Source organism: Helianthus annuus, chromosome 9 (assembly GCF_002127325.2).
Source record: "Helianthus annuus cultivar XRQ/B chromosome 9, HanXRQr2.0-SUNRISE, whole genome shotgun sequence".
Taxonomy (NCBI): domain Eukaryota; kingdom Viridiplantae; phylum Streptophyta; class Magnoliopsida; order Asterales; family Asteraceae; genus Helianthus; species Helianthus annuus.
The window spans coordinates 150,600,072-150,672,160 of NC_035441.2; the positions used below are offsets into that span (position 1 = coordinate 150,600,072).

Below are 72,089 nucleotides of genomic sequence, written 5' to 3' on the forward strand. Positions count from 1 at the left end.
TTCGGTGTCAGTACATGAAGGTAAAATCCGGCACTAATACAGAAAACGCCAAAAGTTGGTATCGAATTGATATTTGAAATCTTTTGGTTCGGAAAATTCAGTGCTGCTATCCGGTACCATTTGCTCATCCCAGATCACGGTTACCGTACGAACAACGGTATCGTACAACTTTTTTTTGTTGATTTTCTTCAACTTTTAATTTTTTTCTTTTTTGTTTAGGGGGTAGGGATGAGCTCGGTGTCAACCGATACAGAATCAAAAAACGGTAGTGAACCGGTACCAGGAACGCCAAAAATCAGTACCGAATTGGTACTTAAAATCTTTCGGTTCAGCAAATTTGGTAACGGCACCAAGAACAATTTGCTCATCTCTGACCACGAGTTTCATACGAACAACATCGTTACCATACAACTTTTTGGTTGATTTTCTTTTAGTGTTTTTTTCTACATTTTCTTTTTATTCTTGTCAGCAGTTTGCTTCGCAACACGCTCGTAGTGATTTCAAAACACATGTAAACACACACTAAATAACAAACAAAATTCGCCGCAGCGTGACGAACTTCTTTAAAACTAGTTGTAGTTAAATTACAAGTTTACCTAAAGAGATATATTTTATACTAGTATAGATATAGATATCTTTTAGTTATTACACAAATATCAACTATATGATGATATGATATATATGGTTAGATATCTTTTAGTTATTACACAAACATCAACTATATGATGATATGATATATATATATGGTTAGGTTAGGTTTATTTAAAAAATCTTTTACACCTGAAAACCAAGAAACTATTATCAGCTAATCAATTTTTTTTTTACTTTTCATTTTCTTTAACTATAAGGTTATTAATTATTGTAGAAACAAAAATAAAGATTTAAAATATACGTAGATTGACGAGCTATATATATGTAGCTTGTGAATGTACACATATGAGGCATATATAATTAGTTTACGAGTTACATATATCTAGATTGTTGATCCACGTATATTTTTTTTTTATTTCTACGATAAAAAGAAAAAAAAATATTGTTTAAAAGTGTTTTTTTTTCAAAGTTTTCTAATATCTTTAAAGTTTTCTAATGATCCTGTCCTATATGGTAAGTAAAATTAAGTATATATAATAAACAAATAAACCCTCATTATGACATATACTTATATTCAAATTCAATAACGTTTTATTCTCACTATATAAGGAATACAAAATTTAAAATTACTAACGCAAAGTAAAAGGTATGTAAGTAGTAAGTTCCAGTAGTATAAGCTACAACTTGAAGATATTTTTTGCGTTTAGTACTGATAGTCCAACTTCATAATTACAACATATAACATACCTTACTTTTATGTCATAATAAACTTTCTAACTAAATAAAAGATTGCTAGTCATGCAATAATCTGCATCAAACACACTACTACTACTACTACTATAAAACTGGGAATTTACCTGGTTTTCTATTAGTGATATGGTAGCTGCGACCGCTTTTTGCGATTGCAAGTGTCCACTTTCGTAGTAGTGATGCTAGTAGAAGCAAATAAAAGAATCGTGAATGGTGTTGCGTGACAACGGTCTTTGAGAATATGCATAATATAATATATCTTAAGAATTATGTAGGACACTGGTACAGCTGAGAGGATGCATAATATATCTTAAAAATCATGCAGCACACTGATACAAGAAATGATAGATAAATATTTCCCTCGTATAATGGAAAAGCAAATAAAATGGACAACTAGTGTAAGTGCAGCATGTACCACTCCCTAATGATTTGCTAACTTTTCATTTGGAATGATATTATAGAGTTACAAGTTGCACAACTTAATACTATAAATACATGAGGCTGCAAAGAGTTGGAGCATCCATTGTGCTTCATCCCTTCTCATTACCTCTACAAAAAACACCAACAACAAATCTTATATCAAGCAATATTTGTCTCATCGATCATGACCAACTTCAAAATATACACCTGCCTTATCGTTCTAGTAATTGTCGGTCATGCAACACTAGAGATTGAGGGAAGACAATTAAAATCCATGAAGAAACAAGACGTTTCTCATAGTAAAGTGGACCAACAGGGTTCAAGAAATGCAGTCGTTCTTCAAGACTCACCGGCTAATGGAGTGCCACATGTTGCCAAAAAACAGACAGCGGATCAAAGTCAAGGCTATGGGTGGTCGAAACAAGAATCGATCAATGACTTGCGGCCTACAGCACCAGGTAACAGTCCAGGAGCGGGTCATCGTTCGTTCACAGAGCACATAGTTGATACTCAAGGATCCGGTCCTTCAACAAAACCTGGGCCTAGCCCTGGTGGTGGTCATAAACCAAATCAAATAGCTAAGCCGAATGCTTAGATTTGGTCATTTTAGGAATGTGTATATTTTATGCATTCCTTAGGAACGAAGATCACCCAGCCCTCGCATATTTTCATAGTTCATGGATTTACCATCTGTTGTTAGACTAGCTCTTATTATAATCATTGCAAAATTGAATCTTTGTCTTAAATAAGTCTTAGACCGGACATATCTCCTTATTGGAGATACAATATTATTGAGTACTTACCCCACACACACGCATATATATATATATATATTAGAGTTGTTATCTTTCATATATTTTATTTTATATGTTTCTTATCGTATCACTTTAGAAATTTATATATCTTGTATCTTTAATCTTTTCCTATATTTATATATAAAGGAGATGCATTATCAGTTATTTTAATAACATAAAAACATTCTAACATGAGCTTACATTTTGTTTTAACCTTAATTTGAACTCTTTAATTTTGTGGTGTTATACGGTCTCAAATTCTCAATCCATTTGGAACCTTTTTGTTTTTTACTTTCATGAGACTATCTTCTCAATCCTACTTCTACGTACCATACCATCAATCTCGGCTCTTCCGACTTCTATGTAATATGCTTCGACCACTCCATATTCTCACACCCACTCACCCCACCGCATCGTCACCACCTCCTTCCTCTTTTTCGTGCATCACATCTAAAGCGTGAGCTTTTAATAAGGCTCATTTAATATACGAGCTCGAGCTCCAGCTTCACACGTCGTGCTTGAGCTAGCTCGCAAGCCTAAACGAACTCTTGTTTATATCTTTTTATTTTATATGTTTAATATATGTGTATATATCAATGATAAAAATAACTAAAAAGTATATATATTAAATACGTAAGTAATTAATAAATGAATTAAGCTCGAGCTTAAAAAACTACTTACGAGCTAAGCACTAACTTTAGAAATAGAACTCTAAACGAGTTGAGCTCGAATCTGCATACTCTTAATGTTAAACGAGCCCGGACATAGTGAGGTTCGTTTACCCTCCTACTAATCATACATGGATATTAATATTGCCTCCTTCCGAAGGAAATATTGTTGGGTGTAAACGGGTTTAAACTACATTATTTAATACACATGAGATTATTTAATTCACTACATTAAGTAATATTTTATTTATAGTACTAGGTTAGAACCCCGTGTATTACAGGGGTTTAATAAATTTAATTTTATATACTAAATAAAAAACAATATATTTTTAAAAACCCCATTTATTACACGTGTTGAGTAAATATAATTTTATATATTAAATAATAAAAAAATGATATCTTTAAGAACCTCGTGTATTGTACGGGTTGAATAAATATAATTTGATATACCAAACAATAAAAAATTATATTTAAAAAAAAAACCCTGTGTATTCACGGGTGGAAGAAATGTAATTTTATATACTAAATAATAAAAAGTTATGTTTTAAAAAAAAAAACTTTGTGTATTGTACGGGTTGAATAAATCTATCTACTATAATAAAAGAAACCAACTTTTGGACAGGTGTCATTTATTGAAGGTATCCTCAAATCTATACTTATCTTATATTAACTAAACAAATAATAAATTAATATTAAATCTTATCATACTTTAATAAATATTATCCTCAAATCTAAATTGTTAATTTAATATATTTTTAAAACAAATACCTCGTTTTCCTACTCATCTTATATTAAATATATAAATAATAAATTAGTATTGAATGTTATCCTAATTTATTAAAAATATACCTTTTTTTATTATTTGGTATACAAAATTATATTTATTCAACTCGTGTAAAACGCGGAGTTTTTAAAAATATAATTTTTTATTATTTACTATACAAAGTTACATTTATATAACCCGTGTAATACACGAAGTTTTTAAAGATATAACTTTTTTATCATTATCATTTGCTATGTAAAACTAGATTTATTCAACACGTGTAATACACGGGGTTTTTTAAGGATATATTTTTTTTATTATTTGGTAGATTTTTCAACCCGACTATACACGGGTTTTTTAAAGATACGACGTTTTTAGTATTTAATATACAAAATTACATTTATTTAATCTGTGTAATACACATGGTTTTTAAAGATATAACTCTTTTTTAGATCTATTCAACACGTGCAATATAAGAGGTTTTTAAGGATGTAATTTTTTATTATTTGGTAGATTTATTCAACCCGATTATACACGGGTTTTTAAAGATACAATGTTTTTTGGTATTAGTATACAAAATTACATTTATTTAATCTGTGTAATACACATGGTTTTTAAAGATATAACTTTTTTATTATTTGATATATAAAATTACATTTATTTAACCCGTATAATATAGGGGGTTCATAAAGATATAACTTTTTATTATTTAATATATAAAATTACATTTATTCAATACGTGTAATACACAGGGTTCTAACCTAGTCTAGTTTTATATAGCAAATAATAAAAAAAATATTATATCTTTAAAAACCTTGTGTATTACATGGGTTTATCTATTGTTAAAAAAATCTTTCTAAATCAAAATGGATTTTTTATTTTTTTTTTAAATTAGGTTAATACTATTTAAAATTTTTGGTTTGAATAATAAATTGTTTAATATAATTTCTCATAGTTAACAATAATAACATTAACAATAAATAATATACATGTTTATCTACTGTTAAGTGATACAATGCTTTTTAGTTTAGATAAAAATATACGATTATCTACTATCAAATATTATCATAATAACATTTTATATTAATAGGTTTTGTTCATAATGCATGCAGATGACATATATTTCAATTTTATATTAATTTTAATATAACTTTGGATAAATTAATATGATGTTAATATTTAGATTGTTTATATGTTTTAGATGTAGTTTTAATATAATAATTGCTTATATTTAATGCGGTTAGATTTCATATGATAATAATTAGGGGAAAGTGAATACGGTGCTGTTAGACGTGTAAGCTTGCACGCAAAACCCACCAAAACTACGTAGTTTTGATTAAAAACACTCTAAAAACTCATTCAATTAAAGTTACATTATTGAGTCCTGCCCATTGTAGTTATCGTTGCCGTCTAAACCACGATTCGTCCACTCACTTGCACAATATTAGGGCCAAATAAAAATAAACAAAACTGAAATAAATCATAAGTGGTGTGAAATAAAGATTTCGTTGATAACCAGTGACCTGTTTAAGCAAATAACAAAGAAAAAAAAACTGAATTTGAAGCATAGCTGAAGCATCAAAGGGGGATTTAAATAAAATAAAAACTACCACCGAAAAAGCTCTAGGTTTCCGACGCCGTTTTTCAGCGACTGAAACTCACCACTTATGATTTATTTCTGTTTTGTTTATTTATGAGTGAACAATTGTTCAAGAAGATTATGGTCTAAAACCATTGAAAAGCCTAATAATTGTTGTAAAACTTATAGGCACATGATATTAGGTTTTTGTTCACTCATCATTGGAAGTTCTTCATGATTGAGTTATTAAAAGTCCCAATCTTGTAATTCACAAGCTTTGTTGTCATCAAATCGTTTTATCTGTATTGTGGATGTTTCTGGTTCAAGGACGGACGACGGCGAATTGTGAGAATTACGATTCACTGGTTATTAACGAAATCTTTATTTCACACCACTTATGATTTATTTCAGTTTTGTTTATTCTTATTTGGCCCTAATATTGTGCAACTGAGTGGACGAATCGTGGTTTAGACGGCAACGATACCAACAAGGGGCAGGACTCAATAATGTAACTTTAATTGAATGAGTTTTTAGAATGTTTTTAATCAAAACTACGTAGTTTTGATGGGTTTTGCGTGCAAGCTTACACGTCTAACAGCACCGTATTCACTTTCCCCTAATAATTAATTGGATTTAAAAAAAAGTAAAATGAAAACAAAAGAATACATAATGTAATTTTTAGATAAGAAAGAAAATACTAATATTAAGTATTTATTTATGCCAATAATTTAGAGTTGATAAGATTTATATTAATTTAATTAATATTTAATAATTTAAATTAAATAATAATTATCTACAATTAAGGATGGTATAGAATGATGACAAGTGTCTCTTTATTGGTTTCTTTTACTATATAGTACTAGCGGTAAGACTCATGTGCAAACACGGGTGGTTTCTTAGAAAACCATCCATAACACATATTGATAGAACATATAGATACATGTATAGATATTGTACCAAAACGTGTTATCTAGTATAGCTAAAAGACAAGTATAAATACATATAAAACATGTCTAACAAACTTAATAAAAGATGTCTAAAAGATGTCTAATAAACTTAATAAAATTCATCAGTTACATATGATTATTTTCATTCTCTTATTCAAAAAAGAGAGTATCCACCCATTAACAATGTAAACTGTTATAAACATAAGTACATATAAAAGATATCTAACAAACCTAATAAAATTCGAATACAACTTAAGTTTTAACAAACATTAACTAAGAACATACGATCACCAGCCTAAACAACACACATCAAACCTCAGTCAAGAATTTGTTACGCAGCAACATGTCCTTTGCTACATGTTGTGATCTGGTTAAATATGCTACTGGAGACAATGTAACAGCTGCTGATCCAACAATCTCCATATACAACAGATGATATGAAAACCCTTCTTTATTATTGATTTTTATTTCTCATCAACATCTCCCTAATTTGTCCTTTGAATTGTAGTTCAAAGTCCAGGGAGAACATGTTTTCTTCATCATCCCTTCCAAGTTGAAGATCCAACAAATCTTCGAGATCGTATGCATTCAGATTATATGCACTATCCATTTTAATCTCTTCAACACTACCATCTGATCTGATCAAAGTCAATACTTGGGTTTTTGAGCATGACTTCCACTTTACTATTTTTGGATCAGTTGGTTTTTTTGGGCAAAGAATTATTGAAGATGAGTTTGGTGATTGTGGTCTGCTAACTAAATTTGCAATTGGTTCAGACAAATCAGATGAACATAGAAGGTATTTCGGAGTATCGATTTTTAGAGACATAGCAGCAGTTGTAGGATAGACTGGGTTTTGAAGAACATTTGAATCTTCAGCTCTAAGTTCTTCCAGCTTTCTACAGGTCTCAACTATCTTCAGTTTAGACCATCTGGCAATGGATCTAGCTAGGCCATAACCAGCAGCCACAAGCTCTGCTCTCATTCTTTTAAACTTCAATGCCTCATCTGAATCCACTGTTTTGACTTTCTTCCAATTAGGTGGAGTTGGCTTTACCAGAGGATCATTGTGCATTTTTGTGATTCTATCGATCTCTTCTCTAAGAGCATCTGTTGACCAGTTTTTGAATTGATCTTCAGTTGCCTTATATGGTTTGTACTTCATAATGTGTGCAACATAAGCATCCCTCAGTTTCATTTGAAGTTCAGGAATTACTGGCCTCTCAGACATGGATTTACTCACGTCCCTAGCATAGTCTTCAAGTTTTACGACTTTGCTAAGCTGAAATGATAAAAACCTATGGTATTCCCTATCATCCATCCCTATGCTTTTCTCTCTTGCTATAACTTCATCCTGTGATACTTTTAATTTCAGATACTCATCTAAGTTTTGAGGCTTCTTATAGCCATAAAGAGATGGGAAGGATCTTTTAGATGGATCCTCTATTGTGAAGAATGATTCAATTTCACCTTTAACAATGACTAACTCCAGCGGATATTGAGCTTCCAGGGGAATGACTGATGGTAGTGTAGCAATTGTAAGAGATTAAGTAGCTTCTCTGGGTGGAAATGATGAGCATGGACTGTTTTGAATGGAGGCAGATGATACAGGGATTGCTGATTTAATCTCCTCATCATCTTCTAACACAGTATGAGTTTTTCTCTTACGTGTGGAGATGATTTCTGGTGAAGGAGAATGTTTTGGTAGTGAAGATGAATGTATGGAAAATCTTTGTGACGTTGGAGGTGGTTGGATTGTGGTTGGTGGAGTGAAAATGATCATGGCAGATGTTTGACAATCTTCTGCTAAAACAACTGGTGTCTCAGCAGCTGTTTGGTAAACATCTGCTGATACTTTTGTTATATCAGCATCTATTGACAGAATGGGTGTCACACCCCAACCGATGGCGGAATCATCGGGGCGCGGCACTGAGCGAAACAGATTGTTCAGAAGTTTCCACAACAACTATCATACTGTTCAGTTATATAACACGTCCCATACCGTGTCCCAAATAATAACAAGTTATCATAGAAATCAACTAAACAATATGGGAACTGTCCCGACAACTCAGATTCTTAATTATTACAGACCGAATTTAAATATTGTTTTAAGACTTCTAGACAGCTAACGGTAGGTCTTACTGACTACAGGTGCCAGTACAAGATCTACAGATAATTATGGCCCTGGAGCAGGTATGTGGACACTGTCCTAAGGTCACAGGCTCCTAGAAGCTTATTATTGCCTCGCTTCCCTAGCACGCTAGTAGCTTAAACACCTGTCACATACGTTAAAATAAAAGTCAATACATGTAATGTAAAGGTGAGTACACAAGTTTGATATAGCATATAAAGTTCGAAAAGTTTACGCATAACCAAGCACGTACACAAGGGCAAACAATGCATGTAAATTATCAACATGGGACCATCGATACCAATGACTTCGAGTTGACTGTCCGAGACAGTTCGCAATACATGATTACCACTGTAATCCATGCAAGTAATTGTCCTTAGCAACCCCCGTGTGAACGGGTGCTGAGTCCAAACTATAGTACTACGTTGCTAAAGCAGGCAGATAGCACTCCACGTGTAAACATAATAAACAGCAATCATTTAGTCAAGTAATACATGCAAGTAGGTTAGCGTTCAAATAGTTTGTGTTGTTTGTGAATTTGATAGATTACGTATGTAACACCCAAAAGTGCTGAAAGCAAAAAGGGATCGAGTATACTCACAGTGGTTGGTTGTGGATTGAAAGGAGCACTGAGAATAGGTTAGCCTGAATAGTTCGATAACAATACAATGAGTAATGCGAAAAAGGTAAACAGTGGAAACTGGATCGGATAGACCATTCGATCGGACGGCTGTTCGATCGAGTGGGCTGTTCGATCGGGTTAAAGTCCGTTCGAACGTCCCGTTCGATCGGCCGGCTGGCTCGATCGGCTGGTTCTTTCAAGTGGATTGTTTCTTCCTTTGATGTGAAGGATGTGTTTGTGTATGATGGTTTGTATTACCTTTCAAGTTGGCCGATCGAACAGTCCGTTCGATCGGTTGGTCCAACCGATCGGTTAGCATTGCACACTTGGCAAATTGTCACTCGATCGGGTGGCATGCTCGATCGGGTGACATCCAAATGTTTCGAAGAGGTTAAGTGTTGAAGTATAGTATCTCATGATTCGAGCAGTAATGTTCAATCGAGTGGCGTAGTCGATCGAACAGTACCTCGTCAATACTACACTTTTGTGAGTTGGTGGGTCTAAGTGCTAGTCGATCGGTTAGCCCGGTCGATCTGCTGGTGTTGCTCGATCGGTTGGGCTGTCCGATCGGACAGCCTAACCGTTCGGCCAGCATTCTGACCTGGTTAGCCTATCTCTTAACACTTGGTTATTCCCGTTACTTGGTGTGATTTGGAGATAGTTTGACTACGAGTTGAACCACAAAACTGAAGTCCCCCACATAGCCCACTGACTCGAGCAGGAATCACCCAAACTCGGTCAGAGACGGTTTGGAACCTAAGTTTAACGTTTAACCCGAAATCGGTATATCTCTCGGTAGAACCCGAATCTTGAACCATGTGTTTGCTTAGATTGATTTATAAATCGGTTCAAGTCTCGTTTTCACCGTTTTGAGTGTAAAAGAGTTGAAAGATAGATTAAAACCCGTCTTTCAATCTTTTTCCACCGTGAAATGTTAAGATCTTTGGTAGATTTCAGGTTGTTCATGTGGAAATCGGTTAGATCTAAGTTATTCATGGTGGAATGATGCCAAACTTAGTGTTCTTGAAGAACACCATGATGACATCACCCAAGAACACCTAGATCTTGGTGATTTCACGGTTGGAATTCAGATTTTGAAAGATAGAAAGATGGAGAATCGATTAATGAACAAGATTGTACAAAGATTGGAGTGAAACACTTACAGGTTTGAGAGAAATCTGAGAAATGGCGAGAATAGAAGGCTGGTCGGTCAGAGCTTTTCCAAAAGTGGAAAGCTTGACAAGGACAGCCCTATTTATAGGCTTCCAAAAGTGGAAAGGGTTGGCTGATCGAACAGCATCCCTGATCGAGCGGCTGCCCGATCGAACAGCCTGTTCGATCGGCTAGCCTGTTCGATCAGGTTGCCCTGTTCGATCGGCTTGCCTGGTTTTGAGTGTTTCGCGACGATTTTTGATATTTCGAGTTCGATAGTTGAGGAGTAGAGTAGGATAGAGTTTCTATTCAAATTACTTTCAGTCCCAACTACTATATCTAACATACAAGTATCCTTACAACCTATTTTCAAAGTCGGTTTCGATTGAGTTTGATTATCCTTCGATTCTTGATTGATTTGATTGATTCACCACACCTTTTAACATAAAAGTAACATGCACAAGTAACACGTAAGGCACACACACACGTATAAAAGCATTAAAATTATCCACACTTGAGTTCGATGATTGATTTGATTAGCTTGATTATTGATTGACTAGCTTTATTGCATTGTTACTTCCTATCATTCACAGTCGGTCGTTGATTCACAGTTCGATTATCGGCCGATTAGTTTGATTATACAACACTTACTCCAAATAATATGAAAAATCAAAATGAAACTAAAATGAAATTAATCTTTATTGATCTTTAATTCCAATAACAGTCAACTCTTGACTTTGACTTTGACTTTTGGGAAAACACGGGGTGTTACAGTCTCCCCTCCTTTAGGGAATTTCGTCCCGAAATTAGGCCGAGAACCGTACATCGCCGTGTGCTTTTACCAATTTGATGCTTCAGATCTATCTGAACAACTGCGGGTACTTGGCCTTCATGTCACTTTCGAGTTCCCAAGTGAACTCCGCGCCTCGTTTGCCTTCCCATCGTACTTTTACAATGGGAATGCGAGAGCGTCTGAGTTGCTTGGTCTGTCGGTCCATGATTTCGACAGGCTTTTCCACGAAGTGTAGCGTTTCATTGACCTGAAGATCGTCGAGTGGTATTATTGCGTCGTGGTCGGCTACGCATTTTCGAAGGTTTGAAATATGGAAAGTCGGGTGGACATTGCTGAGTTCCTCCGGTAATTCGAGTTTGTAGGCAACTTTACCGATCCTTTCCAGAATCTTAAAAGGTCCAACAAATCGAGGCGCAAGTTTCCCTCTTTTGCCGAATCGGACTACTCCCTTCCAAGGTGATACCTTTAGGAGTACGTAGTCACCAACTGCAAATTCGCGGGGCTTGCGTCGTTTATCGGCGTACATCTTTTGTCTGTCCCGGGCCTTCACCAAATTTTCCCTTATCTGGTGGATCTTGTCAGTCGTTTCTTGCAGAATCTCGGGCCCAGTCAATTGTGAATGACCGACCTCGTGCCATACAATAGGCGAGCGACATCTCCTACCATACAAGGCTTCGAAAGGTGCCATTTCGATGCTGGAGTGATAGCTATTATTGTACGAAAATTCGACCAACGGTAGGTGTTTGCTCCAACTACCACCAAAATCGATAACACACGCACGGAGCATGTCTTCAATAGTACGAATCGTTCTTTCAGTCTGCCCGTCGGTTTGCGGGTGGAATGCGGTACTCAAATTCAGCGTCGTACCAAGAGCTGCTTGAAAAGTTTCCCACAATCTCGATGTAAACCGAGCATCGCGATCAGAAATGATGTCTCGAGGCGTACCATGATTCTTAATGATCTCGTCGGTGTAGATTTGGGCTAACTTGGCCACCTTGTAGTCTTCTCGTATTGGCAGAAAGTGGGCTGATTTGGTTAGACGGTCGACTATAACCCAAATACTGTCGTGACCTGATGGCGTGGTCGGAAGCTTAGTTATGAAATCCATAGCTATGCTTTCCCACTTCCATACGGGTATCGGCGGTTGTTCGAGTAAGCCTGAAGGTCTTTGGTGTTCAGCTTTGACTCTTGCACAAGTTAAACAGCTACCAACATATAGAGCAATATCCCTTTTCATCCCAGGCCACCAGTACTTGTAGCGAAGGTCCTGGTACATTTTGTCCGCACCGGGATGAATGGAATATCGGGATTTGTGGGCTTCGTTCATGATGATCTTTCGCAAATCTGTCCTCCTCGGAACCCAGATTCGGTCCAGATAATAGAATATCCCGTTGGCTTTGCTCACGAGCTGAGTTCCATCGTGATAGATTCGTTCTTTCTTCAACGTACGCTCGTTAAAGCAAGCGTGTTGTGCTTCGCGGATGAGAGCTTCGAGGTTATACTGAGCCTGGATGTTTCGAACACCTATCACGTAATTCTTTCTGCTGAGGGCGTCTGCAACTACATTCGCCTTGCCTGGGTGATAACGGATCTCACAGTCGTAATCGTTGAGAAGTTCTACCCATCGGCGTTGACGCATATTGAGTTCTCTCTGGTTAAAGATATGTTGTAGGCTCTTGTGATCGGTGAAGATCGTACACCTTGTACCATACAGGTAGTGTCGCCAAATCTTTAAGGCAAAGACAACTGCGCCTAGCTCAAGGTCATGGGTTGTATAGTTCTTCTCGTGGATTTTGAGCTGTCGAGATGCGTAAGCTATAACCTTGTCTCGTTGCATGAGAACACAGCCAAGTCCAAGGTTTGAAGCATCACAATAGACAACGAAGTCATCGCTTCCGTCCGGCAGTGTAAGAACTGGTGCATGGCACAGCATGTGTTTGAGGGTTTGGAAAGCAGTCTCCTGCGCGGTTCCCCACACAAAAGGCTTGTCTTTATGAGTAAGGGAGGTAAGCGGTACAGCAATCTTTGAGAACCCTTCGATGAATCGCCGGTAGTAACCGGCTAATCCGAGAAAAGAGCGAACTTCTGACGGATTCTTTGGCGTAACCCATCCCTTGACTGCCTCAATCTTTGCAGGATCAACGTGTATACCCCGACTATTCACAATGTGACCCAGAAATTGAACCTCCTCCAACCAGAACTCACACTTGGAGAACTTGGCGTAGAGTTGGTTTCCCTGAAGCAACTCGAGAACCAATCGCAAATGCTGCGCATGTTCGGCCCTCGATCTGGAATAAATCAAGACATCGTCGATAAATACAATGACGAAACGGTCTAAGAACGGTTTACACACGCGATTCATCAGATCCATGAAGACCGCGGGTGCGTTGGTCAAACCAAAAGGCATGACAACAAATTCGTAGTGGCCGTATCGGGTTCGAAAAGCGGTTTTGGGTATGTCTTCCTCTTGAATCCGTAGCTGATGGTAGCCTGAACGTAGATCAATCTTGGAGAAACACTGAGCACCTTGTAATTGGTCAAACAGATCATCGATTCTTGGTAAGGGGTATCGGTTCTTGATGGTCAGCTTGTTCAATTCCCGGTAATCGATGTACATTCGGAACGACCCGTCCTTCTTTTTGACGAAAAGGACTGGTGCGCCCCATGGAGAAGTGCTCGGGCGAATGAAGCCTTTTTCAAGTAACTCTTGGAGTTGGTTTGAGAGTTCTCGCATCTCAGATGGAGCGAGTCGATACGGAGCTTTGGCCACTGGGTTGGCTCCTGGAATAAGGTCGATTCGAAAGTCGATATCACGACTTGGAGGTAATCCAGGAAGATCATCAGGGAACACCTGAGGAAATTCTCGGACAACGGGAACATCCTTGACTTCAACTTTCCTTTTCTTGTCCGTCTCTGCTACAACAATGTTGGCCAAGAAGGCTCGATATTCCTTGCGGAGATATTTGCGAGCTTGAAGACATGACATGAGCTTGAGATCTTTTGCAGTAGTTTCACCATAAACACATAGAATATCACCACTAGCTAGCACAAAACGAATCATCTTATCGGAGCACACAACTTCAGCATGGTTTTCACGAAGAAAGTCCATGCCTACTATGACATCGAAACTTCCGAGCTGCATTGGAATGAGATTAATCGGAAATATATGATTGTTGAGCTCGAGAGTACAATCACGGAGCACAGAATTGACAGCAATGGTTCTTCCGGTAGCGACTTCTACTTCGAAGGGTGACGAAAGATAAGAGCGCTTACGTCTAAGAAGCTTCTCAAAATCAAATGACACAAAGCAGTTATCGGCTCCAGTATCAAACAAACATGATGCATATATACCATTCACGAGGAACGTACCATTGACCACGTTGTTATCAGCTTGAGCCTGGCGTGCGTTGATGTTGAAAGTTCTGGCGTGAGCGGCTTGTTGTTGAGGCTGTTGTTGTTGTTGCTGGGGTTGTTGGGCTTCTTGTTTCACCACTCTGTTCGGGCACCGGTTTGCGAAGTGGTTAGGGTCACCACATGCAAAGCAGGTTCGAACATTGTTTGCCGGGGCCTGTGCAGCTTGAGGAGCTTGAGGAGCAGGTAGCAGGGCTTGGTTAACAGCGGCTTGAGCTTGCGTTTGACGAGGACCATAGCGGCAATTTGCAGTGAAATGCCCGTAAACGTTGCAGTGGGCACAGTAACGGCAGGCCACACCCACCGGGTGATGATAAGAACATGTAGCACAGAGTGGGTGGGGGCCGGTGTACGCACGCTTAGCCGGCGGCGCATTGATCACTGGCGCAGTGCGCTGTGGTTGTTGCTGTTGTGGCGGTACTGACTGAAGAGGAGCAGCATTGGTTGCGGCGGCGCAACTCTTGTTCTTCTTTCTTCTTCTCGAGGACTTGGAGGCTTGAGCAGTAGGGTTGTCGGTTGATGCGGCAGTAACTTGATGCAACGACTTGGATGGCTTATCCCAGACACCAGCCTTAACTCGCTTGTCGTTAATCTCGGCAGCGAGCAGGTAGGTTTCCTCGATTGATGCGGGTTTGGCGGCGAACACAAAATCTGCAACACAATCCGGAAGAGCACGGATGTATTTCTTGATGGTCATCTCGGGAGTCTTGACCTGGTCTGGACAGATAATGCTCAGTTGTTTGAAACGGGCGGTGAGACCAGCGTTGTCGCCCTCCTTCTGCTTGATGGTCCAGAACTCATCCTCCAACTTTTGGCGTTCGTGGGGAGGACAGAACTCGTCCAGCATGATAGCCTTCAGTTCCTCCCACGTCAGCTCGTAGGCAGCGTCGTTCCCGCGCTTATTCCTTTCGGCTGTCCACCAGTCCAATGCCCGCGACTGGAAGACACCGGTAGCATTGAGAGTTCGAAGATGATCCGGGCATCCGCTTTGACGAAGGGTAACTTCCACAGAGTCAAACCAGTGAAATAAGCCTGTAGGGCCCTCTTCACCGGTGAACTCCTTCGGTCCACACGCCTTAAATTGCTTGAAACTGAACGGAGCTTTGCTGGATTCAGTGAGGGTTCGGGATTCTTCCGACGACTTGCTGGTGTTTTCGTACACCTCACTGACAGCTTTCGCTACAGACCTTGAGATGAGCTTGGCGAGACGTCGGTCTCTCTTTTCCTGACGGGAAAGGTTTTGGCGAGTTCTTGATGATGACGACATGGTCTGCAATAGACATCGCCATAGGGCTCAACACAACGAATTCGAATCTCGCACGTCTTAGTTTACTAAACCTTAGAATCACGTCGCATCTCACGTCACGTAGCACATATAAACACATAAGCACATAATCATAGAGGCACATAAGCACAGAAGCAATTAGAGCACATAAGCAATTAAGCAAATAGAGCACCTAATTTCCTAAACACGTACGCACTTTTATCACAGAGGCTGTCAGAAAGCAGAAACCTATAACCACAAGTCGAGTGTCGTTCGTTTTGCATATCGGATAGCATCACACTGTATCGTCTAACTTAGTCGTATAGCGTAGCACAGCACACTGGTTTCGTTTAGATCACATCAACAGGGATTTGAATCAAGATAGGATAGTAACAAAGGTCACGCAGATTGATTAACAAATGGAGTAACCAACCAATCTTAAAACACGTAAACAGGTAGATCATATAAAATCAATGAAGCAACGCTCAAAATCGGAAAATGGATTGTCTGCGGCTACTAGACTTTGACTAACCATGGCAATTTAACTATTCACAGTTGACTTGTCGTCACTTTCGACTCTAGGGGACATGTTTCTGCCTCGATTCTTGGGCATTATGCATGCGCATTCTAGGCCATACTCGTGAGTTCAGGTCATTGGAGTCCGTCAATTGCTTTGGCGAGATAAAATAAAGTCGGAATAACTGCCAAGGTTAGGGTTTCACCCCTAGCTCAGCAATTTCTTCCTTGTTTTAAGAAAATTTAGAGGAAAGTTTTCATCAAATTACGGGTTTCAGCCCTGATTTGGTATAATTCTCCCCCGTTTGTTGATAGAAATTTGCACAAAGTAATTGGCAAAATTTGTAATTTAGGCAGGAATTCGCGGGCTTCACTCCTAATCCCGTCCAAATTACAAAATTTGGCTCGGAGTTCGGATGTAATGATAGAATAGAAGGAAACAACATAAAATAAGCACATAAACTTGGTCTCTTGGTTCCTAGCTATAGTCTAGGTCTCTAAGACAGCGACCCGGACTAGATCGTGTCTAACCTAATTCCCTATAGTTATGGCTCTGATACCAATCTGTCACACCCCAACCGATGGCGGAATCATCGGGGCGCGGCACTGAGCGAAACAGATTGTTCAGAAGTTTCCACAACAACTATCATACAATTCAGTTATATAACACGTCCCATACCGTGTCCCAAATAATAACAAGTTATCATAGAAATCAACTAAACAATATGGGAACTGTCCCGACAACTCAGATTCTTAATTATTACAGACCGAATTTAAATATTGTTTTAAGACTTCTAGACAGCTAACGGTAGGTCTTACTGACTACAGGTGCCAGTACAAGATCTACAGATAATTATGGCCCTGGAGCAGGTATGTGGACACTGTCCTAAGGTCACAGGCTCCTAGAAGCTTATTATTGCCTCGCTTCCCTAGCACGCTAGTAGCTTAAACACCTGTCACATACGTTAAAATAAAAGTCAATACATGTAATGTAAAGGTGAGTACACAAGTTTGATATAGCATATAAAGTTCGAAAAGTTTACGCATAACCAAGCACGTACACAAGGGCAAACGATGCATGTAAATTATCAACATGGGACCATCGATACCAATGACTTCGAGTTGACTGTCCGAGACAGTTCGCAATACATGATTACCACTGTAATCCATGCAAGTAATTGTCCTTAGCAACCCCCGTGTGAACGGGTGCTGAGTCCAAACTATAGTACTACGTTGCTAAAGCAGGCAGATAGCACTCCACGTGTAAACATAATAAACAGCAATCATTTAGTCAAGTAATACATGCAAGTAGGTTAGCGTTCAAATAGTTTGTGTTGTTTGTGAATTTGATAGATTACGTATGTAACACCCAAAAGTGCTGAAAGCAAAAAGGGATCGAGTATACTCACAGTGGTTGGTTGTGGATTGAAAGGAGCACTGAGAATAGGTTAGCCTGAATAGTTCGATAACAATACAATGAGTAATGCGAAAAAGGTAAACAGTGGAAACTGGATCGGATAGACCATTCGATCGGACGGCTGTTCGATCGAGTGGGCTGTTCGATCGGGTTAAAGTCCGTTCGAACGTCCCGTTCGATCGGCCGGCTGGCTCGATCGGCTGGTTCTTTCAAGTGGATTGTTTCTTCCTTTGATGTGAAGGATGTGTTTGTGTATGATGGTTTGTATTACCTTTCAAGTTGGCCGATCGAACAGTCCGTTCGATCGGTTGGTCCAACCGATTGGTTAGCATTGCACACTTGGCAAATTGTCACTCGATCGGGTGGCATGCTCGATCGGGTGACATCCAAATGTTTCGAAGAGGTTAAGTGTTGAAGTATAGTATCTCATGATTCGAGCAGTAATGTTCAATCGAGTGGCGTAGTCGATCGAACAGTACCTCGTCAATACTACACTTTTGTGAGTTGGTGGGTCTAAGTGCTAGTCGATCGGTTAGCCCGGTCGATCTGCTGGTGTTGCTCGATCGGTTGGGCTGTCCGATCGGACAGCCTAACCGTTCGGCCAGCATTCTGACCTGGTTAGCCTATCTCTTAACACTTGGTTATTCCCGTTACTTGGTGTGATTTGGAGATAGTTTGACTACGAGTTGAACCACAAAACTGAAGTCCCCCACATAGCCCACTGACTCGAGCAGGAATCACCCAAACTCGGTCAGAGACGGTTTGGAACCTAAGTTTAACGTTTAACCCGAAATCGGTATATCTCTCGGTAGAACCCGAATCTTGAACCATGTGTTTGCTTAGATTGATTTATAAATCGGTTCAAGTCTCGTTTTCACCGTTTTGAGTGTAAAAGAGTTGAAAGATAGATGAAAACCCGTCTTTCAATCTTTTTCCACCGTGAAATGTTAAGATCTTTGGTAGATTTCAGGTTGTTCATGTGGAAATCGGTTAGATCTAAGTTATTCATGGTGGAATGATGCCAAACTTAGTGTTCTTGAAGAACACCATGATGACATCACCCAAGAACACCTAGATCTTGGTGATTTCACGGTTGGAATTCAGATTTTGAAAGATAGAAAGATGGAGAATCGATTAATGAACAAGATTGTACAAAGATTGGAGTGAAACACTTACAGGTTTGAGAGAAATCTGAGAAATGGCGAGAATAGAAGGCTGGTCGGTCAGAGCTTTTCCAAAAGTGGAAAGCTTGACAAGGACAGCCCTATTTATAGGCTTCCAAAAGTGGAAAGGGTTGGCTGATCGAACAGCATCCCTGATCGAGCGGCTGCCCGATCGAACAGCCTGTTCGATCGGCTAGCCTGTTCGATCAGGTTGCCCTGTTCGATCGGCTTGCCTGGTTTTGAGTGTTTCGCGACGATTTTTGATATTTCGAGTTCGATAGTTGAGGAGTAGAGTAGGATAGAGTTTCTATTCAAATTACTTTCAGTCCCAACTACTATATCTAACATACAAGTATCCTTACAACCTATTTTCAAAGTCGGTTTCGATTGAGTTTGATTATCCTTCGATTCTTGATTGATTTGATTGATTCACCACACCTTTTAACATAAAAGTAACATGCACAAGTAACACGTAAGGCACACACACACGTATAAAAGCATTAAAATTATCCACACTTGAGTTCGATGATTGATTTGATTAGCTTGATTATTGATTGACTAGCTTTATTGCATTGTTACTTCCTATCATTCACAGTCGGTCGTTGATTCACAGTTCGATTATCGGCCGATTAGTTTGATTATACAACACTTACTCCAAATAATATGAAAAATCAAAATGAAACTAAAATGAAATTAATCTTTATTGATCTTTAATTCCAATAACAGTCAACTCTTGACTTTGACTTTGACTTTTGGGAAAACACGGGGTGTTACAATGGGTGATGATGGTGTTGAAGCTATTTTCTCCTTCTTTTGTGGTGGTTTTTTTGGAGAAGGTTTGGATTTAGGTTGAGCAGAGGATACAATTTCTGTTGGATTAGCTTTTGAATCTGGTGGCAACTTTCTCAGTGAATCTTTCTCCCCCTTTTTGGCATCATCATCATCATCATCATCATCATCATCTTTCTCAAAGATTGATGTAGGGGTGGAGCCACTAAGTTTCAACAGATGTTCCTTAATGTCTGCTTGTGTGTCTTTATACCTGGCATCAACCAAATTTCTGATAAATTCCAAACTAAAATTGCGGTTACTTTCAGCCGAATTCCTCTGAGCTTGAAGGATGGGTTACATAGAATTCCAAAGCTCATTGGCAATTTCCTGTGTGGTAGGTTGAGTTTTAAAAAGCTTTATCATCTGCTTAATCAATTCTTTCATTTCAGCAACATATGTTTCAATGGTAGACACTCTAAGCGTCAAATCCTTATAACTTAATTAATCACCTACTTTAATAGGACCATCTGAATTCCCACCTGTAGTGGTTTTATTTGTTTTGATAATAGGAGAAGTCTCCATATCATCAGAAACAGATGCACGTTTTTCTTAGTTCTAGGGACTTCCCACTGAAGCAGAGATTACAGTTGTAACCTCATCAGTGGTTGCCTTCAAGGGAGTCTTAATGATGTAACCATTGTCCAACTGATCACCAATGGGTTCAACAGTTGTAGTGGCTGCTCCACTTGAATTACCACCAAGAGTTTCGTAATACTCAACGGGGATAACCTCCTCAACTGTTTGAAGGATAGCAGATTGAATTGGTTCAGACACAGTCATTTGTTGCGCTCTACTCTCAGTAATGTGTGCATTAGAGGAACTATTTTCTTTCTGAAATTCAATTACTTCAAACAGAGGTAATATTGTTGATGGAACTTGATAAGAGGGTTGTGGTGTAGAAAGCGTGATTACTCTGGGAGATGGACTTTTAAACATACTTTCATATGAAAGGTCTATTTCATGTTGTGGTGTACCTGTGCTTACAACATGATCCTTTTGTGGGGATACATGATGAGATTGGATGGGTTGAGATCTTTCCAACAACTGTGAGGAAGTAGCAGTAGTGGTTTCAAGTGACATTTGTGTTGTCACTGTATTAACCTCTGGGATCTCATCTTGCAGAGGAACCCTTTTATTTTGTTTGGTTTTAGTGGGCTTTTTGGATGTGACAGGTTTCTTTTTGCGTTTTCCTGGTGTGTGTTTCACAACACCGGTTGTGATGTCATGATCACCAGGAGCAGTTGGCTCAACAACAGAAGTTTGAGCAACAGATGCGGACGCATCTAAAAAAGGCTCATCCCCCTTTGTTTCTGTTCTTGAAACTTTTGACTCTTTATCCATAAGTCTAGTAAAAGTTTTACTTGTAAGACTATTTATTTGAAAAGCTACACCTTGTTCAAAATCTGTTTGTGACACTTGTTTTCATAGGTAGTAGCTTAGAAGTCTTGGCTACAACAGAAAAGCATTACTACAAACACCTTTTTTCAATTTTTTTCACATTTTTCACATTATTCAACAAATCAGAAAACAGTGCTTGTGATAAACTGTAATCAGATTTTGTTAAAATAGCATAACCCAAATACTGAATGTTTAAAGGTATCTCATTAAATGCGGTGGTCTTGGCTGAGAGACGAGTTAAAAGAGTATGAAACAAAAATTTCATTGGCGGAGGAAAGTTTGGTTTGTACATAGTAACTTCCTTTAATTGTGCATCATACCCTCTTTAAATGAACTCTGTATGAAGTTCAGGCTTTTCAAAGTTGGTCTTACCTCCCAAGTCGTCCAATGCAAATGTAGTGGAAATTGTAAAGGGAGAAATTCGTACCACACTGTTCCCGACCTTAGATGTGATGGCAACTGGATTATTATCTTCAGACTCTATTTCAGCATTAAACCAAAATTGTCGGAGTGTTTCTGTATGAATCGGAGCATCAGCAGTAAGGATTGATTTGTATTTTGATGACGTTAAAACGTCAATTATTGAGTGAAAGCTGGTATTTTTGCTGGTTTTCTCGAAGACGGGGAGGTAGTTGTGAGGGTTTTTGATGTTCAAAGACATGATCGGAGAAGAAGGTGATTTAGGGATGAAACAGGGTTTAAGTTGGAGGGTTTTTAATATGTTGGAAACTGTTTTTTGAGAATTTTGAATTCGAGACGGAAGTGGTAGAAGCTCGATTTAGGATGAAACAGCTTTTATATAGAGAGAAAAAGCGAAGGCTGACGTGGCAGTAGTTACAAATATCTGATGGTTAAGATCTGTCGACGTCAGAACCTCTCTTGCAACAACCGATGACAGTTGTTTGGAAACCTCTGTTGGTCAACTACAGAAGTTGGAAACAATGTGAGTCAAATAGTCGTTAGATAAACAGAAGTTATGAGAACAGATGATAACTTTCAGCAGTTGTTTTATTTTTAGCTAACCTCTGTCCAACTCAGAACCTCTCCTATGATAATGGATGACAGTCAGCAGTATAGTAAATCAACAGTCATTAGGATAAACAGAAATTATGACAACAGACGGTACCTTTTAGCAGTGGATGTATTTTTAGGCAAGCGGAAGTTTCAAAAACAGTTGTTTTCAACAGCTGTAACTCAACAGTCGTAAGTCTAACATATGCTATTAGCCGCACCAATGTTAATATCAAAACCTCTGTTGAGCATTTTAAGATTGAATATCATCTGTTGTTCGTTAACATTTGTTGGCCCATAGCAGACTTTTTGTAAGACCCTAACACATATTTGACAAAAGTCGCAGCGGAAATTCGTACCATAAAATTTCTTTTCATTATAAGTCTCTTTACATACTTGAAAGTTTGTTTTGAATTAGCTCTTTTACAAAATAAAAGCATCACTTGTATTTACCAAACTACATACTCCCGTATTCCCGTACAATCTATCTTGTGACTCGGTCTTCGATCGCTAATCCTCGTGATGATAATCCGTGATTGGTATAACCTACACTCACCACATACATTCATAACATTAGTGCACATTATGTATAAACCAGATTCACTTATGTAAACTTCTCATTCCGTTATCTTTCTAACTTTAAGCATTTCATCTGTGTATCCATTCCCCGGTGAGGCTTCAATCATGTACCTGCATTGCGTTTCATTCTCAAGGCGCACCATTAATAACGTTAATACTCCACGTATCTAAATCATGCATGCATCCCTTCATGCACACATACATACACATCTACATACGTACATACCTTCCTATATCTTCATGTACATACATACACTCAGACGCACCTTCATACATACATATATATACACATCTACAGATGTACCTAACCGTATATACACGTACAAGTTCTCGCATACCTCTTACATAACCATACATTACATACGTGGGTCTTAGACTTAGATTTATAACCCATAATCATCAAAGGAGCGATCAAAATCATGTTTGGGAGGCCCACTGTAGTCCACGGTTAACCTACCGAAGCCCACGACCCATAAATCAACTTAGATAACAAGATTTCAGCTTTTGGGGCTTGGGGAGGGCGTCGGCGACGGCCGTAGGGGCGTCAGCGACGGCCCTTGCATTTGCCCGTAACCAAAAACCTCCGTAGGCAGTCAATTAACGCGTTTGGCAAAAACTGGTTTTGTTGAGCCCGTCGGCGACGCCCCTAATGCCGGCGGCGACGGCCTTTAGAAATGGCCTTTTTCTGCAGGTTTGTTTCGTCGTCCGAACGCACTAAAACGCGCATAACTTTTGAACCGTTTACCCGTTTAACCTCCCGTTTCTTCCTACATGCTCGTAATTTGACATTCTATCATGTGAACTTGAAATCCCATATCCGGATTAAGTAAATTCTTAACTTACGCGCTATCGGCTTATTATTCATTTGGGATTTACGCGTTTTAACCAAAAACTTACATGAACCTTATGACCATAATACTTTTACACTATCCGGAGTGTCGCACTTGGGATTTACGCACCCGATACCCGATATTCATTAAATTCATTCATTATTACATAATTCAACAGTAAATAGTACAATTTCCATCTATGAAATTGTTTATTCATTTACTCATAATTTCCTACCGAACCTCTTGCCCATTAACCCGTATCACCGCTACTTGGTTAGCATTGTAACACCCAACTAAACATAACGAGATTAGTGTTTCAAAGACTTGTATTTAATACAAAAATTTACTAGTTTACAAAAACTTTCATGCTTTTAAGACCATACATAATCATAATATTCAAGTTATACTCCAACTAATTTAAACATACAAAACATGACTTCAAGTGTTTACATATTATTTAAAACAAAATAGATCAAGTGCGGAAGCTTTGTTTAGTGCGTTCGGTTCTTGATAACTACTTGATCACCATCCGGGTTAGATCCATCATCACCTAAGGTCAAAACCAAATTAAATGTTAGTTTTGACAATGTTAAAAAGGGTATAAACAAGTTTCATGAGTCAAAATGAACAAAAATTAACAATTTTCGGAATCAGGGGGCTAGACGCCCCACCTAGCCCCCTTTTTCACAGCAAGTTCCTTTATTTTGTTGCTGCACATGCCCGGCTAAAACTTTTATCAAAACCAAACTTAAAATCATCATAACTTATGATCCGTAAGTCCGATTTAACCGATTCTTTTTCCTACGCGACCGTAATTTAATTACGGACACGTTTATCAACACAATTCACGTAAATTTCCAGTTAAGAACAATAGGCTTATAATTCGATTCCTTGTTTATTCGACCCGTTTGTCTACAAGTTCAACAACATGTTTTGTTATCGTCTCATGTTTTTAGGTCATTTCACCTATTCCCGTATTTGCCAATTATGGCGATTCGCTTCCCACTCGTGGGTTGCTTATGCCGTAACCATCATGCTTATTTCAAGGATTAAACATGCTTTCTTAAATCGTTTGACAAGTAAATATTTCGAGCTTTAATCCCTCTTCAAGGGTTCATGTTTTTACATCTAGTTAGTGTGTCCGCTTCACGGCTTACGCTTTGTTTATGACCAATCAACGAGTGATGGTCATTGACTTCGACATTTACTACTCAACTTGTTTTGACCCGTTTGGATGCCGAATGGGTGTCACCATTACAAGACACATCCAAACTCTATTTCTAGCACATGTTTTGACCCGTTTTACTTGTCTATGGCACTTTGTCACTCCTGTGACTTAACGGGTTTTCCTTGTTTACCAAATTTCAATATAACAAGGTAAGACTAACAATTAAACATAATGTAGCGAAACTATAAGTCACGTACTTGCATAATTCATCAACAACATATTTATTTAACTATTTTGACCCGTTTGGTTGTCGAGTGAGTTACATCACTTCATTGACATACCAAATGAAATCATTTTCGCTATACCAATATTAAACATCTCTACGACTAGATTTATCCACATAAGTGTAACGAGACGACAAGTCACGTACCTTCAAAGTGTTCCTTTCAAGCGCGTGTCCGCTTGAAGACTCGGCTCCTTTTCCTATAAAGTTCAATCAACACTTCGTTTAGAACTCCATTCATGTCTTATAACGCATAATTCATCTTATCATTTAAATATGCGTTTAGTTCGAAATCACCATATCTAGTTTTCTTGTAGGCATTTCAACAAACACCTAAAGGGCATAATTTTACATGATTTATTAACAAGTTTATAACTTGTCATATAGCCCAAGTTTTCATCAATTAAACTCTCTAACATAAATATTAGCCTCTATAATTCTGAAATAACCTCACATATGTCAAATTACACTAGAACAACCCAAATTTCCTAGTGTTTATAAAGTTCTACATAACCCACTAATCACCTACAATGGTGTCCATGGATTTTTTCTAGAATTAAGCATGATTTCAACATGTACTTGTCTAGGGTTTACTCCTAGACACTACAATGTTCCTATTTCATCTTTATAACACACATGCATCATCAGATTTCAACTTTCACAAGTTCATCTAAAATTTAAGATGGAACCAAATAGTAAAATTTTGCATACCTCATGATCCCTTCACTGAGGTGATCACTAATCTATGCTTGGATCTCGATTTGGGCTTGATTTGCCCCTTCAATTTGGTGAATTTTTGTGTTTTAGGGTTGAAGCTTGAGACCTCCTCCTTGGTCTGATTAAAATCGCAGGACACACCACGTATGTGTGTGTTTTATGTTTAATATTTGATTTAATTGAAACTTTAATTCATTTGCCCATCTCTAGTCCCTCCACTTTACATAAGTTTTTATAAAGGGTATTTTAACCATGTTTGTTCTATCATTTCAAGCTTTTTAACTAACTAGGTTATTTATTCCTAGTTATTTTATCTTGACTATTACCGTTATTTAATTTATAATATAGAATCTATATTTTTTTTGGGGCGTTACAAGCATGCTTACATACAATTTTACCCATTACCCGGTTATCACACCGAAGTTGTTACTTATGCAACCTTTCTGGTATGCAATAAAACCTCATCTTGACCCATTTGATTTACTTAGCAAAATTCATCGATTTCATACAACTCATTCCTATTTGACCTCAATTATCATAATTAATTAAGTCGCACATAACTTTACATAAACAACTAAAAAGTGATTACGGAAATCACTTACCTCATGCATCCGTGTTCATATCCGTTTCCTCGCCACTTCTTGACCCGTTAGCCTTTCGTGTTTGAGTCCCTCTCGACATGATTCCTATACTTTCATGTCACCATATCACATTCACATTAGCATACACAATTGTACATGTTAACAATCATATCAATCGCATATTTCACATTTGATTTTCTTTAGTCACAACTAACAAGCATATGACATATAATCGAATTCATATCCTTTCAAACTCATGAAATTCATCATGTAATCACAAATAACGCATATTAACATAACATGTACCATACAACTTCCTATAATCCTACCTTTTCGACAACAAACCAAATCATGCTTCTTATGCGTAGTTGACCTTCAAAAGTCAACAATTCATCATACAAACTTTTGGCTTATCCTCATGTATCCGTATCATCATTTATGCTATATCAATGACACTATATACATTTCTTACTCACAATGCAAATATGCTTACAACCACATGATCACCTAGTGATATTAAACACAACGTACAAGTCCTTAATGCATTGTCTTGACCAAGACATACATTCAACCGGAATTCTTGTATAAGTTCCATCTAAAGCACCTTCTTCACGTTAGTATACTACTAATTACATCATTACCTAATCTCAATCATATATATCAAGCTATTTTATACAATCTCACATCTTAACTTCACTTAGACATTTCATCATACACTTGGTGTGCATACACCATTTAGTGCATATTGTACAACTAATTAAAGCGCATTCTTCCTAGTTCATCCATGCATTAACATAATCTTTCACAGATCATTATCATAACCAAGCATCATATTTTTATATCAAATTATCCATCTAACTACTTTCTATAACACTACTCTAACATCAACATTACATAGTTCATCATAAATCTTCACTAAACTTCATCTTCTTACAATTTCTAAGTGGGTTTTATCCCAACTCATCGATACAATCAAAATTGCACCTAACACAACTTCTATATGATGATTCTAACACATACCCAAACTCAATTTCATACAAATTCGCGATTTACATCAAAACCCACTTCGTGAAAGATCACCAATCTAACTTTTAAGACATCCCTTATGATTCCCTTGTGATGGTGATTATTAATCCATGTTCGGTTGTGAATTTGGGACTCGATTCACCCTTCAATTTGGTGATTTAATTGAGTTAGGGTTTTGAGCTCTAAAGGAGCTCCTGGCTCCTTCTCGAACACGCACCAGATGTGTGTGTTTGTGTGTGTGTTTGGTTTGTTAATTAAAACATAACTTTCTCATTGTTCATCTTTGGTCCCTCTAGTTTGTTCCCTTGTTTGTTTAGCTAAACATTTGACTAGGTATAATAACTTAGTTATTACACTCCATTTTATTAAACATGGGGTCACACTAGTAAATTTAGTAATTCGAGTTTTGGGGCGTTACAAGTCTACCCTCCTTAAAAGAGGTTTCGTCCCCGAAACCTTGCTCATTCTTACTCTTACCTTTTCTTTGTACCCATTCAGAGTGTGTAATACAATATGAATACATTCAAGATCTTGGCTAAAATTTTACTCATAACTAAATGTAATTGTACGCATTGTACCTACTTACTTGAATTAAGTAAACTTTACCTTCACAAACACATGAAAGGTCGGAAACGTATCCAGAGCTCTTATTAGTGTCATTTTCTCTTTTTATGATTTATTTTATTCTATTATTATATCATATACATTATTTCATTCTGTTCACCATGAGCAAACCCTAACATCCCGTTACTAACGTCCCTTCCACTTACATTTCATATTCATAGAAAGGTCGACGTATCATTATACGCATACCATAAACATTCGATATACCAATTCTTACTTATAATCGCAAGCTAAACGTTTTACTAACCTCGTTTCGATTGCATAATCCAACTGCCTGCGACCCGAATCGACCCAATTCATTGTGAGTCATGCGATACCTGAGTTGATTGTATTTGTTCCTTTGTTAAGCTTCCACTTAAATGTGTTCTTTCAACAATGTCTTCTTCAAATGAACATGGCCAACAAGCCTAGCATCAAGTTAGTATTTCCAACGATACTTACTGCCTTGTATAATCTATCAGAATTTCCATAGTTACCTTCAACTTTGTTCAGACATAATGTTTATTGCATCTCCTTATTTATATATTAATTCTTTCTCGATTTCTTTTTCAAAACGTTAGTACGTCCAACCTGTTTAACCAGGTCAATACATGACCATTACCTAACATGTCTCTTCCGTTGGTTGACCTACTCATGACGGGTCAATGCATAACCATTCTTTCTCAGATCTTTAACTTATTTGTCAACTTTTGCAGTTTGACTCTTTAAAGTCAACCCGGTACTTCTTACTTATCATAGACGTATTAGAGTATACGTTCATAATTTTTTTTCCTTTCCATTCTTGCGTACTTGCAAAGACTTCATTTCCTCATTTTATTATTAATTTGCAAGATTTTTACCCGTTTCCGCCCCTACTTAAATCATTTGTCTAAGTCGTAGACGTCATTCATCCCGACTCCCAAGAGCCAATTAATGATATGTCTAGCACATAACTTGTTTTAGAGCTTATTTCTTTCGCCTAAAGTTTCTTGCTACTGCATTAGCTTTTATCAGTTTTATCTACTTGACAAGTCAACTACCTCATGCTATCTTGCTATTACTTGCTTAAATATCTATCAATTTACTTTGGTTGGCCTTTCAAAATTCCAATCGTAAATACTTTCTGGCCTACACTTACCCAGTTCTGTCACATCCCTTCCTAGCCGAGCTATAAGCTCTCATAAGAAAAACATAACTTGGTTAATATTTGCCTTAATAATAATTTTTTTACCTCTTCGGTCCGCATTTACTTACGAATTCGGGCTTTTCATTCCATCTTCCATTCCTTTCCATGTTTTGAATCCATCTCGCGTATTCAAACATATCATTCGTACGTACCATTACTTCTTATGTTTGAATCCGTCTCGCGGGTTCAAACATATCATTCATACATACCATTACTTCTTATGTTTGAATCCGTCTCGCGGGTTCAAACATATCATTCGTACATACCATTACTTCTATGTTTGAATCCGTCTCGCGGGTTCAAACATATCATTTACATCTTCCATTCACATCTTTCATTCATTACATGTGTTGAATCCGTCTAACAGATTCAAATATATCATTTTCTACATTTCATTCCTTGAATCCGTCTTGCGGATTCAAACATTCCATTCATGCCTTTCATGCTTCGAATCCGCTTCGCGGATTCTAACATATCATTCATACTTTCATTCCTGAAAGTCTTACATTTCTCTTTACCCTCACGTCCACCTACTACCTAATTCTAACGGACATACCTGTAACAATTATCACGGTCTCACGAACGTCATACGTTTCTTGTGTACTGGCCAGGTACGCAATCCACATACGAGTTTCGTGTCTTCGTGTAATCGCCACCTTATGTCCGAAGAAATAAGTTTCGGCACGTGTAATATTTTCAGAACTTCATTGGCACGTCATTATTATATTTCATTTAAAATTTTCCTTCACTTGCTTAATTATACCACTTCATACGCCCACACGTTAAGTTTACGTACCTGGGGTCAATTTGTCTTATCACTTGCCTTAATGCCGGTTCTAGACCGCATTCACGGATCGTCCTCTCCAAGCAGTCATGCTTACCTTACACATAATATAACCGTTAGTTTCTTCATATGAATGCATACATACACGTTTTCATTCCATTTCTACCTTCAGATCTTGACCGAGTCATGGATTGTACGGGTTCCTTATCACAAGAGCACACAGGTTTGAGTTCAAGTACCTATACTCTCGTACTTAATTCTCTCAAACCAGGGCTCTGATACCAACTTGTAAGACCCTAACACGTATTTAACAAAAGTCGCAACGGAAATTCGTACCATAAAATTTCTCTTCATTATAAGTCTCTTTACATACTTGAAAGTTTGTTTTGAATTAACTCTTTTACAAAATAAAAGCATCACTTGTATTTACCAAACTACATACTCCCGCATTCCCGTACAATCTATCTTGTGACTCGGTCTTCGATCGCTAATTCTCGTGATGATAATCCGTGATTGGTATAACCTGCACTCACCACATACATTCATAACATTAGTGCACATTATGTATAAACCAGATTCACTTATGTAAACTTCCCATTCCGTTATCTTTCTAACTTTAAGCATTTCATCTGTGCATCCATTCCCCGGTGAGGCTTCAATCATGTACCTGCATTGCGTTTCATTCTCAAGGCGCACCATTAATAACGTTAATACTCCACGTATCTAAATCATGCATACATCCCTTCATGCACACATACATACACATCTACATACGTACATACCTTCCTATATCTTCATATACATACATACACTCAGACGCACCTTCATACATACATATATATACACATCTACAGATGTACCTAACCGTATATACACGTACAAGTTCTCGCATACCTCTTACATAACCATACATTAATTATGTGGGTCTTAGACTTAGATTTATGATCCATAATCATCAAAGGAACGATCAAAATCATGTTTGGGAGGCCCGCCGTAGTCCACGGTTAACCTACCGAAGCCCACGACCCATAAATCAACTTAGATAACAAGATTTCAGCTTTTGGGGCTTGGGGAGGGCGTCGGCGACGGCCATAGGGGCGTCGGCGACGGCCCTTGCATTTGCCCGTAACCAAAAACCTCCGTAGGCAGTCAATTAACGCGTTTGGAAAAAACTAGTTTTGTGGAGCCCGTCGGCGACGCCCCTAAGGCCGTCGGCGACGGCCTCTAGAAATGGCCTTTTTCTGCAGGTTTGTTTCGTCGTCCGAACGCACTAAAACGCGCATAACTTTTGAACTGTTTACCCGTTTAACCTCCCGTTTCTTCCTACATGCTCGTAATTTGACATTCTATCATGTGAACTTGAAATCCCATATCCGGATTAAGTAAATTCTTAACTTACGCGCTATCGGCTTATTATTCATTTACGGTTTATTCGACCCGTTCATGTTTTTATCAAATAACTCATTCCTTTTAACCAAAAACTTACATGAACCTTATGACCATAATACTTTTACACTATCCGGAGTGTCGCACTTGGGATTTACGCACCCGATACCCGGTATTCATTAAATTCATTCATTATTACGTAATTGAACATTAAATAGTACAATTTCCATCTATGAAATTGTTTATTCATTTACTCATAATTTCCTACCGAACCTCTTGCCCATTAACCTGCGTCACCGCTACTTGGTTAGCATGCTTACATACAATTTTACCCATTACCCGGTTATCACACCGAAGTCGTTACTTATGCAACCTTTCCGGTATGCAATAAAACCTCATATTGACCCATTTGATTTACTTAGCAAAATTCATCGATTTCACACAACTCATTCCTATTTGACCTCAATTGTCATAATTAATTAAGCCGCACATAACTTTACATAAACAACTAAGAAGTGATTACGGAAATCACTTACCTCATGCATCCGTGTTCATATCCGTTTCCTCGCCACTTCTTGACCCGTTAGCCTTTCATGTTTGAGTCCCTCTCGACATGATTCCTATACTTTCATGTCACCAAATTACATTCACATTAGCATACACAATTGTACATGTTAACGATCATATCAATCGCATATTTCACATTTGACTTTCTTTAGTCACAACTAACAAGCATATGACATATAATCCAATTCATATCCTTTCAAACTCATGAAATTCATCATGTAATCACAAATAACGCATATTAACATAACATGTACCATACAACTTCCTATAATCCTACCTTTTCGACAACAAACCAAATCATGCTTCTTATGCGTAGTTGACCTTCAAAAGTCAACAGTTCTTCATACAAACTTTCGGCTTATCCTCATGTATCCGTATCATCATTTATGCTATATCAATGACACTATATACATTTCTTACTCACAATGCAAATATGCTTACAACCACATGATCACCTAGTGATATTAAACACAACGTACAAGTCCTTAATGCATTGTCTTGACCAAGACATACATTCAACCGGAATTCTTGTATAAGTTCCATCTAAAGCACCTTCTTCACGTTAGTATACTACTAATTACATCATTACCTAATCTCAATCATATATATCAAGCTATTTCATACAATCTCACATCTTAACTTCACTTAGACATTTCATCATACACTTGGTGTGCGTACACCATTTAGTGCATATTGTACAACTAATTAAAGCGCATTCTTCCTAGTTCATCCATGCATTAACATAATCTTTCACAGATCATTATCATAACCAAGCATCATATGTTTTATATCAAATTATCCATCTAACTACTTTCTATAACACTACTCTAACATCAACATTACATAGTTCATCATAAATCTTCACTAAACTTCATCTTCTTACAATTTCTAAGTGGGTTTTATCCTAACTCATCGATACAATCAAAATTGCACCTAACACAACTTCTATATGATTATTCTAACACATACCCAAACTCAATTTCATACAAATTCGCGATTTACATCAAAACCCACTTCGTGAAAGATCACCAATCTAACTTTTAAAACATACCTTATGATTCCCTTGTGATGGTGATCATTAATCCATGTTCGGTTGTGAATTTGGGACTCGATACACCCTTCAATTTGGTGATTTAATTGAGTTAGGGTTTTGAGCTCTCAAGGAGCTCCTGACTCCTTCTCGAACACGCACCAGATGTGTGTGTGCGTGTGTGTGTTTGGTTTGTTAATTAAAACATAACTTTCTTATTGTTCATCTTTGGTCCCTCTAGTTTGTTCCCTTGTGTGTTTAGCTAAACATTTGACTAGGTATAATAACCTAGTTATTACACTCCATTTTATTAAACATGGGGTCACACTAGTAAATTTAGTAATTCGAGTTTTGGGGCGTTACACTTTTGCATCTTAAGACATTTATTCATCAGCAGATGCTCTCTTTTGTCAGACTTTAGCTACAACACACATTTTACAACAGTAAATATCGACTCTTTGTAATTAGGTCTTACCGCAAATTCTTCCAAAAAACTGTTATTGATGAACAAATATTCTAGATGTTACACATCAACATCAATATCAGTCTGCAATCCTTAGATATATAATAATACTTAGGAATAACTGAAATAATTAAAATGAAGATGCGACAACAAAGATTAATAGTATTAAAATTTATTCATTTATTTGACAGTGGTAAATCAACAGTCTGTAGCATAGACAGTTTTTCATAAGAGGGTTCGAATATATGACAGCAGCAGCATGCTTATACAAAGGTCTACAATTACAATTTCACGTACTGTGCAACATCTAATCTAATGGACTAACAAACTCCCAACATCTGCTATTTAACCTAACCAATGTTACTATAAAAAAACTTTTGTTGGCTCAACATATTTTGAATATCATCTGTTGTTCTTTAACATCCGGTCTCCCATACAGACCTTTCCTTCTTCAATCCTTCATCATCAGTAGATGTTCTCTTTTACCACACTTTAACTACAACGGACTTTTTACAACTCCAAATATTGACTCTCTGTAATTTGCAGGAGCACAGATTCTTCAAAAAACTACTATCAATGATCAAATTTTATATCTTGTTTTATCTTTGCACTCATCTGTTCACCATTAAACCAACCCTTGATCCTATTAAACCTCTGTTGACTTACCAAACATTTGTTCAGACACCTTTCAACATCAACATAATCTAAATCAAACTCGAACACTAAATAAGTAAAACTAAAACGCAACAACATAGATTCATAAGATTAAAATTTATTCATTTATTCATGACATTAATAGTCCAATAATTATATAACATATTGAACAACTAAACTTTCAAATCTAACAACAACAGCAAGAATTAAAAAATTTAGCTTCAACTCCATCGATTGCTGAACCTCTCGATGTATGTCCTTTAGCATCGCCATGAACTCCACGTCTCTATCACCGCACTCTATATTACTGACAACACAAAGCTCACGAACGAAAGTTGAAGGCATCCGCATCAGATTTCTGGAAACCTGCTCTCTCGTGAACAGGCCAACTTGCAATCCATCAAAACATCTCTTCAGCTCTTGAAGAGTAGCCCTATCTTCATACACCTGTTCCTTGATTTGCCTGACAAAAACGCTTCTTTAAATCATCTGATTTGCCGAAGTGAATGATGCCATCTCAATAACCTATATTACTCGACTTTCCTGAAAGTATGATATCTTTGTAGGAAAACGTGATGAAAAACAGGTGAAGTGGCTATGAGTTTATATACTAAAATATCTAACAGTGAAAGAAATCACACTTAAAGTCATTGTACATTTAATAATCTAATCAATCAAAACGTGTAGATTTAATAGAAACATATTAATGTATATTTCAAAACAGCAGTCTTTTAATGCAAAAACTTTTTCAAACCCCAACTTTTATAGGAAAACTGTAAAACTAAATATCAAGAAACCCAAGGGACAAATTTTTAAACTTCAAAGAACAAAAACAGATTATCATAATTACAGTTAATCTCTTCATTTACCATGTAGACGCGTTTTTAAACTCAATAAAAGACCGATGATTACTTTTATTTCAAAATATCAACAAATTGTCCTACAAATAACTGTCTGTCAAAAATTGTTCCAAATCAGAAAATCCAACAAAAAATCTACATGGCAAACTTCAGCTTCTACCACTGGTCAGACGCCAGCGATGTTAAAACACAATTCTCGATGTGGTCACTCAAAGAAAAAAGAACAGATGAAGAACTAAACAGGAAAGTCGACATAATCAATGACACTAATTACAACAAAACCTGGAACAGTATATGTAACACCCTTGCTATTATTTTAGGATTTACATATAATTTACGAAAATAAACATGTGATTATGAGCACATATACATTACAAAATACGAGTTTATTTAAAACTTTTACAATTTAAAGTTTAGAACAACATAATGTAGTTTAGTTTGTCGTTTAAAAATTTCGACGAAACAACGTGCGAAAGCTTCTTCTTCATGTGTTCGGTTCTTTCTCATCACTTGATCTTCATCTGGTACTCCTGATATTCACCTGTGATCAAAACCAACTTAAAAGTTAGTTTTGATATCTTAAATAATAGTATAATCAAGTTCTAGTATCGAACAATCAAAAACAAAATACAATTTCGAAATTTAGTCTGTCGCGCCACGCGACAGACTCCGCTTGATATTTCGCGTGCCGCGAGTGCCCTCGCGTATCGCGCCAAGATTACTGCTCCCTGTCGCGTGCCGCGGGGAAGATGATTTTCCAGCAGTTTTGTTGCTGAAACCTGCATTTTTCCAGCTACGGTTTTAATCGTAAAATGATCTTTAAAGTGTCATAACTTTTTATCTACTTATCCGTTTTACCTGATTCTTTTTCCTATACGCTCAAAATTTGATTCTCCACTGCATCCGACATTCAAACTAATAAAATTCTGGATTTTTAAGCATTCGGCTTATTATTCAAAATCAACATTTTGACCCGTTTGTATTTAAAACCATCAAACTTGTTTCTAATTAATCATAACTCATATACTGGAGTATTTAACTCAAAATCTTTATTTCGGATTCATGACTTTTGTGAATTACGCGGCCAATATCTAAGTTATGCGCGTAATCCGTTTTGACCCGTTTAGAGGATTTTTGTGTGTCTAAGCATCAAATCCGCTCTTCTCTTCCAAATTTAAATACCTACTTATTTTCCACCACAACTATTTTGTGGTGGTTATAAATTAAGAAAACCCGAAATCTCAAATTTACCCTTCGTTTAGTCACTTTACGCTAATGACCCCTTTTTAGGCATTTGACTCACAAAAGACTTATGTCTAAAATGTATAAAACTTACCAAACATTATTTATGTTGCTAAACAACTTCTGGCCAAATATCATGTCAAAACTCGATAGTTAAGACACCGAAATAATTTCTGCAAGTAACGGAACTGTTGTTGTCAACAACTAATTTATTGACAAAACATCCGCAAAAATCTCGTCGAACAACTTTAAAAAAATCTATAAAAATTACTAAGCATCATTTATGTTGTAAACCAACTTCTGGTCAAATATCGTGTCAAAACTCGATGGTTAAGACCTCGAAATAATTTCTGCAAGTGGCGGAACTGTTGCTGTCAACAACTAATTTATTGACAAAACATCCGCGAAAACCTCGTCAAACAACTTTATAAAAATCTATAAAAATTACTAAACATCCTTTGTGTTGTAAATCAACTCTTGGTCAAATATCGTATCAAAACTCGATGGTTAAGACCTTTAAATAATTTCTGCAAGTAGCGGAACTGTTGTTGTCAACAACTAATTTATTGACAAAACATCCGCAAAAACCTCGTCAAACTACTTTATAAAAATCTATAAAAATTACTAAACATCCTTTATGTTGTAAAGCAACTTCTGGTCAATTATCGTGTCAAAACTCGATGGTTAAGACCTCGAAATAATTTCTGCAAGTAGCGGAACTATTGCTGTCAACAAGTAATTTATTGACAAAACATCCGCGAAAAACTCGTCAAACAACTTTATAAAAATCTATAAAAATTACTAAACATCCTTTATGTTGTAAACCAACTTCTGGCCAATTATCGTGTCAAAACTCGATGGTTAAGACCTCGAAATAATTTCTGCAAGTAGCGGAACTGTTGCTGTCAACAACTAATTTATTGACAAAACATCCGCGAAAACCTCGTCAAACAACTTTTTAAAAATCTATAAAAATTACTAAACATCCTTTATGTTGTAAACCAACTTCTGGTCAAATATCGTGTCAAAACTCGATGGTTAAGACCTCTAAATAATTTCTGCAAGTAGCGGAACTGTTGTTGTCAACAACTAATTTATTGACAAAACATCCACGAAAACCTCGTCAAACAACTTTATAAAAATCTATAAAAATTACTAAACATCCTTTATGTTGTAAACCAACTTCTAGTCAATTATCGTGTTAAAACTCGATGGTTAGTTTACTATTTTACCCTTTTTTACAACTATCATGGTTTTCATCACTTTCACTTGTTCCGACTCATATTATTCACGTCGGAACATCAAAATTCAATTACGGATTTTTCTCTATTCATTTTCAATTCACATACTAAGTATTCTATAAAATAAAAAGGGTGTAAGCAGTTACTTACCTTTCATCCGGTTATACACTTTTCCGCTTACTCAATCCGTTTGACCCGCTTCTTTCCCAAGCCTCCATGTAGCTCGTTAAGCGTCAAACTATCGTCATCATTTACAAGGTGGTTAGATTAGTCATTAACAATCACGACTATTCCACCTTACTTATTTTCTATCAAATTTATCATTCAATCTTATTAATGGTCAGTTTGACTTTCAGAAGTCAACTGTTCCTTTTTAATGTACGAAATACACAATTGAGTTCAACGAACTCACTTAAGCGTTTATTCGACTATTCAGTAGTCGCTATTTTTAGGTAACTAATTTAACTACATTCATCAACATAGATTACATACATCATCTAATCATCTAATTATATAAAACTCGTTCTTTTATTACGCAAATTCTACAGGTTCCATCTATAGGTGAAACCCGTTTCATCATGTCATTAGGTATTCATTCAGTTACCTATCCAAATCAAGTTTTATATTCAACTAATTGATATCATGGTTTCAAACATTCATATTCATGAAAAATTTACCATTTTCATTACAACGTTCCAAAAACCCATCTCAATTATGTATGATCAAATACTCAAACTTGGAATTTGTTTAAGTATCTCGCATCAACTATCGAATATGATAATTTCTAGCATAAACATATCATCATCTTCCTTATTTAGTCAAAACCCACTTAGCACATACAAGAGTAATCATCAAATCCTTAGTTTTATCAATAATTCTTCTAGTTTTCAACTAGGGTTTTGCTTCTAAGCCTGAATTCAACACAATATCACCCATACATTCAACATCCATTTCCGAATTTTGATTATGAGTGTTCATCATAGATTTCAAAACATCACCAAATTACAAAATTTGACATACCTTACGATCCTCTTGACTTGGTGATCGTTTATACATGTCCATGCACCTGATTCGGGCTAGATTTGACCTTCAATTTGATGCTTTTGTTGAAATTAGGGTTAGACCCCTTTTGTTTCTCCCCTGGTCGATCGAACTAGAACTGGTGTGTGTGTTTTAATTTTTATTTTATAAATGTTTTAATTAAAACATTTTCCTATTTACCCACCTTTAGTCCCTCATGTTTTGTTTTCATATTAAGTAGGCCACAACCTACTTATTTCTAGTAACATTCCCTCTTATTAACTAGGTTAATTATTCCTAGTTAACTTGATGGGTTAGGGAAGTCATAACCCGTTTTGTTTTAAGTCCTGTTAATTCGGGCCTTTTACATACTTTGTTTTCTCAAAGTATTTATCCTCCTGTTAATTAATATCAAAATTATTTATTTCAATCCTAATATTTACCAGGTTAATTTTTACCATTAGCGGTATTTTACCCGTCATTACTATTAACGTGGTTTGATTACCAAACCCGTTTTTGGGGTGTTACAGCATAGCATTGCTCGATAAAGTCCTCCACTCTCCTCCATCAGATTTCCAGAAAAATGCAGAAGAATTTCTTACACAACTACTAAAACAAGATCAGAAAATCTGCAACATGCTAACTGCTCTGAAAAATAAAAGAGAGCATGAAATCACATGGAGAAAGGCCATAATCTACGAAATCCTAGCAAGTGTTAACTCTAGTGTGTAATAGTTTATAAATATTTCAGTAAATTTCTATTTTTCTATGTAATAGTTTAATTTAATAATCTCAACATGCATCTTAACATATTCTAAAATGTCAGTGTCAATAAAAACTCTCAAGATCATCAACACTTGTTGGTTCATAATCATTTTAAACTACAGGTAATCAAAATAAGAAACAAACCTAAAATGCAAAGGTCTCCTCTCAACTGTTGTAGCACATCTAACTTTTCACGATATTACACCAATCTATACTCTGTATAAAAGAAGAAATCTCGCTGACATAAGAAAAGCTGACTTTCGATTTAACGAAAATCGAACAATGCAACTCTCCCATCAAAGAAGGTAGCACATGCAACTTTTCACGATGTTGCAACAATGATACTGCAACATCGATGTTGAAAGGTTGATGTGTGAAGGAAAGCTTCATTGAAACGACGATGTTGGAACAATGATACTGGAACGATAACATGTAAACAGAAGTTCAAACACAGGATATTGGAACGATGATATGTAAACAGAATCAACAAACATTCGAACAAAGAAGTATAATTGGAGATTAGCCGGCTGAATCACGAGAAATATGCATTTGAGAGAGAGAGAGAGATACGCTCGCAGATATGAGCGAGAGAGATCGAGCAGCCAGATTCATATATCTTATTTATAGGATTCGAATATATGGTTTGAATTTTGAATCTGGAGCCCGAATTTTGAATTTGGACAGAGGTTTACTTTGGCTAGGACGAGCAGAGGTTTGATTGTAAGGTGAAGGGCAGAGGTTTGAATAGAATTTTAAATGATTTTATATATTAGACTTTATGATGCAGTAATGACATAAAAAAAGCATTTTTGGACGGCCTCTCTGACTGACACCTCAGCTTTTCTTATGTCATTGGGATTTCTCCTTTTATAGAAAGTATAGGTAGATTGTAAATTAAGATTTTAATTTATAATTACTATTTATATTTTTATAACAAAATATTATTTAAATTAAGTATTATCTTATTTAAATACTTAAGTATATAAATACTAAATATTTATAATAATAATAATAATATTAACAACAACAACCAAATATAAACCATGCTTAAGGTATGGCGGGTTAGATTACGCTCTACAAAAGAGACTCGATAACACTTGTCGCATCGCGTGGGCTAACACATTAGTACATTGTAAAGCATTTTAGACGGACAAATGGTAATTTCACAAATTTAAGACGTATGTTACAACTTTTGAAACATAAACTACAAGTGCTCTATGCATCACTTCTAGTTTACCCCCATCTATTAAACATCTACTAACTAATACATAAATTTAATGCACATGAGATTATTAATTCATTTTATAATATTTTAAATTTACATTTACTATTTATATTTTTATAACTAAATACTATTTATAGTAATAATAATAATAATAATAATAACAACAACAACAATAACAACAATAATACCCAAATATGATAAGTGTTTAAATCAAGTTGGGTTAGATTGCACTATCCAAAAGAGCATAAGTGACGCTCACCGCATCACGCAAGACAATTCACTAGGGTTAAATAAGGTATTATTTTATTTAATTTTTTTGAATGGCAAATTTGGATCACTAACGGACCACTGGAGTATTATCGTGCCACCAGCGAAGCCACCCGATCATATCTATCTACACTAGGTAATAATGCTTATACACCAATTCAGAAGGAAACCCAATAAATTTGGGAAAACTCTCCTTATGGGAATCGAACCCACTAGACAATAATGTAAATACACAAATATAATTAGGGGTGTTCAAAAAACTCGTGGCTCGCAGCTCGCTCGAAAAAAGCTCGAAGAAAGCTCGGCTCGAAATTGGCTCGGTTTTTAACGAGCCAGCTCGGCTCGGCTCGGTTTGTAAACGAGCCGAGCTCGAGCTTGGTCGGGCTCGGCTCGTGAGCTCGCAAGCTGGCTCGATAAGGTTTACATTCTTTATTTTTTTTTTGTCCCACATCGCTTAGAATACAAAAACTAAGGGAGTATTTCCCCTATAAAAGAAAGTAAAGACAATCTACAAAGTGAATTAACTATTTATACTTACATATTTAGCCATATGGTTAAATTAAATGGCAATTATGACCCTTAGTCTATGAAGAAATTCATTTTTAAGGGCTTTTTAAGTAGAAAATTGTGCGGTTTTTTGTTAGTTCGAGCTAGATCGAGCCAAGCCGAGCTAGCTCGAATTCTTATTGAGTCGAGCTTGAGCCTCAAATCTCAGCTCGATTTGAAATTCGAGCTCAAGCCGAGCCAGCTCGAATCGAGTTCGAGCCGAGCTCGAGCTGGGTCTAGTTCGGCTCGACTCGGCTCGTTTACAGCCCTAAATATAATAGTGTTTGTCCTCCATTTTAATTTCATAAAGTTTTTAAGACACCTACAATTTATTAATGCATGAAAATGATTTCATCCCATTTAATCCTTATTAATAGTTTGTAAAGCTTATTATTTAACTCGTTTATGGCATGTAAACCTTCCATTTTTAATTAACTTAAAAAAATTAAAATAAAATCAAATAACAATAAATTAAGAGGTGAAATATGGTAATCTATACTATATAATAAAATAAACCTGTTTTGGGACACTTGTCATTCTCTCATTTAATTGATTAAAATTATTAATAATACTAAAAATAATAATCTATATCTATACGTATAATTATTAAAATTATTCTCTGTGAGATAGATAGGTTTTTCCCACCTAAAATATTTTTTTCTCAATTATCCCTACATTATTTATCAAATTTAAATAATTACAACAAGTTATTAAGTTAAAGATCATATGTTATTTGATAAGATTTTTTTATTTACGTAATTTAAAAAGAAAATATTAACTTGAAGATAATATGTATATGATAAGTTTGTTTTATTTACGTTGAAGATATATATAAAAGTATATATAAGTATTCTTCTTTTTAGCACCTTTTGTAAGTTATATTTTCTAATATATAGGTAGAGGTTCAACTAAGAATTTAATCTTCCCTAAGTTTCCTAAGAAGCAATCTTGAGCTTACATGTGGCAATCTCATTAATTTAGATGAAAGGGTAATATTGGAAAATGCAAATTTCAAACAGATCTGTACTTAGTTTAATCACACGATTTTCATTCCTTCATCCATTCATTGAGCTTCATCGAGATCGTTTTCATCTAAATCAATCGCAAATCTCAATCTCAATCCTGCTGAATCGTTGATCGTTTTCATCGATTTGCCGGTACCTGCGAGATTGAGATCAATCTTGCTGAATCGTTCATCGTTTTCATCTATTTGGTGGAACCCTAGCTCCTCTGTTCATTCATTGAATTGCTGATTTATCCTCCTCTATTTTAATGATGTCTACTACTGTCGATGGTAAAATACCTTCTAGTTTTAATTTCATCTACTTTTTAGGTTTTTAGTTTTGATCTAAGTTGTGCTGGTTTTTATTTAAAAGTGTAGTTCTGAAGTTGTGCTTGTTTTTTGAAGTTGTGCTGGTTTTTGAAGTTGTGCTGGTTTTTTTATATTACATCATATTTTAAAGTGTAGGTTTGTAAGGTTGTGCTGATATCTTTATTTTGTGCTAGTTTATCTGGTAAAGTTGTGCTTGTTTTTTGTGCTGGTTTATTGTAAAGTTTGTGCTGATATCTTTTTTTTGTTCTGGTTTTTTTATTTGTTCAGGAGTTCGTATCTGTCCAACTACTGGTAATCAGTATTATACTCCTATTGTTCCAGATTCTTCCAAACCTGTCGTTGGTATGCATTTCCAGTCAATTGATTCTGCCTTTAATTTCTATAAGAAGTATGCTAAGTTATCTGGGTTTGAGGGTCGAAAGCATACTCAATCTTCAAAAAATGGTGTTGTGATTAGAAAGTACTTTGTTTGTGCGAAAGAGGGTTCAGCGACATCCTGTGCTGTTGACACGGTAAATGACAGTGTTGGTGCTGATAAAAAGTTAAATGACCGAAGGAGGAGACCTTCTAAACGTACCGGATGTAAGGCACACATCCGTTTGGCTTTAACTCCAAAAAATACTTATAGAATTTCTCATGTATTTGAGGAGCATAATCATTCTTTTGTTGATGAAGAGGATTATCATCTTTTAGCTTCGTCTAGAAAGTTGACATTCACTGAAGAGCAACTGCTTTCTGATTTTTCTGAGATGAATATTGGTCCAGTTAGGGCATTCAACCTTATGAGAAAGATTCGTGGTGGATTTGATAAGGTTGGAGTGACGTCTACTGATTGTAAAAATTTTAAAAGAGATATTAATTTGTTCATTGGAGAGTTTGATGTGGATATGGCTGTCCAACGTCTTATGAATAAGAAGCAGTTTTTGCCGAATTTTTCTTGTGAATTTTATTGTGATGAAAAAGGTGCTCTTGCTGGATTATTTTGGGCTGATGAAGAAATGAAACTGAATTATGAGGTCTTTGGGGATGTTATGTCTTTTGATGCTACGTTCCGTACGAACAGGTATTTTATTCACTTTTTGTAGATCATTTATTCATATTTTTATTAAACTAGCACAATTCAGCAAGCAGTTGTAATATAATCAATTCAATTTTTAGGTATCACTTGGTATTTGTTCCGTTCACTGGAATCGATAATCATCATCACAATGTCACGTTTGCTGGTTCTTTGTTAGCATCTGAAACTGCTGAATCATATAAATGGCTTCTTCAAAGTTTTTTGAAGGCTTTTGGTGTTGCACCTAAGGTGGTTGTGACTGATCAGGACGCTGCAATGAAAATTGCCATCCGAGATGTTTTCCCAGATACCAGACATCGTTTGTGTATGTGGCATATAATGATCAAAGTTTCTGAAAAGGTAACTTTCTTAAACCAGCACACTTTTAGCATATAAACCAGCACACTTTAAACATCCATTTAAACCATCACACTTTAGCATATAAACCAGCACACTTTTAAACCAGCACACTTTGGCATATAACTCAGCACACTATTAAACCAGCACACTTTCTTTAAACCATAGTTTAAGCATCATAGTTTAAGCATCATAGTTTAAGTTTATACATCAACTAGCACACTTTAACATATAAACCAGCACATTTTAGGATTTGTTTGCTGTTTTAATATACTAATTTTTTTTTTTTTTTTTGTTATAGGTTGGTACTGAGCTATCACAAGATGAGGTTTTTAAAGATGATATATGTGATGTTGTATGGACTGATGCTCTTGAACCAGCACAGTTTGAGACACAATGGTGTGATTTAATGATTAAGTACAACCTTACTAGTAACAGCTGGCTGTCTGATATGTACAACTTGAGATCAGATTGGATTCCAGCATACTATCGTCATGAACATATGTCCGGTCTTATGCGTACAACATCTAGGTCTGAGAGTGAAAATCATTTTTTTGGTCAATTAACCAACACAAAATTGTCATTAGTTGAGTTTTTGAGCCATTTTGATACTGCAATGGAATCTCAGAGGTTTAAGCGCAGCAAACGTGATCATGATACCAGATACACACAACCTCGCATGAAAACCAATTATGAATTGGAACTGGAAGCTGCAAAGATTTATACTCGGGGGATATTTTTTGATGTTCAAGAAGAAATTCGACTTGCTTGCAAGAATTGTATGTGCAGGCGTGAAGAAGAAGTTGGTGATTCAATTAAGTTTTATATTCTACAGGTCAATCTTCCTGGCCTTCATGAGGTATTTATTTATACCTTTAGTAGCACAAACATGTTCTGCTTTTTACAATACCTTTTAAGTAGCACAGTGATTTATATTTACAATTAGAATTTTACATATATAAACCAGCACACTTTTGTTATAAACTAGCACAATATAAGCATTTGTTATTTGTGTAGGTTCTTTTTACTCCTAAGGATATGGTAATTAAATGCAGCTGCAACCGATATGAGCAGTATGGTTTGCTATGTAGGCATGCCTTTTGTGTTCTTCGTCTTTGTGGTATAAAGGAGTTCCCTAAAAAATATGTTATGGGGCGTTGGACAAGAGATGTTGTTCCAAAAAAGACAAAAGTTTCGAGTTTTGATCAAAATGCTGCTGGTAATCAAGTTGAACGTGCTTCCAGCATTGTGCGTGAGATAATGACTGCAACTGAACATATTGTTAACTGTCTTGTTACAAATATTGACCTGTTATCGTCGTATAGAGACCAAGTGATCGAGTCGAAGTTGAAGGTTGATTCTGCTGACCTTCCTGCAGAATCATTTGACAAGAATGCAAGATTAGCTAATATTCTTCATGCTGATCAGCCATGTTCATCGTCTTCTGCTACCATTCTTCCACCTAGTGGTATTAGAAACAAGGGGTGTGGTTCAAACAAACGCTTAAAGTCTTTTCGTGAGGTATCATCTTCAAGAATATCAAAGAAAACTAAAACTAGAGGTTGTTTGAAATGTGGAGGTCATGGACATAATAGTCGGACTTGTAAGATGAAGACTACTGTTGCTGATTCCCAGAAGAGCAGTTAGTTGTGTGTGTTGGAAACCAGCACAATATTAATTGTATGAAACCAGCACAATTTTAAACTTCTTCTATGATATTTGGATTTGTTATTTTTTTCATTTCAGTTTGGATTTCTTGTATTCTTATTATGTTTACAACATTCAACCAGCACATTATTAGTTTTTGTTGATTTTGTAAATACATTTGTCAAGAATTATAAAACCAGCACAATTTCATAGAAGAAGTATAAAATTGTGCTGGTTTTATAATTAAACTCTGTTCTTTAAAACCAGCACAATTATAAAACCAGCACAATTTTAAACTTCTTCTATGAAACCATCACATATTGTCATAGTGAAACCAGCACAAATATTAATTGTAAAACCAGCATAAAATTAACTTTCCTAATATAACTGTTAAAGCAGTACAATGTAATTGTTAAACCAGCACAAAATTGTCATAGTGAAACCAGCACAATATTAATTGTAAAACCAGCATAAAATTAACTTTCCTAATATAACTGTTAAAGCAGTACAATGTAATTGTTAAACCAGCACCATATTAATTGTTAAACCAGCACAAAATACTACAGACAACTACCAAACTAATGTTATATTGTTCAACCAACACAATCAATATTTCTGGTTCAGTCTGTCATTGATTTTCGTTTCCGCATTTTTCTTGCATTCCTCTTTCTTTTCAGGCTCCATCTTCTCATACTTCTCTAACAGTTCCATCATTTCACCTTTCGCTAAGTTGATGTCGGATAAAAGTATTTTGCTTAAATACTTGTATCTCAGTTCAACCAACTCTTTGTCTTGTTCCGGTGACTCTTTCGACAGCCCACTATCCCATTCCTTCTTGCTCACATGATTCCCTGTGTATGTCTCCATGTGTCTCATTGCAAAGACACCACAATCTACAAAGTTCTTTTCCGTTTGCCACGACATGTTCATTATTTCTGGTTCCAAGGGCGACATCTTTTTGTGCATTGTTGGGTATTCAACTTCAAGGTAATCACATACAATTTCTTTCTGTAATTTGAAAATTTTTCAAAATCAAAATCCCTAAGCATCACAAATATAATTAAAATAAACAGCACAGAATTAATGGGCATCAATATATTACCACTCTTTTAGCACGTGCCATTTTTTGTGCTTTTGCTTTCCCTTTCATGTTGTCTATAATCTTGATGGCTTCTCCCTTGAAATCAAAACATACAATGTAGTAGTGCTTGTGTTGTAGTATTGGAATGAACAACATGTCCACTTTCCTAATAGTTCCAAACTCGGTAGTCATCAATGTCGCGGCAATGTTTTCGCTGAAATTTTGTGCGCAGGTCTCTTTCTTCAGTTTTGGTTTGAAGTTGTTTTCTCCCTGCACAGAAACCAGCACAATGTGTTATAAACCAGCACCAGCACAATGTGTTATGAACCAGCACAATAATAGCATTTCATATATTAATAAAACATTAATTTTTCAAAACCAGCACAATGTGTAATAATCCAGCACATTTTGTTAAATGCGCTTTTTCTAATCTGTTATTAAAACCAGCACATATTAGAAAACATACCAGCATGTTGCATGGGCAGAAAACTCTTGCCGGCGAACCTTTGCTTCTGTAGACCTCTTCACTGTTTAGTACCAATGACCAAGCTGTTAGGACTTGGACATGTATGTATAAGTTCGGGTGAAGCGACTCCAGACATACCCTTGAAAGGTTTGTGTTAAATGCTGTCTCAAATATAAACACCCTGCATTGTTGTAATACACATTAGTTTAAATACTTATTTTTATCCAATTAAGATTTTGTTGGTTTTTATACTTACCAGGGGTCGTCAACTGTCGAGAACATCCATTCGGCTATCCTTACTTCAATTTTTTCAGTTTTTGTTTTTATTTGTACAACTCGCTGCATATATGGTGAACATAAAGGTTCGGCAGGGTGAGTTGTACGTTTGCTTTTCTTCTGGACTCCGGCATTTAGGTCTTCACCTATGAATTCTTGTTTTTCACTGTCTTTTTTGGGTTCCTTTTCTGGTGTTTTAAAAACCTCTCCTTGCCGTGCTGGTTGACCAGCAGCCTCATTTCCTTCTTTCTTTGCTGGTTGACCAGCAGTGTCACTTTCTCCCTTTGGTGGTTCATTAGCATCTTCACCTCCTTTCTTTGTTGTTTCCCCATCAGGTTTACCATCTTTAGCCTTTTCTCCACCTGCATCCTTTTCTTCTTCACCACCAACTCCATGATCAGCACCATCTTTTTTGCTGCTTGCTACTTGTTCTGCCTTTTCTATTTCTTTTATAACCTCTGGCCACATTGAACTGGTGATTCTGAAAGGAGTTGAATCAAATTGTGAGACCACCATTTTTTTTTGTGATTGGGTAAGTTTAACTTCATTTCCTTCTTCCTTTTCATTCCCTCCTTCTGTCTTCTCTCCACTTCCTCCTTTTTTCTTTTCTTCATTCCCTGCTTCTGATTCTTGCTTCTCGAAATTGTACTTTTCACCATATACTACCAATCTTTTTCTCCACTCATCCACAGCATCCACAACCTCATCACCTCTGTACTTTGTTAAACATTTTGTAATCATTTCGTGTGTTTCTTTGACATGCATGTCCAGCTCTTTTGTTTTGGTTTTTATCAGACAAATCCATTCCTGAAAAGATAACCAGCACAAATTGTAAAAGTAGCACATTTCAAACTAGCACAGTTTTACAATCCATTTAAACCAGCACACTTTAGCATATAAACTAGCACAATTTAACATTCCATTAAACTAGCACAATTTAACATTCCATTCCTGAAAAGATAACCAGCACATTCTTTTTATAAAGTAGCACATTTCAAACTAGCACAGTTTTACAATCCATTTAAACCAGCACACTTTAGCATATAAACTAGCACAATTTAACATTCCATTAAACTAGCACAATTTAACATTCCATTCCTGAAAAGATAACCAGCACATTCTTTTTATAAAGTAGCACATTTCAAACTAGCACAGTTTTACAATCCATTTAAACCAGCACACTTTAGCATATAAATCAGCATAATTTTTCAACAAATGTCATAAAAGTAGCACATTTTTTCAGTAATACTACAGATAAACACAATAAAATAGAATTTACCACTCCACTTGTTGGATTTGTAGGTGGAATTTGTGAGAGTTTTTCCTGGGATTGTGGAATGTCCAAACTTTGTGTAATGTTTAGAGATTCTGGGAAGTCACTAAAGTAACGATTTCTAGCTTCATCAGTTTCCTTCGAGATTTCTTGATATGTGGATAGAGGTTGTTCAGCTGGTGCTTTTTTCTTCATCTTCAGTTTTACCTTCAAATTCTTTCGTTTTTCATTTTCTTCTGTTTCACCAGTTGTTGCTGCTTTCAAACTTGTTTTCTTCTTACTCTTCACCACCATTTGAGTAGGTGTTTGTGTTGTCAAGGCGAGTTTCTGTGCTGGTTTCAAACTTGTTTTCTTCTTACTCTTCACCACATTTTCACTTCTCTTTCTTTTATTGCTTTCCACCACCGGACCAAGCTTTTTAATTGTATCATTTTTATGATACATTACAGCTGGTATCATCTTCTGTTTTGGATTTGTTCTTTGGTATGTATCATGAGCATAAACCAACTGATTGATTTACAAGTTAGTTTTTGTTATTATGTTTGATAAAAAACAATAAATATAGATCATTTTTAGATAACTACAACATACCACTAGAAATGTTATCGGCCCGATGTAATGTGCTGCTTTAGATTGGAACCAGCTTGTTGTCTTTCTGTTCAAGCAGTCGATCACGTAGCTGCACCAGTCAACATCCTTAATATCTACATCAGGTTGCAATGTTGTAAGGAATTTCATGTTGACGTTGCCACCGTGTGTGAGCTCTGCCATTATTGAGTTGAACATTACAAGAAAGTTCAGTTGAAATAGCCTTCCACTCTCCTTCTGTTCTTCCACAACATGAATAATATGATGCATTTTTGGCAGTTCATCATCAATTTCAAATTGATTTCTAAACTCTGCAACAACTGGATCACTCATTTTTGGTTTACTCAACTCCGTAACCTTCACTTTACCCATTGGTATGCCAAGAACTTCTTGTACAAGGTTAGGTGTTATCACTACATTATGTGTACCTAGATTCAGTGTGTTGATTGTAGGTTCATAATTGTTAGTGAGCCAGTATCCCAGATCAGTTGGTATATTTGTTATATCAAAGTTCTTCATGCTTTCAAATCCCATGTTATCTACTTCTGCTTTCTGTTCGTCAGATAACACTTGCATGAATTCAGCAAGGTTTTTTGGGCTGTTCCTGATTCTAATTCTTTTTTTCTTATCAAATTCCTTGAAAAGTGTTGATCGTATAGGTTCAGGGTTTGTGGCAACAGCTTTTAGTGCTGTTTTTTGTTTCTTTTCCGGGTGTTCGAAGTCACTGTCTGATGAGCCTGCAAGTAATTTCAGAAGAAACATAGTAACCAGCACAAGTTATAAAGTGTACTATATATTAAAAAAACAATAACCAGTACCATTTTGATCATTTAATACATAATAAACCATGATTTTTATAATTCAAAACATCATTGTTACATAAGGTTCAGAAAAACATGATCATAATACATAACAGCATTGATAACATTAGAAAACTAAAACAAACAACATAAACATGATGATCATAGCAGGAGCTGGCTAGATTGCTACTTCCTTCCAAAATTCTTGACTGAGATTATAGGTTTTTCCTCATCTTCTTCATGTTTAGGTTGTAGGATTGGGATCTTTTGTTTTTCATCATCTTCTTCTTTTTTGGGTTGTACAACTGAGATTTCAGGTTTCTCATCAATCTCTTCTTTTATGGGATCTGAAGGTTCACCACCAGAAGTAGGATGATTGGTATAGCTTGGCCACCAGATTGCTACTTCATTCCAAAATTTCGGACTCATATAATATTCCTTTTTTGTTGGTCTTACAACTTTTAGTGGAATGGGATGCAAAGTTTCATTATCAAAAGTAGGGATTGGTTCTCCTGGTTGTACAATTTGTAGTGGTTTGGGATTGTACAGCTCTGTTTTCACACACAAAAAACAACTGAAACTTATATTACTTATCTCCTGAATTTAAAAGTAGCACAGTCGGTAAACCAGCACAGATTTGGAACACTAAAGTAGCACTTGTGCTAGTTTCTTATAAAACACTAAAGTAGCACAGACGGTAAACCAACTAGAATTTGTGCTAGTTTACTAGAAAACACTAAACCCTTTGTGCTGGTTTCTTCTAAATCAATAAACTAGCACAGACGGTAAACCAACTAGAACTTTGTGCTAGTTTCTTAAAAAACACTAAACTAGCACGGAAGTTAAACCAGCACCGATTTCAAAACCAGAAAACCAACCACAACTTTGTGCTAGATATTTCTAAATCACTAAACTAGCACATAGGTTAAACCATCACAGAAAATAAACCAGCACAAAAAATAAACCAGCATTATTTCATAAAAAACACAACGATCGATCTGTTTAATAAAATGCAGAACATGAATCAGTTTAGACATATTAAAACCCTAGAAATCTGTTCGTTTACAGATCCTTAACAAACCTTCGAAATCGTCATCATGTTTTGTTTCTTTATGCTTCTGGCTTCTTGTAGATCTCTTAGAACCTGTGTAATCGATTTGATTTCGAAGAAACTTAGAAAAACCGTACAAAATTGAAACGAATACACCAAAATGCAAAAAAAAAAAAATGGAACGTACTCTCTGAATCCATCGTTGATGCTGTTTTTGTTGTTGTTTGTTCGATTTTCGTCTCTCTGATTGTCGATTTTAGGTGAAGTTTGTTAGCGATTGGGAAGTTTTGAGAGAGAGTGAAGAAGAAGTTTTTTTGAATCGTTGATAACTGCCAGTACTATTTGTTTGTTTATGGCGAAAATACCCCCGCGCGTTGTATTTTGTTTATTTATCTAGTTTAATATTAGGGATCTAATCTGGTCCATTGGTTGTTTAAACAAATGGTGTAGATTGCTTCTTAGGCAACTTAGGCAAAATAGGCTTCTTAGGGGAACCGCCCCCCTAATATATATACACACACAATATCTTAGAACCCGATATCAGTAACAAAATAGTTACATTTTTTAAAAGTCTGTGTATTGCAAGGATTGAATAAACACATTTATTACACTGGTTGAATAAATACAATTTAAATGATTAACACATACAAGCGTTAAGATATGTTTTTTAAAAAATTAACTTAGATGTATCATTTACTTATTATAACATTTTACTTTTTTTATTGCTAAGTTAGAAACTTGTGTATTACACGTGTTATAATATTTTACTATGTTTTATATATCTATTATTGGATTAGAAACTTGTGTATTACACGTGGTTGGATTAATGAAATACTAAATGGTTATTAATAAGAAGAAAAGAAATATTAAATAAATAAGAGATCAAAGGATATTATGATCTAATATTATTATTTTATAGGAAAGAGAAGCGGAATAATATGATTCAATATTGATATTTAATATATGAGAGATCCACGTGTTTTTATTTGTAAACTATAATGTAACACACGTAAAATAGCAAAAATACAACATATGACTAACTCTTTTGTAGGTGGTAAGGAAAAAACTTTTTTTTATCTAACATTCTAGATGATATGCTATACATTACCTTATACATGTATACATTATTAATATGTTTTCTAACTTTTTTTTTAACTTTTAGTTATTTCTTGCAATTTGTACCCTCGATGATCTTTATACCAACGCTACCGAGAGGCGTAAATTAAAAAAAAGTTGTAGAATTATTATAGATTAAATGCGATACCCAAAACAATAAATTCTAACAAGATATCATTATCGAATAATAATATTTAAGAGTAATTTAACTAAATATATTTATATTTAATAAATGTTTTAAATAAAGTTTATCCTCATCGTTTAAAAAAGGTTTACAATGTATTGCAATTTATTTATTAGACATTTTTAGGCTTTAGCGTAAAGTTTTACAATATGTATATAGCTGAAGAAAGTTTCCAATACATTCTAATACTGACATATTTAATTAAGATTGTATTATTAATTTTGACATGAAAATATAATCCCAATATGGGTATGTTTGGCAAAAGTAGCTGATGGCTGGTAGCTGAAAGCTGCAAGCTGGTAGCTGGTGGCTGAAAGCTGTTAGCTGTAGCTGGTAGCTAGTAGCTGTAGCTTTTTAGATATATTTGGTGTTTGGTAGAGTAGCTGGAGCTTTTAATAAAATGTATAAAATTACCAAAATGGACATAACTAAAAATTTAGAAAGTTGGTGCATTAAAAAGTTTCTTATTTTGAGAGGTTAAAATAGTCATTTTTCCCTAAAAGCTTGTAGCTCCTTCTAAACGCTACTAGTAGTAGCGTTCAACCAAAAGCTTCAAGCTCCTAACCTAAAAGCTTAAAGCTCCTTCAACCAAACAAGACTTTTTATTAAGTAGGAGCTTTTTCTTAAAAGCTTAAAGCTTGAAGCTCCTAAAAGCTCCATGCCAAACATACCCTATGTCTTAATCCTCTCATATTTTAATATGTAAATAGAACATCAATGTTTATTTTTTTTAAAAAACATATCTTAACGACTATATATGTTAATTGATTACATTATATTTATTCAACATATGTAATACATGGGTTTATTCAACCGGTGCACTGCAATACACATGTTTTTATTAAAGATATAAAATTTTATTATTTGATATATAAAACTATATTAATTCAACCTGTGTAATACACGGGATTCTAACCTAGTTTAAAATCATAAATCAATCAATCAATAATAATAGTTACAATTATAAGAAAAATATATGAATTTTTTTTATAACTTTAGGTTCAAACTTTTATATGGTTAGCCTATTAATTGAAAAGAAATCTAATTAAGAGAGTTTAATTTGTATTTCAATTATTAATATAAGTGTCTAAGTGAAAAAATCCACCCCAGGATTAGGGGATGGTGTTGGCGGATGGGGTAAACTTGATTTTAACAAAAGAAAAAGCTATGCAAAACGTGTGTAACATTTTCCCTTTTCTTATATAACATTTTCTTTGAAAAATACTTTTAACAAAATAAAAACACTATACAGTGAGCATGTAAGGTTTTCGTTGAGAATTGTATAAAATATTTTGTTAACAAAATAAAAACACTATGCAGTGAGCACGTAAGGTTTCCGTTGAGAAGTGTATAAAATATTTTGTTAACAAAATAAAAAGTTTAGTGTATAAAATATTTTGTTAACAAAATAAAAAGTTTATATTTATTGAAAACGAAGCGAGACTTGTTGTAAAAAACATTTTTTTATAAAAGATTAATATTTCAAAATACAGCTTTCAGTACCTCTTCCTAAAACTTTAAAGTGATTAAAAACAAAATTTCAATTTGAATGTTAGTTTAGAAAAAAAAAAGAGTAAACCTCCGTTTTGCTCCCTGTGGTTTGGTCACTTTAACGGTTTTGCCCCAAACCTTTAAAAATAGTCATTTTACTACCTGATGTTTTGGTTTTGTTGCCAGTTTGCTCCCTGCGGGGATCAAAATGGAAAAACAAACAATTTGGATGGAGTTAGAGGCGGGGAGCAAACTGGCAAAAAAAACCGAAACATCAGGGAGTAAAATGGCTATTTTTAAAGGTTTGGAGCAAAACCGTTAAAGTGACCAAACCACAGGGAGCAAAATGGAAGTTTACTCAAAAATGAGTAAACCTCCGTTTTGCTCCCTGCGAAAAAAAAAAGTAGTTTTGTTTAAGAGAGAAAGACTTGTATTGCGCTTGAAAAAAGCTCACCTGACAGTAAAACCACTTGAAATCGTTTGGGAGATATCAGAACTACAAGTCGCTATTGGCAATGGGGTGGTGGTCTATTGGCAAAGGCTAAGCCTTTAAACACTATGGGAAAGGGAGGCTTTGAGTTCAAGTTCCACAGACGACAGAAATAAAAGAAATTTGCCGTTAAAAAAATACAAGTTGCTACTGATTTTTGCGTTGCGTTGAACGAGCAAACTAGATGAGTAAAAATGGTGGGTGACGGTCGAGTTTTAAGGAAACAAGATAACAACTAATTTACATGAGGACCCTGCAAACTCTCCTACAAGTTGCATTTCAATCTTAAATTTATTTTGTCATCATAATTACACTTTAACCCATCTAGTTCTTCCATGATTCCATAGTGTTCCCATAATTTGTTTGTAATACCAATTATTACTCTCAACCCCCCTTGAGTTCCGTTTTAGCGGGTTTCATCTTGAAGTTACATTAAAACAATCCACCGGGTCCTCTAAATCCATTAATTAAAACCTTACGAGCCCAAAACCCATTAATGGATCCATTCGGTATAATTTGGACAGTCCATTTACCCGAACCATAATATTCAAGATTTTCAAGATGTTAAAGTGTTGTGCCGAGAATTCGATCGATATTGTTTTGTTTGTTACAGTTTTGGTATGCTATAACACTCAAAAAAAACACCCATTCGGATTGGGAATATGTGTAAATGATGGAGCAAAAATTACAGATTCTTCGAGTCGGTATCAATTCAGTTTATTAAAGTTTCATCACATGCCATAGCAAGTGAAAGAAAAAAAAATCAAAAAATAAAATCCTAATATGACCTAAAAGATATTTACATAGGTTTGGTTCTCTTTAAAATGCCACTAATTAATAGTGTTGCACTTTAGGCTTTTTGAGAATACATTAATTTAGGCGTGTTGAGAATACAAAAGAACACTAATTAATTCTCTAGAGACTTGACTTTTTTTTTAACGGCTAATTTTTTTAATCCTATGTTGTCTGTGGGACTTGAACCCAAGATCTTTCATTTCCTAATCTTAGGTTTTTTTTAAAGGTTTTGCCTTTCCCAACCTAACTTGTTCTGTTAACTATAAGTTATTTAGACGTGTCGAATACGAAAGAACGTTAATAAATTCTCTGTAGACTTGTTTGTTTTGTTAACTATAAATTATTTATTAAAGGATGGTGAAGCCTACCTAATACATTTAATTTAATTTGTTTTCTTTCGTTTTAGTTAAGATAGATAATAAAAAACAACCAAATCAAAAGGAAAATCCACCAATTAAAGGAAAAGGCAAGAAAAAAAGGTAGGGAGCAGAATCGAACATGCACATCGTAGTTTTCTTAAGATACTAAAATGGTGCTCCTCCAACTTCACTATTCCATCAAACACAAAATTTCAACATATGATCTTCAAGTTTGAGTGATCAATAATTTTAGTTCATGCACGACTTTTAGACCCGATTTGCCTTTCAATTTGTGATGGGATGAAGAAGAGGTGAGGTTGAGGGTGGAGCCCACAAGGTTTTTTTTAATTAATTTGTTTTTGTTATTTAGGTGGATCCCACTTAAGTTCAGTTGTATTCTTTGGGTTTAACTTTTATTTTTAATAGAGAGGGTACTTTTGTCATTTCACATCAACTTAACAGAGAAAACTAACCCCCATGGCCCCATTCACGTCAGGTACTACCCGGGAACGAAATTACAAAAGTTGGGGACTATAGCTGTAATTTTAGAAAGTTAGGGACTAAAGGTGAAAAATGGGCAAACCACAGGGACTATCCGAACACTTTTCTCTTGTTATATACAGAATGTTTTGAAAGTGAACCGATCATCTAATCGACACCTTATTGCGTTATTGGTCGGATCATTCTAAACTTGACTCAAAGTTATTGACGTCATAGTTAATTTATGGAAAAAACACTTAATTATTATATAAATTTTAAAAGCTTTAGCATCATGTTTGAGACGTCCGTCCCAAATTCAAATCTTATAATTTAATAAAAATAATAATAATGATAATGATGATAACATGTGTTAATACTCTCTTTAGTAGTGAAGACTCGAATCTTGACATGCTATGAGCTCGGCAGAGTTTAAATCTCAAGATAGTAGTCTAAACCTGCAAGTTAGATAGAGACAGTGCCATCAGCCTCGCAGGTATTTATACCTTTTGGGGTTGGCTGATGTGGAAAAGTGGTCTTGGTCGGACCAGTCGTTTCATGGTAGTTAATGATGTGGGACCCTAGTTATTATAGAGTGATGCGAGGGTTACTTGTGAGCTTAGGCTCAAACCAAGTATTGGATGAATAGTCCGAGCTTGAGTAGCTGGGTCGGGAGACGAATAGATCGTCCGACCTTATGTCGGTTCGATAGTCTGAAAGTTATCTCATCAAATGGCACACAAAGTGCTACAATATTTATAAATCTTGCTTATTGATAAGTTAAGAGTTACAATTATGCTTATCATACAAACAGACACTTAAAACAACAATCATAATCGAATAACTTACTCGTATCCAAATATATATTATTTGTAACCTATTAATCTAGAACAGAAAAGTAATAAATATTGAACTTCCCCGTCTATGTGGATCTTTGCAAGCTTGTATTTATCTTATAGTTTTTGTTGTTGTAAGTATGAAATATCTATATTTTCACATTGTGCTTTTCTAGTCTTTTCTCTTATTATGTTTATTTCCGTGATGTTCGTATCAAAATGAAAGGGTAAAGCTATTCTACAAAATATCCTAAAAACAAGAAGTGTATAAACACTCAATTGATCGCAAAATATAACACAATATCGAGTAAAATATAACAAAATGCCGAAAAATTTAACACAATGTCAAAGAAAGAAAACATAATGAGTCGCAAAAAAGACACATATATAGAAAAAACACAATGATAAATAAAAAGAGACAATGATCTTTTGTTTTTAAACGGCAAACATTACTCCTACATTACACCAATTAATCTAAACTACACATTTAGGGGCTGTTTGATAGCCTCTTAATGACCATTCAGATGCTGCCTCTTAATGATTTAAAACCTCTGAATGAATAAGAGGTAACCTCAAGTCTGAATGGTTAAGAGGTAACCTCTGAATGGTAAATCATCACATGTTACATTCTTCTACCTTCTCATTGGTAAAATTCTTAATGGTTCCATTAAGAGGTAGCCTCTTAATGACCATTCAGAGGCTATCAAATAGCCCCTTACTCAGGTTTGAACCTGAGACCTCTCCTCTAAGAAGCATTTGCCTCTACCAAGTTGGCTAGCCCTAACAATGGCAAAGACACAATGATCTAAATAACAATTCTAAAATCTACAAGCTAAACATCCAAAATCGAAAACCTAAAATCTCATATCGTAGAGTTCGATGGAACGATCCCAATGTCGCTTGTATAACGTCAACCGAAGTCCGTTTGATACCTTTCTTATGACATTTTATTTTTAAAAGAATTTGTATTTGATGCTAACCCTAAATGATAATATGACATGTTTATGAAACAATTGCCATATTACACAAACACTAACCCAAGGGTGGAAGGGTCATCATCGGTGACCCCTTCGGTGAGTGACTTTTACCGAGCAGTGAGGCAGCGCCGGTCTTCCTTCGGTGAGCAGGGAGTAGGTATCTCGGTGAGTAGTCACCGAATGGAAAATGATCTGTTGTAGGTGACCGTTGAGGAATAAAGTCGTTGCCCCTTTTTTATAATTTAAAAAAAAATTACAACTTTCCTTTATAAACAACACCATTTTTAACTTCTCTTCTTCATCCAACACCATTTTTCAATTCTATTTAACCAAATCCTTTCTTTCGGGATCCTCAAGTCGAGCCCGTTCTCGATGATACTGTTTATAACGAGCTGATTGATGAACATACGCATTTTAGACTAAAATATGATCTTGTGGAACATCTTGGAGAACAAGATTTATCCCATCTTTTGACGGATTTCGACGATGAATAGTTAAATTAGTTTTAGTTTTAAAATGTTTTTTTTATATTTTAATGTCATTTTATTTATTTTAATTTAATGTAATATTTTATTAATTAAATGTAATTTTATTTGGTTTAAAATATGTTTTACTTATTAATGCATAATTTTTAGAAATAAAAAATATATAAAAAAGAAATAGATTCCCCATGTGTTTAATAGGAAAATAGAGAATGAAGTGGGGAGTTGACATGTCATGAGATTATTGGCTAGTGAAAAAGTTTATCACTCCCCATTTGGGAAGCACCTCTTCCACCCTAAGGGGAGGAGGGGCGGTCACTAGTGATAGAATTCTATCACTCCCAATATCCAATCAACTCATGCCATGTCATCACCCAATATTCTATCACTAGTGATAGAAATGTAGTGGGGTGGTCACTAGTGATACAATTCCATCACTCCCAAATTTTTTTAATTTTTATTTTAAAATTAGAAATTAAACACTAAATTATAAATTTCACTATTTTTTTAATTTTTTATTTTAAATTAGAAATTAACAATAAAACACTAAAATTATAAAGTTCGTTAAATTTAAAACATGCTACTTCAATTTAAAATACTAGAAATCATAAAACATACAATTTAAAAAAAAAACCTACTCCTCGTCCGAATCATGAAACTCCAAACCTAGAGAACCTACTAGTTCGATTAAATCGTATCTCAACCGAAAGTGAGTTTCTTCATTACACAATTCTATATGGATATTTTGTGGAACTTGAACTTGTGTAGGAGGATCCGGCACCCAATCCGGGGATATTGCACGCCCGTCTTCTTTGATCATCATATTGTGCAATATGATACATGCATACACTATGCTATGTATTGATTTCTTGCTCGTCGCACGAACCGTCCGGTGTAGTATACCCCATCTACCCTTTAAAACACCAAATGCCCTCTCAACATCTTTTCTTGCCGATTCTTGCAATTTTTTGAACACGATTTCTTTAGGCTCGACAGGAAATGAGGGAGCTTTCACAAAAACAGACCAAGACGGGTAGATACCATCCACAAGAAAAAAGCCTCGTCTGTAATGTCGATCGTTAACATAGAAAGGAGAGGAAGGTGCGGTACCATCCGTTACGGTTTGAAACAACGGCGACGTGTGCAACACATTGATGTCGTTGTTTGAACCTGGAACACCGAAATACGAATGCCAAATCCATAAATCATTCGACGACACCGCTTCTAGTATGATGGTTGGTCTTTTGATGTCTCCCCTAACATACTGTCGCGGCCCCCGACCCACCCTGGACGGAGTCGGGGCCCGCGATGCAGATTTCAGTGGTACCCGTGGTATTTAATTTATGCGACAGCGGAAGTCTTTTTACAACAGGATCTTTTCACCGGAAAATGCTCGTTTAATATATTACACAAAGTTTAAGGGATAAATCCCATAATTTACAATAAGTTGATTTCACACAGAAATCTTTATTTTCCAAAACATGTTTTATTCATTTATTTACACTGAGCCACTTCTCTGAGCTTGATAGTGCTTTACTGCACTTTTCCTGGATCACACAGATCACCTGAAACATGTTTGAAAAAGGTTTTGTCAGCGGGGAAATACTGAGTGAATCATTCTGTTTTCTAAAACGACCCGTTAGTTATAAATCACAGTATTAAGAGCGATTACAATGTTTCTATCAACCAATTATCAAGAATGGGTATTTGTCACTCGACCGGATCTGTGACTGTGGTCATATCACTATTGGTCCCGTTGCCCTAATAGTGACGGTTTACTCACATAGAGTAGTAATCACTCACATAGAGTAATATTCACTCACATAGAGTAATATTCACTCACATAGAGTGATAAAAATAGTAATGTGCACAATACCCCACATACCAGCTGTAATTTGGTGATTACAAAGACTTAATCCCTGTAATTATAACCTTGAAAATAATTTGAGGTATTGTAATACTTACTCACAAACTGTGAGAAAACACTTAAAAAGAAGAATGACTCACAAACTGTGAGAAAAGAGTTTATAAAAGATGAATGACTCACATTGCAGATTAACGAGCAATAGATATAAGCCTACTGATTAGCCTTGATTACACCTAGTTTAACACAATGCACACACAGGCAGGTTAGTAACTAATACAGCAGTTACGTCAATTCACGAGATTAAACCCTCACAACGATTAATCAGTGCAATACTCGATAATTCAATCGGATTCACAACGAATAACAGAGCATAGTCCGAATTCGAACAGCACTCTAATATTCAAGTCGAAATCACGACGAATAATCAAAGTACAAGCTCAATTGAGCAGCACCTGGACTATCGTTGGATAGTTATAATCGATCGGATGTTGAATCGTAATAGCGATCGAGTTATTACCCTGATTGCGGCAGCGTTTCGATAATTGTGTGTGTTTGTGAACTGTATTCGCTATAACTCAGAGAGTATTAAGAGTTGGGACGTCGAATGAACACCGAACTTCGAGTGCCAATCCCATCTATTTATATCTGAAAAACACACTCCCTCGCGCCACGCGAGAGAGACGGTTGTACCCGTCGCGTGGCGCGACGGGTCTATTTCTTAGCCTAGGTTGTTTCGTGTCCAAACTAGCCTTGATGAGTCAATTTCGACTGAAACTTACTTCTCACGTAAAATTGTGAGGATTTTACCAACTAGGGTTTACCCCCCCCCTGAGTTTTAGGGGCCCTGATCCTGATTCCGATTGTTACGAAAATTTTAGGGTTTATGCGGAATCACTTGGGTTTCTCAATTATGGTTTCCTTATTACCTAATTACTATCCTAATTATGGATTTTAGTAACAGTTGTTACATCCTCCCCACCTTGAGAAAAATCTCGTCCTCGAGATTTATTGGAATAAATGAGGATATTTGCGCTTCATTTCTGATTCTAGCTCCCAAGTGTATTCTGGTCCTCTCTTTGAATTCCATTTAACCTTGACCAACACCAGTCGTTTATGTTTGAGAAATTTGACTTTTCTATCTTCGATCTGTAGTGGTTTCTCTATAAACTTTAACTTTTCGTTCACCTCTACATCTTGAAGAGGTACTACCAGGGACTCATCTGATAGACATTTCTTTAGATTGGATACATGAAATACATCATGTACTCCAGATAATTCTTCTGGTAGTTGTAAACGATAAGCAACTGCTCCTATTCGTTGGTTTATTGGAAATGGTCCTATGTATCTGGGACTCAGCTTCCCTTTCTTACCGAAGCGTACTATTCCTTTCCAAGGAGAAACTTTTAAAAGTACTTTATCTCCGACTTGAAATTCTAAAGGCTTGCGACGATTGTCTGCATAGCTTTTCTGGCGATCTCTGGCTGTTTTTAATCTTTCCTTGATCTGTGTTATCTTGTCAGTAGTTTCTTGTACAATTTCCGGACCTGATAATTGACTTTCTCCTATTTCTGCCCAACATACTGGGGTTCTGCACTTGCGTCCATACAGTGCTTCGAATGGTGCAGCTTCGATGCTTGAATGATAACTATTGTTATAGGAGAATTCAATTAATGGCAAATGGCTATCCCAATTACCACCAAAGTCAATTACACATGCTCGGAGCATGTCTTCTAGAGTTTGTATTGTCCTTTCACTTTGTCCGTCTGTTTGTGGATGATATGCAGTACTTAGATTTAGTCGAGTTCCCATTGCTTTCTGAAAACTTTTCCAGAAATGAGAAGTAAATCGACTATCTCTATCCGATACTATGGAGAGCGGGACTCCATGTAGGGATACTATTTCGTCCACGTATAGTTGTGCTAACCTTTCCATGCTAAAGGTTTCTTTCATTGGTAGGAAATGAGCTGACTTGGTTAATCGGTCTACGATTACCCAAATCGCATCATTACCTCTTTTGGTTTTGGGTAACTTTGTAACAAAGTCCATTATTATGAGTTCCCATTTCCATACAGGCATTTCTAACTGTTGTAGTAGTCCTGAAGGTTTCTGGTGTTCTGCCTTAACTTGTGAACAAGTTAAACACTTGGATACGTATTCAGCTATATCCTTTTTCATTCCTATCCACCAAAAATTATTTCTTAAATCTTGGTACATCTTATTATTTCCTGGGTGCATGGTATACCTAGATTTATGAGCTTCTTCTAAAATCTTATTTCTTAACTTTCCTTGTTTAGGTACCCAAATTCGTTTCTTATGGAATTTCCAAATTCCATCATTTCCTTGTTCTAATTCTTTTAGGTAACCTTTCATTCCTTCAGCATCGTCTTGGATTGCTGTTTTCTGAACTTCTTTAATTTGTGCCATCAAATCTACTTGTAGATTCAACCTCAGAGCACGGACTCGTTTCTGTTTCTCATGGTACTTACGACTTAAGGCATCGGCAACTACATTTGCCTTTCCTTCGTGATATTGAATATCACAGTCATAATCACTTAGCATCTCCATCCATCTTCTTTGCCTCATGTTTAGTTCTTTTTGCCCAAATATATATTTTAAACTTTTATGATCTGTATAGACAGTAAACTTACTTCCGTACAGATAATGTCTCCAGATCTTAAGGGCAAAAATTATGGCTCCTAATTCTAGATCATGAGTCGTATAATTCTCTTCGTGCTTTTTCAATTGCCTAGAAGCATACGCAATTACCTTCTTGCGTTGCATCAACACACATCCATAGCCTAACCTTGAAGCATCACAATATACTTCAAAGTCTTCTGTTCCTTCGGGTAAAGCTAAGATTGGTGCATTTGTCAACCTATGCTTTAAAATCTTAAAAGATTCTTCTTGTCTAGGTCCCCATTCAAATTTAGCGGCTTTACAGGTTAACTTAGTTAAAGGTACGGCTATCTTAGAAAAATCTTTGATAAATCGTCTATAGTATCCAGCTAAGCCTAGAAAACTTCTTATCTCCATAGCTGTTTGTGGAACTTTCCATTTCGTAATGGCTTCTATCTTAGCAGGATCTACATGGATACCTTCATGATTTACCATATGACCTAAGAATTGCACTTCTTGTAGCCAAAATTCACATTTCGAGAATTTGGCATAAAGCCTTTCTTTTCTTAACAAAGTTAAGAGAACGTGTAAATGCTCACAATGTTCTTTTTGGCTTTTGGAGTAAATAAGTATATCGTCAATGAAAACGATTACAAATTTATCCAAATATGGTTTACAGATGCGATTCATCATGTCCATGAATGCTGCTGGGGCATTCGTTAATCCAAAGGGCATGACTGTAAACTCATAATGACCATACCTAGTTCTGAAAGCAGTTTTAGGTATGTCTTCTTCTTGTACTTTCAACTGATGGTATCCGGATCTTAAATCTATCTTTGAGAAATACCTAGCTCCTTGCAATTGATCAAAAAGATCATCAATCCTAGGTAGTGGGTATCGATTCTTAATCGTAACCTTATTCAATTCTCTATAATCGATACACATTCTCATTGATCCATCTTTCTTTTTCACAAACAATACTGGTGCACCCCAAGGGGATGAACTTGGTCGTATGAATCCTTTGCTTAATAATTCATCTAATTGCTTTTTCAATTCTAGCATTTCGGTAGGTGCTAATCTATAAGGTGCTTTAGCTATTGGTGCAGTACCTGGAATTAAATGAATTCTAAATTCTACTTCCCTATCAGGGGGTAATCCAGGTAATTCTTCTGGAAAAACGTCTGGGTATTCTGAGACTACAGGGATGTCCTGAAGTTCTTTATCTTTAATGTTAATGATTACTGAAATCATATACACCATTTCCTGTTTTCTCGAATAACTAGCCAATTTCATTACTGAGATAAATTTCAGTGGCTTTCGAGGTTTATCTCCAGTAATCAAAATTACTTCTCCTGTAGGGGTTTGAATTTCTACTGCATTTTTGTCACATAAGATTCGTGCATGGTTGGCTACTAACCAATCCATTCCTAATACTACATCGAATCCGGCTAAATTCCTTGGTAACAAATTTGCAGAAAACTTATGGCCTACTAGTTCTATTTTTCCTTCTTGCCAGATTTTATCTATGTTTACAGAATTCCCTTCTGCGGTTTCAACTGTGAAAATTTGCCTAAGAGTGGTTAAAGGTAACTTAAGAGCTTGACAAAATGAAGTATTAATAAAACTTTGGTTCGCACCAGAGTCAAATAATACTTTTGCAAATACGTCATGTACTAGGAACGTACCGGCTATCACATCTGGAATGAGTTCGGCCTCTTGAGTGGTCAGCTGGAATGCTCGCGCATTTCTCTTAGTTGCTCCTTCAGCTGGTTTGGCTTGGTTAACTACAGGTTTAGCTAACTTAGGACATTCAAATTGAAAGTGTCCCCTTTCTCTGCAGTTATAACAAATTCTTGTTTTCTTCCTGCAGTCTTCTTCCCGATGTCCTTTCATTTTGCAAAAATTGCAAACCATGTTGCATTGTCCATAATGCTTCTTTTTGCAAATTGTGCAGAAAGGAGATGATGAGGATTGCCCTGTTCCTCTTTTCTTGGTATTACCCACACGAAATCCTTGGGTAATCTTCTGAGCTAATTCCTTCTTCCGGTCTTCTTCTCTTGTGCGCACCAACTCATCTGTTAGGGTATTAGCTAATTCTACTGCATCGTCAATAGTACGAGGTCTCGCAGCTTTAACGATGTTTCGGATTTCACTAATTAACCCCCAAATGTAACGAGAGATAAGTACCGGTTCTGGCGAAGCCAGTGATGGCACTACCCTTGCGTATTCAAAGAATGTCGAAGTATAGCCCCGACAATCTACTCCTGTCATGCGGTGACTAAGGAATTTGTTTGCCATCTGTTCCTTCTCGTATTCGGGACAGAATTTTCTTTCTACCAAACTCTTAAATTCTTCCCAACCTATGGCGTAGGCTATCCTTCTTCCTTTTGCCTGGAGGACCGTGTTCCACCATTCGAGTGCCCCTTCTTTGAATAGATTTGATGCATACATTACTTGATCCTCTTCGGCACATTTGCTTATTGCAATTACTGCTTCGGTTTTCTCTAACCAACGCAGTGTTGCAGTTGCCCCTTCGTTACCTGCAAATTCAGCGGGTTTGCAAGCAAAAAATTCTTTGTAAGTGCAACCAGACGTTGCAGCTTTCATTCTCTTAGGGAGTGGGGCCTGCTGCGGATCATGATCGTCATGATTGCCGCCTCCATTTATGCTGTTACTGCCGTTATCTTCTGGAATACGTTTACTAGGAATTAATTGTGGTTTGGCAGGTTTCTGAACAGCAGCTACAATTTCTGGAATAGCATGAGCTATCCCTTGGGCGATAAAGTGCTCGATATCTTGTCGAGTTATATATTGATCTTCCTGTTCTTGCTCAGATTGATTTACTTCATTAATTGGTTCATTGTTAGTGTTTTCCATCTGCTAATTTGGTGAAATTTATTAGTGTCTAATTTATCAATGACAAAATTCATATAGATAAACACATAGATTATCACAACATACAAGCATAACCAAAATTGTCGATTTCTCGACTTTTACTTTGTTATGGTATATTGTATATGCATCCATACACACCATATTTTACAGAGTTTTATTGCCCATTTTACAGAATTTTAAGTTACTATTATACAATACGGCTTTCTGTGGTTTAACTGATGGTTCTAGTAACGATGCTCCCTCTCATCGTACTTCCAAGTTAGATGCTCCCCCATTTCCCTGATCCTATTACCTGTACCTATCAGTTCTTCACCGAACTGACGGAGTTCAGCTAGGTTTTCATTACTCATGGGAGGATTCGGGAGTGGTTCTGGGTCAAATTGTGGAAGAAAACTATAAGGACTATTAACTATATTTTGGAATTGCCAGTCATTAGTCCACCATTCCTCCATTTGGCCTAATGGTCTAGTGTGAACTAGTGGGTCTGGAATAGCTGGTCCTAAGTTTAGTGGAAATTGGGCTGTAACAGGATAAGAGAAAAGATTATTGTTGATAGGCTCGATAACATCACAATTATCCAGTAGGCGGTCTATTTCGTCCTGGAACGTGATTTCCTCAGATTGTTTAGAGCTTTCGCCAATCTCTATTCCCTTTTGTTTCAGATCTATTCCTATTTCCTTTTCTGGTGGTTTTGGACTTTCTTCAGTTTCTATTTCCTTTCCCTTGCTCATGATCACAGGATTTTCTATTTTAGGGAGTCTCCTAGTGGCAGGTTTCCTACGGCGTACTTTCCTCCACCCTACGTATCTTCTCTTCTTTTTAGGTTTGGCTTTTTCCAGCGGTGGAGCTTTGAATTCCACAGGTTCTTCTATGTCAGCAATGTAACCAGTAAAGTCGTGAGAGACTTCGATAGGCACTGGATATAAGTTGAGATTCTGGAAAGCTTCCGACATCTCATTCATGCTGCATAGCATATATGCAAAATGCAATGTTAAAACTTTGGAACAAAGTTTAACAAATATACACTGAAGTTTTATTGCATATTACTTTTTGTACAGAAATAACTGAAATAAACACACTGGGATTTTATTTATTTACGGGATTGTGATTTCTCTTACTAGACCCAACTTATCGGATATTTAGAGATTAGCATTTTCTGCTACAGTAGCTAGCATATAGAGATTTGCCCATTTCCCGTCTATTTTATCTTCCCAAGGTGCACTATTACCCAATTCTTGAACTTCTGGGTTAAACCTAACTCTCTTAGTTCGAGGTTTCTTTTTCTCCTGACTCTTTTTAAGTATCGAATCCCTTTTCTCTGGGGAAAGAGGATTCTCATAGTTTGCCTTGCGGACAAAGATTCCTTCTTCTAAGTTTAATGGGTTTTTAGAAGAAGATGCAACATCTAGTTTGTGGTAGATAGCAGACAGCTTTTGCTTACCCATACTGTAACTAAAATAACCAGTTAATAAAACATATAATCACCGAATAACAATTAGAAAAATTAAGCATTTGGACAAAATACTTAATTTAGGCTTAATCAGTGGCTCGATCAGTGGCTCAATTTAACTATTAGCTCTGATACCACCTTCTGTCGCGGCCCCCGACCCACCCTGGACGGAGTCGGGGCCCGCGATGCAGATTTCAGTGGTACTCGTGGTATTTAATTTATGCGACAGCGGAAGTCTTTTTACAACAGGATCTTTTCACCGGAAAATGCTCGTTTAATATATTACACAAAGTTTAAGGGATAAATCCCATAATTTACAATAAGTTGATTTCACACAGAAATCTTTATTTTCCAAAACATGTTTTATTCATTTATTTACACTGAGCCACTTCTCTGAGCTTGATAGTGCTTTACTGCACTTTTCCTGGATCACACAGATCACCTGAAACATGTTTGAAAAAGGTTTTGTCAGCGGGGAAATACTGAGTGAATCATTCTGTTTTCTAAAACGACCCGTTAGTTATAAATCACAGTATTAAGAGCGATTACAATGTTTCTATCAACCAATTATCAAGAATGGGTATTTGTCACTCGACCGGATCTGTGACTGTGGTCATATCACTATTGGTCCCGTTGCCCTAATAGTGACGGTTTACTCACATAGAGTAGTAATCACTCACATAGAGTAATATTCACTCACATAGAGTAATATTCACTCACATAGAGTGATAAAAATAGTAATGTGCACAATACCCCACATACCAGCTGTAATTTGGTGATTACAAAGACTTAATCCCTGTAATTATAACCTTGAAAATAATTTGAGGTATTGTAATACTTACTCACAAACTGTGAGAAAACACTTAAAAAGAAGAATGACTCACAAACTGTGAGAAAAGAGTTTATAAAAGAGGAATGACTCACATTGCAGATTAACGAGCAATAGATATAAGCCTACTGATTAGCCTTGATTACACCTAGTTTAACACAATGCACACACAGGCAGGTTAGTAACTAATACAGCAGTTACGTCAATTCACGAGATTAAACCCTCACAACGATTAATCAGTGCAATACTCGATAATTCAATCGGATTCACAACGAATAACAGAGCATAGTCCGAATTCGAACAGCACTCTAATATTCAAGTCGAAATCACGACGAATAATCAAAGTACAAGCTCAATTGAGCAGCACCTGGACTATCGTTGGATAGTTATAATCGATCGGACGTTGAATCGTAATAGCGATCGAGTTATTACCCTGATTGCGGCAGCGTTTCGGTAATTGTGTGTGTTTGTGAACTGTATTCGCTATAACTCAGAGAGTATTAAGAGTTGGGACGTCGAATGAACACCGAACTTCGAGTGCCAATCCCATCTATTTATATCTGAAAAACACACTCCCTCGCGCCACGCGAGAGAGACGGTTGTACCCGTCGCGTGGCGCGACGGGTCTATTTCTTAGCCTAGGTTGTTTCGTGTCCAAACTAGCCTTGATGAGTCAATTTCGACTGAAACTTACTTCTCACGTAAAATTGTGAGGATTTTACCAACTAGGGTTTACCCCCCCCCCCCCCCCCTGAGTTTTAGGGGCCCTGATCCTGATTCCGATTGTTACGAAAATTTTAGGGTTTATGCGGAATCACTTGGGTTTCTCAATTAGGGTTTCCTTATTACCTAATTACTATCCTAATTATGGATTTTAGTGACAGTTGTTACATATACGCCCCTCGCAACTCTCTTGGACAATTTTTCCACTCGATATGTGTACAATCGATGCTACCGAGCATCCCGGGAAAATGCCATCTAGCCTCGTGTGCGGCGTAAATACGTGACATGTCGTGGCTCGTCGGTTTACGTAAAAACTCTTTAGCATACAATTTAATGACCGCGTTGCAAAAAAATTGCAAACATTCACGTGAAGTTCTGGCCAACATAGCTAGGTATTCATCATATTGATCGGGAGGGTTACCTGTCGCTAGTTGGCGAATGGCGGACGTGCATTTTTGTATCGGTGTGAAACTTGGTTTGCCCCTCGCATCGTAACCTTCTTGAAACCATTCCTCGCTTGCTTCAATGTCTCCAACAATCTTTAAAAATAATTCTTTGGGTAAACAAAACCGACCTCTGAACGTTTCGGCATTGTAGAGCGGATTTTCCACAAAATAATCTTTCATCAAAACTTCGTTGGCACGTATACGATCACGGTCGACCATCTTCTTCTTTGGGCGGGACGACTCGGCATCAAGTTCGTTATACACCGACACAAAATATTTTAGCGTCTCGTTGTTGGAAGAAGACTCGGTATCGCTATCGCTAGACATCGGAAACGTCGAATCCGTAGGGAATTCCATTTGAGAAAGATATAAAAATTGTGTGAAATGGGTTTAAAATGGCTTAAAGATGTAGATTGGTGTGTGTAAAATGGTTTAAAATGGAGATATAAATAGATAAATGGTTTAAAGGTTTTTTTTATTGAATATTACCGTTTAAACAACGGTCAAAAATAATCAAACGGTCAAATTTTTCAAACATTTCAACGCGTGAAGGATTCAACGCGTTTCAAAAATCACGCGTGACCAACATGGAGGCGGCGGTGTTCGTTGTGGTATAACGTGTGATGGGGTGGCCATCACGGACCACCCCGCCTGCTCTAAGACCACCCGTACTCGGGCGTGATCCACCAAAAAAATGCCAAACAACGCCCGATCAAGCCCCTCCTCCGCCCCCTGCGGCGTTTTCCGGCGTGATGTTTGTCGAAATTGCATTTGGCGTTTTTTAAATAACGCTGATGATGATGTTGACTGGCTAATGGGAGTGTTCCAAGGGCTAGTTTCATTTATTTTTTTTTTGTTTTTTTAATCTCCTCCCTATAAAAAAATAATTGTTTAATAATTGGAAGGGGCGCTATTGGGCATTATTCCCACTACGCCACTTTTGCAATAACGCCCAATAATGCCCCCAATGCTGATTGGACTGCCACTGGTAGAAAACGCCCAAAAGTGAGGGCATTATTGCTCAAACCACTACACATGGTCTAATAAAGTTGGGTCGGAGGATGCATCTCAGTTTGTATCAATGCATAGACCTTGTTTACTTAGATTTTATTTTTTTTTATTTTTGTTTTTTAAAAATGTTATTAACCTCAGCTTAGGTCGGTTTGAAATTTATGGATTTGCATTTGATAAAAAAAAATGGGTTTGGAAACATTCAGATAAGCAGTGGCGGATTTTTTTATTTTTGTTTTTTGAAAAATGTTATTAACCTCAGCTTAGGGCGGTGGGGGTGGCACGTTATACCACCGTGATACATCAATTCAACGCGTGATACAAGAACAATTCTCACCGCCACCTATTTTTTCACGAGTGATGATTTCAAAACCGTGATAAAATCAACGCGTTATGGCTTGAGCGTGATAGATGGATGTGAGGGGGTGTGGGGGTTTATTGTTGGGTGTTGTTAGTGATGATCATTGCCACCAAAGAAGGTTGTGAGTGATGGAAAAATGGTTGATGACATGGCGGAACTTGATTGGGTGCTTGTGAGTGATGGAATTATATCACTAGTGACCACCCCCACTCCCCTTAGGTCGGTTTGAGATTTATGGATTTGCATTTGATAGAAAAATGGGTTCGGAAACTAGTCCTTGATCCTCCGCATTGGTGTGAGGGGATTTAAAACCATGCTACCAGCGTTACAGAAGGCATAAAATCATGCTAAGTAGCAAACAATGGTGATCAAATTCAGGAAAAACGAAAAACAAGAACACGAATTTCTAAAACCAATGTCACACCCCGATTTCCACACGTTTCACCGGTGGGCCCGGTGGGGGATTACCGTGACGTAGTTGGCAACAATATAGTCAAACCACACAATATTTAAATGCACAGCGGAAGCATAAAGATAGATATATTTCAACTAAGAAAATGTAATATCCAAGTATCACAAGTAGTCGAAATAATCCACAGGGGTTCAAAAATAAAATAGGAAATAATGTTCAACAGATAGTGGCATCTAGACTTGCGAGACTCTAACGATGCGAAGGAGTGGCCAGCCTATTTCGTGTAGAACCTGCATTTAATCTTTTTGAGGAAAATACGTCAGTTTACACTGGTAAATACATTCAACCGACACTTTTAAAAAGTTAAATAAAATTGATTTGAATGCACGTGGCACAAACTTTTATAACTTGGGATAATTAATGAAATCTAATCTTGTAAAAGAATTACATGTTCATTATGCGTTCAGTCGCCCGGTTCGTGCCGGGTTTAAGGTTAATTGACACACCACATAGTACAAAACCGCGGCGGGAAAACCAACGGTTATACGTTTATAAGTATGGACACATTGTCGGGTGTACGCCTACACCCGCGTGTCGAGGTCGTGGCCATTTCGTAAAATAATGCCAAGGATATCCGGGACATGGTCATTAAGCTCCCAAAAGCGTAAGACAAACAAAACCAGTTTTTAAACGGGTCATATTGATAATACTCAACTACTAATGAGTTGAGGTCAATTGCCCGACCAAGCGGTATTTTATATACCGTACCCCAAGCCCGTATAAGGGAAAATAAGTTAAAAGTATTTACCTGAGCAAGTAATAACCACAACAAGCAAATGCAAGTATCTTTTACTGGTCTCCTATTCTGGAACGAAGGTTTATAACAACCTATTAGAATCCTAACGGGTCTTTAATTTAGCCTAAGCTTAGACCGGTTAGTTTCAAAGGATAATTACGGTTTAATCGCATGAAAGGCGAAAACCAGGAATGGAATGTGGTTTGGACCCAACAAGTTCGGAGACTTGTATATTATGGGTAAACTAAACACATTCTGGGTTTTGAGATAAAAACGACAAGGTTTGACCCGTTTCGGCTAATT

General features: G+C 36.3%; 3 protein-coding genes and 1 long non-coding RNA gene across 4 annotated transcripts; 2 read left to right on the forward strand and 2 right to left on the reverse strand.

Annotated features, from left to right (window-relative positions):
- Positions 1–23,933: 23,933 nt before the first annotated feature.
- Positions 23,934–25,946, reverse strand: LOC110905352. The gene is made up of 3 exons (XR_002573048.2): positions 25,793–25,946; positions 25,229–25,281; positions 23,934–24,180 (listed from the first exon to the last, which is right to left on the reverse strand). It is a non-coding gene; the product is annotated as an uncharacterized LOC110905352 (long non-coding RNA).
- A 16,489-nt stretch (positions 25,947–42,435) lies between these two features.
- LOC110905353 (protein FAR1-RELATED SEQUENCE 5-like) lies at positions 42,436–43,700 on the forward strand. Its single transcript, XM_035977700.1, has 2 exons — positions 42,436–42,538; positions 42,845–43,700. The coding sequence occupies exons 1-2, from the start codon at positions 42,517–42,519 to the stop codon at positions 43,660–43,662; spliced, it is 840 nt and encodes a 279-aa protein (XP_035833593.1). The 5' UTR covers positions 42,436–42,516; the 3' UTR covers positions 43,663–43,700.
- A 47-nt stretch (positions 43,701–43,747) lies between these two features.
- LOC110906533 (protein FAR1-RELATED SEQUENCE 5-like) lies at positions 43,748–45,794 on the forward strand. The gene is made up of 3 exons (XM_022151652.2): positions 43,748–43,994; positions 44,293–44,850; positions 45,009–45,794. The coding sequence occupies exons 1-3, from the start codon at positions 43,911–43,913 to the stop codon at positions 45,636–45,638; spliced, it is 1,272 nt and encodes a 423-aa protein (XP_022007344.2). The 5' UTR covers positions 43,748–43,910; the 3' UTR covers positions 45,639–45,794.
- A 4,366-nt stretch (positions 45,795–50,160) lies between these two features.
- LOC110905354 lies at positions 50,161–51,663 on the reverse strand. The gene is made up of 3 exons (XM_035977701.1): positions 51,361–51,663; positions 51,204–51,266; positions 50,161–50,673 (listed from the first exon to the last, which is right to left on the reverse strand). The coding sequence occupies exons 1-3, from the start codon at positions 51,371–51,373 to the stop codon at positions 50,309–50,311; spliced, it is 441 nt and encodes a 146-aa protein (XP_035833594.1). The 5' UTR covers positions 51,374–51,663; the 3' UTR covers positions 50,161–50,308.
- Between the last annotated feature and the right edge of the window lie 20,426 nt (positions 51,664–72,089).

Coding starts and splice junctions, on each gene's coding strand:
- LOC110905354 (XM_035977701.1), bottom strand. Junction 50,674..51,203: donor ACATGATGACGATTTCGAAG/GTTTGTTAAGGA, acceptor GTGTGAAAACAG/AGCTGTACAATCCCAAACCA.
- LOC110905353 (XM_035977700.1), top strand. CDS start 42,517: ATGATGTCTACTACTGTCGATG. Junction 42,539..42,844: donor GATGTCTACTACTGTCGATG/GTAAAATACCTT, acceptor TTATTTGTTCAG/GAGTTCGTATCTGTCCAACT.
- LOC110906533 (XM_022151652.2), top strand. CDS start 43,911: ATGAAAATTGCCATCCGAGATGTTTTCCCAGATACCAGACATCGTTTG. Junction 43,995..44,292: donor TGATCAAAGTTTCTGAAAAG/GTAACTTTCTTA, acceptor TTTTTGTTATAG/GTTGGTACTGAGCTATCACA. Junction 44,851..45,008: donor ATCTTCCTGGCCTTCATGAG/GTATTTATTTAT, acceptor TTATTTGTGTAG/GTTCTTTTTACTCCTAAGGA.